This window comes from Python bivittatus, unplaced genomic scaffold (genome assembly GCF_059951505.1).
Source record: "Python bivittatus isolate LINGU-HERP-01145 unplaced genomic scaffold, Pbiv_v1 ctg000810_np1212, whole genome shotgun sequence".
Lineage (NCBI taxonomy): Eukaryota > Metazoa > Chordata > Lepidosauria > Squamata > Pythonidae > Python > Python bivittatus.
In genome coordinates, this window is record NW_028277111.1 from 2,891,466 (window position 1) to 2,960,216 (window position 68,751).

General features: G+C 48.6%; 3 protein-coding genes and 1 long non-coding RNA gene across 12 annotated transcripts in view; 3 read left to right on the forward strand and 1 right to left on the reverse strand.

The window, feature by feature from the left end:
* The first annotated feature begins 3,409 nt into the window (after positions 1–3,409).
* Positions 3,410–29,149, forward strand: LOC103060761 (major histocompatibility complex class I-related protein 1-like). Of its 4 annotated transcripts, none has more exons than XM_088129679.1 (8): positions 3,410–3,565; positions 13,838–14,113; positions 18,252–18,527; positions 19,564–19,845; positions 22,813–22,914; positions 23,455–23,487; positions 24,249–25,257; positions 26,151–29,149. In XM_088129679.1, the coding sequence occupies exons 1-7, from the start codon at positions 3,496–3,498 to the stop codon at positions 24,317–24,319; spliced, it is 1,110 nt and encodes a 369-aa protein (XP_087985805.1). In that variant the 5' UTR covers positions 3,410–3,495; the 3' UTR covers positions 24,320–25,257; positions 26,151–29,149. The 4 variants fall into 4 exon arrangements, with proteins under 4 accessions (XP_087985805.1, XP_087985806.1, XP_087985808.1 ...); XM_088129680.1 differs by having other exon boundaries at positions 25,224–25,257; XM_088129682.1 differs by having other exon boundaries at positions 18,432–18,527.
* Positions 29,150–30,875: 1,726 nt separating this feature from the next.
* On the forward strand, positions 30,876–46,242 carry LOC148213934 (class I histocompatibility antigen, F10 alpha chain-like). Of its 4 annotated transcripts, XR_015793646.1 has the most exons (8): positions 31,046–31,184; positions 32,191–32,537; positions 35,327–35,602; positions 36,641–36,922; positions 39,894–39,995; positions 40,536–40,568; positions 41,322–42,330; positions 43,248–46,242. XR_015793646.1 is itself a non-coding variant. In XM_088129714.1 (7 exons), exons 1-6 carry the CDS (start codon positions 30,926–30,928, stop codon positions 42,314–42,316), a joined length of 972 nt encoding a protein of 323 aa, XP_087985840.1. In that variant the 5' UTR covers positions 30,878–30,925; the 3' UTR covers positions 42,317–42,330; positions 43,248–46,242. The 4 variants fall into 4 exon arrangements, 1 of the variants encoding a protein (XP_087985840.1); XR_015793645.1 differs by lacking the exon at positions 32,191–32,537 and having other exon boundaries at positions 30,876–31,184; positions 35,507–35,602; XR_015793644.1 differs by lacking the exon at positions 32,191–32,537 and having other exon boundaries at positions 30,877–31,184.
* A 7,673-nt stretch (positions 46,243–53,915) lies between these two features.
* LOC103054229 (major histocompatibility complex class I-related protein 1-like) overlaps positions 53,916–68,751 on the forward strand; it is a 25,185-nt gene continuing 10,349 nt past the window's right edge. For 2 of the 3 annotated variants that reach the window (XM_088129704.1, XM_088129703.1), the window contains exons 1-2: positions 53,916–54,120; positions 66,936–67,211. In XM_088129704.1, the coding sequence (XP_087985830.1) occupies positions 54,051–54,120; positions 66,936–67,211 (346 nt within the window). In that variant the 5' untranslated portion in view covers positions 53,916–54,050. The remainder of the gene's footprint in view (positions 54,121–66,935; positions 67,212–68,751) is intronic. The other variant, XM_088129705.1, reaches the window with a different exon arrangement.
* LOC148213935 (uncharacterized) overlaps positions 68,387–68,751 on the reverse strand; it is a 5,231-nt gene continuing 4,866 nt past the window's right edge. Inside the window, exon 3 of the long non-coding RNA XR_015793666.1 lies at positions 68,387–68,751. This exon is cut by the window's right edge and continues 1,880 nt beyond it. This is a non-coding gene — a long non-coding RNA (uncharacterized LOC148213935).

Here is a 68,751-nt window from a genome sequence, read left to right on the forward strand (position 1 = left end):
GACCCAGGTTGGGGGCAGAAAAGCCTTTGATGGGCTGGTACATCTTAACCCAGAGCAACAGTAGATTCGTGGCCAACTCCCTTTTCTTCTTGTGGATAAACTAGCTAGAAGTTTTACATAACAGCCTTATTTGGCTATGGAAAGACAGAAGGGAAGAGGCTTCAAGATTTAGCGAGGAGCCCACCTCTTGGGGGGGCTCTGCCCAACTAGGGGTCTGAATAATTGACTGCTGATTGCCTGTTGCTTGCTAATGATCACCTGCTTTTCTTTCCACACGTGTATAACGGCTATGCTAATTTACGTATTGTTGGCCACAAAGGAGTGGCAGGTTCGTCCACCCGGCAGCCCAAGGCGGGGAATCCTTTATTCTTTTTATTGAAGCACTTCAGCAAAATGGTTCCCTCCAAGGAGAGGAACCTTGAGCAAAGTTTTACATCATCTTTGTACTTTTCAAAAATAGGGAAGTAGGCATGTAAAAAAACCATGATTTGTTACATTGTTGGGCAGATGCACTTGTTACCTACTAACATCCCATAATAAACCTAACATGCAATATGCTTTCTAAAATTTCTACCTTAGGGGTGTGTGTTGTACTACATTCATTAGCTTTTGGTTACACGTGGGTCGTAGGGGGTCTCATAACTGGGTCACTTGGCGGTCTCCGTTTGCCTCAGAAGCAGCCCTCTCCCCCTTTTCAAGGTGCAGGTTCTCTCCTTGCTGCCAGACGTCTGCTGCGCCACCCACATCCTCTTGGAGCTCAACCACAAGCGTTATACAGTGTGTTCTAGTAAATATGCCCTCTAACAATATTCCGCCACGGGGCCCTCAGTAGAGGGGCTCTCAGTTTCTGACTTGGGCCCCGAGAGTGCCTCTTGATTGCTATACAGAATAAACAGGTTGCTATTTCCCCACTTGTATGTAATTTTTGGCTCTTCACGCCAGGTGAAAGGATCCCAGCCTTTAACTGGGCCAATCCATCGCTTGGCCAACCCTTTTGGCCAGCCTCCTCCGCCTGATTCTCCCAGAGAAGCTGCTCTTCAACTCCAGGATGTTCTCCCTGGTTTTCAAGTCCTCCCTTCACCTTCCTTGCTCTGGTGACCGGAGCTGCCTCCAGTCAAGCGGAAACAAAGGCTTTCCTTTCTTTGTGGAAATTATCCAGTCTAGTTGCCATTAAAATATTGGGAATTGGAGATTATTAGACACATATTTACCATACAATTTAGGGATAATAATAATGATTGATTAAACATGTACACTGTAGTGGCTGGTTAATTCTGGATCTTAGGGTAAAATATCTGGGGTTCAGGTCAACTTCTGCAACATCATGGACACATCTGTGTAATTTTGGAGACAGGAGAGAAATAGTTTGACCCGGTCTTTTTCGAGAGTGTTGCTTCCACTTCCTGGTCCGGCCTCCAGCCTGGCTTCTGCTAGTGGCCTCCCATCCAAGTCCCAATCAGGTCCAACCCCATGAGGTTGGCCAGGAGCTGCTGCTATCAGAAGTCCCAAACTCCCCCCTCTCTGCACTGGAGTCTTCCTCAAACCTGCATATGGTTGTGGTGCAATAAAACTCCAAGCAGGGAATACAGAAAATGGTGTTTGGTGTCTTTCCTGCCTGGATCCAAATCAGACTTGGTCAGGGGGGTTGGGACTGCGACTCCCAGAATTCCCAGTCAGCATAGCCAAAGGCCAGGGCTGCTGGGAACTCTGGGAGTTTTGTAGTGCCAACAGGTCTGGAAGTTGACCCTGCAGAAAGCGAACCAAGATGGCAAAATCTTCGACTGGGAGGTCGGGAGGAAAAAGAAGGGAGCCCGTTCAGGTGTGTCCAAAAGAGCCCAACAATTCCCCTAGTTTGAGGAAACTAAACTTACAATTTTCCAAAATACAGGCTGTGCTTGGCCCTTGTGGCAGATTAAGCCAGGAACTGCAGTCTTGCAAACACACTGAGAGTTCTGCAATGTTGAAATAGTCTTTCCATAGGATGATGGGAGTTGAAGTCATCAACTGCTGGAGAGAAAGGCTGGTGAAATTTATTTCAGGCTCAAGCTGAAAACTCTGGGGAAGGAGCCTGGAGGTGTGGGGGGGTCTGGAAGGGCCAAGGGCCTCCCCAGGTGAGGCAGCTTCGGGGGGACTGTGCCTGGAGAAAGAGGCCCCCAACACTTGGGCAGAGCCCTGAGAGGCTTCAGCCTGTCTCACATTTGGTTCTTTCCAAAGTCCTGGTTCAGGAAGCAGCTGGCATTATGTTTGCAGGGATTCTCCAGGCCCACGGAGGCCGGGTTCACACAGCAGATTTAACCAAGCCAGTGATACCCCTGGGAGGTGCCTTTGTACAACCTTCTCACATCGGGTTAGTGGCAACCTTGGTGAATTTTCCCCTCTGGGACTCAAGTGTTTTGTGTGTAAATCCCCCTGTTTGCACACAATGCTGCACCAGAAACTAACCAGTCTCTGAAAACAAACAAGGTTAAGTCTGCTGTGAACCCAGACAGGAAAGAGAGTATCTGAAGGAGCGCCTGATACACAGAAAGGCAGTTTCCAGAGCCTCACCCAGCAACTGGAAGGTCCCCTCTAAGGACCTTATAAATAGAGACCTGTGAAAGGGAGCCAGAATTTCACTCCTCTTCCCCACAGGCACGGCCTAATTTCCACTCTGTACATGCTCAGTGGAAGGCTGACAGCACAAGGGAGCCGGAGATGGATCATACTAACTACAATCATAACCGCCGAAGGAGGGAACAGCCAGCTTAGTTTATTGCAGGAAACCCGAGGAGCGCTGAAGCTTCGTGAAGAGTCATGTCTGCGCTGGAGAATGACAAGAAATGGGGGATTATTGGGGTTCTTTGCACCCCCGGCCTTTTCCCAGAGGAGAGACGCGTCTTCGCCTTTAAGACGCCCCAAGAGGCGCTGGGCGTTTGGAGCAGAACCAGGTTCCAATAGAAGCGAATATGTGTCGCTCCCGGTTGAACTGCGGAGTCCTTGGGGTGCTCTGAGCTCGGCTGTTTTCTTGCAGACGTTTCAGACGCTTTCACTGAAGATCTTACCTAGCCGGGTTTGCAAGAAAACCACCGAGCTCGGAGCACCCCAAGGACGCCACAGAGCCAAGTTCACTTGGGGTCTCCGACCTTCGCCTCTTCCCCGCCTGCGAGGGTTCTGCGGGGTCCAAAAGGGACGCGACCCCCTGCCTGCGCCCCTCCCCCTCCCTCCGCCCGGATCAGCCTCCCGCTCTTTGGAGCCCCGCAGTTTCGCCCCTCCCCCAAGATGCGGAAGGGGATTCTCCCAAAGGAACTTTCGCTTTCCTTTCCAGCCTCTCGGGCAGGTTGTGCCTGGACGTCTGCCTAGCAACCATAGACGACACGGGAATGTTTTTTTTCTATTGGTTAAGCCTAGCCAATCGCTGGCTCGCTCTGAATTGCTGCGTTGTTGATCATCTGGAACGCCTCCTTCTTTGCCCGCGACTGAAAGGGGGGGGAGCGCAGGTGGAGGTTTGCGGACAGGATGGCTCTGCGCTCTGCGCCCCTGTTGCTTCCGGTGTTGGTGGCGGTCGCCCTTCCGGAGAGCTGCTTCGGTGAGTCCCTTCGGGGGCGTCGGGGGTTCCAGCTCCCTTTTCTGCTGGTGGGAATTCATCCAGGGAATCTCTCTCTCTCTCTCTCCTCCCCCCAAAAGATGATTCCCAGAAATAGAACCCTGATTCGGTCCTCTCTCTGGTCCGCTCCCCCTCCAGCTCTTGCTGTGAATGAAGTTCCTTATTTTTTGCTGTATGGGAGATATCCTTCCTTAAAGCACTTGCGTACGTTTGGAACGTTTGCCTCGTACAGATTCCTCAGGCTCAAAGGAGGAAAAACCAACCAAAAACACAGCGTCTTAGATTTGCTGGATATGCAGGAGAATCTAAAGGATATAGATTTTCAGTAGGAAATGCAAGAGTAATTATTTCCAGAAGTTGTAATTTTGAAGAGCCTTCGAATTGGCAACGGCTGCATGCAAATTCAGAAGTCATTTTGCCTTCATACACAGACTTAGCTAGAGAGCAAGCAGCCCATGCACCCCCCTCTCCGCAGATAAAACAAGAAGCGGCAGCGGAGGAGTTGCCGGCTGTAGCTGAAGCTGAGCAGTTAAAGGCACAGGCACAGGAGAAAAGTGAAAAACAGGAACAAAGCGTTTTTGAGATTCCACGTAGGTCAACCGTATAACAAAAGGGGTTCCACCTGACAGGTTTGTTGTTCTTGCTACTGTCAGGATTTTCATTCTCATGGGAAAGGATTCATCCCGTTATCTTTACAACAATAACAAATAATATTTTGGCTACAGAGATCATGTGAAAAACACCTGTTATTGTGTGTTGTGTATTGTGCTATTTACTGCCACCTATTGGCGTGTGTATGCTAGTTACCCAGTGGGGGTGGCATAGAGCTATAATACAAGGAGAGGAAAATGTTCAGCCTCTCTGAGTAGTTGTTAGTTGTTTTAGTGTTAGCCACTATGTAGGTTTTATGGGCTACGTAGGTGTAACAAAGTACCAAGTAGTGTACCTCTTCTCTAAGAGTTTGTAGCTAGAGATTTTGTTAAGCTTGTGTTGCTAATAAGTCTTGGATGCTACATTACATGGGAAGATGTGTTTTTCTTTATATTTTGTATGATATTTGCATTTTATGGAATTTTGCATTTTTATCAATAAACACCAGTTAGTATATATTTTCTGACTGGATTTCTTTGGGAAACAAGAAATGGACATTGCATTGTGTTTGCTTTTATGGCTAATATTTTCCTGGAGTTTTTGCTGCGCTCTACACAAACAGGAGTGTTTGTGATTATCACTCTGCCCGACAGTCAGAACAGGCTCCAAAGCATGGATGGGGCTCTGCTGCTGCTCTTCCCCCTCCCCCTGGAGAGCCACTCGGGGGACAGGTCAGGGGTCCCCTCTAGTTGCCAGCCGAGTCTCCCTGGGCGCCCCCGAGCGCCACCTTCCGTCCCTGCAAGCGGAGGGGGTCGGGAGGCAGCGCTCGCCCACCCGTGGGCGCGTCCGTCCCGCAGAGCTCCCGGCTGCCCCCGCACGGCCCCTCCGCTCGGCCGCCTCGCCTGCCTCTGGCGGCGGCTGGGCTGCTCCTTCGGGCTTCGGGCGCTGGGAGGACCAGCCCGTTGCTCGGATCGGTTCCGCGGACTGGGAAACGCGGAGGCTGTGCGAGGGAGCAATGGGGTTACGGTGGCCATGTGAATGCAGCGGGGTTAGAGTCTGCAGAGAAACCCTCCTTGAATAATCTCCCTAAAGAACCATCCAGCTTGATTTTCGCCTTGGCCTCGATCTCCCCCCTCCCCTCCATCCTAAACTCCAGTATCCTCAGAGCTTTGTTCTGGGATAGGCAGGGATTTGCCTCCCGAGATGCTCCAGCCCTCATCTTGGGAGGATGAGGAGCAGTGTTTTCTTGGCAGCTTGGCCTGTGTCTGTGGTGTTATTTTGTGGGGTGGGCTGGGGAATACTACCTCTTTTAAATGTTTGTTACTCTCAAATTGCTTGTCCTAATATGTCACCATTTTCCAAATCCCTGGGGCTACCCTGTGCAGGGCACCAAGTTGGGGAAGGGTGCTCTAGAGCAGCGTTTCCCAACCTCAGCCACTTTAAGACGTCTGGACTTCAACTCCCAGAATTCCCCAGCCAGCACCTTAGTTGAAGTCCACACGTCTCAAAGTGGCTGGGGTCAAGAAACGCTGCTCTAGAACAGCGGATCTTGCAGTTCGTTGGAGAACAGGATGCCATTGTTACCAGAATATTTTTTCTATGTATTTGATTATCTTTCTTGTCTTTCTGTTCGTAATAATCAATATGACCCCTGGACAAGCATCATAAAGGTATTTAGGAAACACATCCTGTCCCTTCATTTTGCACCCTGATTCTTAGTGGATTCTTTCCTTTTCTCCTTTTGTAGAAAGAAAATGTTCCTTTTGTAATCCTGTTTTTCTCTTTCTTTCTCTGATCTCCCCTGTACCTTTCTGCCTAAAAGACAAGCCCATTGTGTCCACTTGCCCCACAGCCATGATGACCTTGGTGTCCGTGGGGCAGGGGGGACACGTGCCTTGTGACCCAGGTGATGGGAATGAAGGCCTGTTAATCACTTTAATGGGAGGCTAGAAATTCTGAAAAACCCTTAAAAAACAACAGGTTCAGTGGGGTCCAGTTCTCTAGATGGGTTGTCAAATAAGTAACAAGGCATCTTGGCTAGATGGGGCTGAATATCATTGAAGAAACTAACCGCTTCCTTTCCATCTATATGTGACTGTATGAGATAGTTTTAGTTGTATGTTGTTTTGTCCAGTTGGGGTCTGGAAAAATGGGGCTTTTCAGTGAATTACGCCTCCATAGACTATATACCAAGATTAAAAAGGGATATGTTGAAGACTGCATGAATTTGAGGAATATTGACCTGCTCAATGAGTTTTGTTTTTTTTTAAGAGTAAGGGGGCATCTTTCTTCTAAGAGCCATTAGGGTGGCCATTCCGGTGCATCTGAATCTGCTCTTCCGCTGTTCTGTATCTTCTGGAAATAGGATCTGTTCCTTTTGATGGGCTTTGCAGTGTACAACAGTCATCTGTATAAGAAAGTATACAACTCCCAACAAAATTAATATCGTTGGGGTTTGATTTCAGTTCCAGTTGCTGTGAACAGTCCTCACTTTTTCCACAATGCCCCACGAACATACAAAAATCCAAAAACATATTTAAAATTAATGTAGACATTAATAGTTTTATCATCAACCAACTGGAGAGCTTGGATCAAAGCCAAAAACTCACTGGGCAAAGGTTCCTGGGGCATAGGGCTAGTTTTTTTGTTGAGGGACATAATCTATGTTGCTGCTTCTGTGAATCACTGCAGCTGCCACCGCTAAAATAAAATGCAATCCAACTTGGTGGCATCTTCTCTTCTTGTTCAAAAATTGTCAGCCCTGAGTGTGGCTCAAAGGCTGACCCAGTTCATTTCCCAGCTTCTTTAACAAGAAGACAAGTTTCTGCTGCATCCCCCTAAAGCTTGTCCCAAGAAAGTCAACAGGGAAATGGTGGCTTTGTATTTGCTCAAGGTGAACCACCCTTCCCTCAGGTTTGCAAATAGAGTAGAGCTGTTGCTGTTAGGATTTTCCCATTCAAAGACAAAAATAAGTCAGAGGAGTAAGAGGCGGAAATTCCTGAAATTAGTTGCAAGCCAGCAAGAGGGGGAGGGGGAGAGAGGACCACCTCATTAACTGTCCTTAGACTGGCGGTCCTGTCAGCAAACCTCTTTTTTCTTTTTTTTCTTTTTGCTCTTTTTGCTAGCAGGAGAGTGATTCCATCTCTTCAAAAAAACAATTAGAAGCTTGCTGGCATTCTCCACCCCTCTTTTTTTTCATCAAAATGACTTTGAACTCAGCTTTCTACTCTTATTTTGCATAACGAATCTCTCCCAAGCAATGGGCATCCAGGCTCATTCACAAAATAACAATTCACCTCCCCTCTCTCTCCAACCAGGGGCATGGAGGGGTCTCCCTTTCTAAATCATTTGCATTCATTACCATCCATTGACATCAGTTGGGATTTTCCTCTCTCTTTCCTTCAAAACACTTTCTGACATCCCTCTTTGCTCCAGAAAAATCTCAGGATTTTCATCTCATAAGACTAAACAAAAATGCCAGACGGCTGTCCCTGTGGAAGAGGGGAGGCCTGCCTTAAAAGCATCATGTCTCAGGCCATTGGTTTCATTGGTTTCAGAGGTGGGCGGGGGATGGTGGTGGTGAGAAAGCAATGCATTCGCTCATTCCCCTTCCCCTTTTCCCTCAGCCCCCTAACTATTTGTCAGTGATGGATCATCTGTGGGGAGGATTTACAAGATGTTTGTCAGCTAGGCACTGCCTTCTCTAGGTTCCTTGCTCCTTTTTTTCCTAACCTCAGGCAAACCTTTTGCCTTTTAGCTGTTATAGGTACAATCAGTTTACATTTGGCATCATCCATTCTTTCTCCACAAGACATAAACATTTTAGCATACCTACATTCATCCCATTAACTCATTCATCAACAGAACAACAATTGCAATGGCAAAATAGTCTCACTCAAAAGTTGGTACCTCTAGAAACTCTACCCCCAGGGAGGGGTTGAGCTGAACATGGACCAACCACCAAAAAAAAAAAGAAAAGAAAAACCCACCAAGAAAAAGACAAAGAAGATTTAACAAACCCTGCAGGCAGTTGTTTTCAGAGCTCTCAATTTCATTAGCTGCAAAATTTTATTACAGTCCAAACTTCCTTCCAATGGCTATTTTACTTGGTCCTCTAATTGATACTGTGGCCACCCATTTTCACACACACAAGAAATCAGCTTTGATTTGGTCAGGGGATCTCTGCTGCTCAACTCCCTAAAAGATTTTCAAGACACATCCTAAAGGCACTCCATTCCTATGCCATTCCTATCTTTACTCTGGCCAGAACCCATACTTCCATCTGCTACGATTTGCGTCCCTTTTCTGCAGGGCTTTACATGGGGTAATTAAAAGCCGTTACTCACCAAGTGTGCCCTTTTTCAACCTTTACTGATGTTTCTCAAAGATCAGGCAGAGACTTTCCTGGCAATGTTCCCTCTTAATCGACTCTCGCCTTTGGGTCCGGCTCAGCCTGCACAACTGGGTCCCACGAGGAGCACCGTTCCAAACAAACGGGGTGCGCCTTTACTCTTCGATGACCATTGTTGTCCTAAGTGAAGACCGGAACCGGGCAGAAGTCCCATCTGGGGTGCCAAAAACTGTTGGCCGTGGGGTGACCAACTGATTGGGGCACATTCTTTACCCGGTGCAAGAGAGGGCCAAATTACGCCCAGAGTAGAGGGAAGGCCTTCACACTTTATTTCTGTACAGAAGCAAAGGGGCGCCGTCCAAAGGTTTTTATACATTTCACTAAGCAGGGAACATGCACCACAATTCTCACAGGCTAAAACAAATTCATGGGTGAATTACATCATGCACATGCGTACTACAATTATGTGCCCCATAATAAGCCATGGGGGGGGGGCTCATTAGCATCTCATGTTTGTTGGAAAATATGGGGTTTCAACCAAGCCTGTGTCTCCTGAGCACAAAGGGAGGGGCGGCTCCGCTGCGGCCTAGCTTTGCTGCTTTGTGTGGGTGGGGCTCGGAGGCCACCTTTTTTACTATTTCCCTCATTTTCTCACTCTTCTCCTCATGGCTCTCCACGAAGTAGGAATGAATCCTCTCTCCTCCTCATGGGTTTTTGTACTAACATTTCACAACCCCAACAATGTTTACTCCTAGGGGTGTGTTTTTTATAATGAGGCAAAGGGTACTATAGTTCAACTTTTAGCAAGTCACCTATCAAATCAAGCCAGAACAAGCCAGAGGGACACAGGAAGTCACACAAACACAAACAGCTCCCGATACACAAACAGCCCATCGGGCCCACAATTTCAATTCAGCAATTTTTCAAAGGGCATCCAAAAAGGTTGGAATTATCTTAATGGTTAAATAGGTCGGGTTGGTGGTGGTAGAAGAAAAGGACCTTTGGGTGGTGACCATGAAATGAACCGCTTGCTTGGACACAGACAGTCCCCAGCCGATGAGCCGGTTCTGACTTGAGGCAGATTCATCTTTGTTGGGACGGCCAACCTGCGTTGCAGCCACGCAATTCTCTGCTCTCAGGCAGATTCCAGACCTTCTCAATACTCAACCCCGCAAGGGAAAGAAACCATTCTGGGTCATGTACAGAGTCAGATTCCAACCCCCCCCCCCCCCCACACACACACCCAATTTCTCTCCTTCTGTTAGAGAGAAACTCTGGTCCTTTTGGATTCTGAAAACTCCACAGAGCAGGAAGTGGATCTGGGCCTCCATCTCCCCAGCAGCTCTGATAAGCCACTGCAATTGTGGGGAGGAGCAGGAAGGACACCGAGGACTTTGCCTTGGGACTGTGAAGGAATGGAAAACAATCCAGGAGGGAATGTGCATTACGACTTTCGTATTTATTTCTCCGTGCTGTGTAGGTCCTGCCTTTCTCCCTGCAGACCCAGATTTCCCTTCCGAAGAGCTTTCCATAGGGATCGCGTTTCCGATTGCGGTAGAGAAGCGCCACCCGGTGGCCGTGCGGATTTTGCAGTTTAACCGCTTTCCCGGGAGCTCCGTATTTTCATTTGATTCTTTCAACCGATTTACAAGCTGTTGTCTTCCTGTTAATTGGGCAGTCCTGAAGTCTCTCTTTTCCATGTTTGGATTTTGGCATTTAAAGCTTGTATGGCACCTTTTATTTCCCAAGTCTCAATAAAGCCAAATAAAGAGACTTGAGACGAGGCTTCTTTAAGATAACAGATGTACAGTATATTGATCAAGACAAAGCTGGGTGACCCCAATCAACACATTAACAAAAGATGTTGATGAAATCACACCTCACAAAACAAACATCAGAGGCTTTATAGACATGTAAATCTGTAATCAGATAGTACATCCCCTCACACCCATACAAGGGATTTTTGGGACGGTCTGAGCAAGTGAAAGGTGGTTCTTAGGAAGGTAAACTTAAATGTAACTTTTTCTTCTGGTTACCAAGGGAATGGCATACAAGATTTTTCTTATCTTTTTCTAGAATGTAGGGCCCCACAACTGTTGCAAACTTGGTACAACAAACAGCTTGTACTCGGCTAATTGCTTATTCGAAGACAATCCGGCATTCAGCAAAGAGATAAGGGGGGAAGAAACCAGTGCTCTTTACAAAGCAAAAGCAAGTTAACCCTTTAGAAATAAAATAGAGTGCACTGTTACAGGTATGGTTATACATTATGTGAAGCATATATATACTGCATATATATAAAATATAAAATTGTGTATATATAGAATATAAAATTGTGTATCAAAATAATGCCCTTCAAGCTAAAAAGAGATCTGATGTGTTCTTTTTTTTGTAGTTGTTAGGAAAAGTTGGCATTGTTTATATCTTGTGAATTTGGTCTGTTTCCCAAGGAAGGGTGGTGGCAGGAGGAACTACTCAACTGGGCAGAGGGTGGGGAGACCCCATGGGCTTCTGGGACTGAGGGGGAATTCTGGGAATTGGTCCACACGGAAGTCCAAGTGGCTGAGTTTGAGAAACACTGATCTAGGTGTTGACATTGATAATTGTTGACCATTCGGAGAGTAGGATAGGCCGGATCCCCGTCCTCCCAAGCTGGCTGAGGAGCATTTCTACCTTTCTTTGTGCTGATGATGCTGCGATCCTCTCTGGGATCCCCACTGGCCTTAGGAGGCATCGTGAACCCAGGCTCAATATTGTCAAGACCCTCAGCTGGAGATGAATTACTCAAACCACAAAATGATGGTGTTTGCCAGAAGGCCTAAAACTTATTCCTGGCACATGAATAAAGTTTGCATTGTACAGTTTTCCTGCTTTAAATACCTGGAGGGGGGAGTGTTTCATGCCTCGGGTAGATGAAGGGCACACCCAGCTACGTGGCCTTGACTGCACAAAGAGGTTCAGCAGCCATCTTGTGATTCCAGGGAATGGGGGTCGGGGGGCGGATGATGCCTTCCAACGGCTCTGAAATTATTCCCAGCTAAATCTTTGGTCCGGCTCACTTATGGGGCGCAGCTTGGACCGTTTTCCAGCTTTGGCTCTTTGGAGCGTGTCCAGCCCTGATTCCTCCAGGCGATGTTTCAGGCGCCTTGTTGGGTTCCTCAAGGTCCCTGTGCCTGGAGTTGGGGCTGAAGAAGGTCGAGGCCAGATTCTGGCTCCTAATTTTTGCCTGTTAGCTGAAACCTCTTTTCCTGTGGGGAGAGGCCTTGGCCCCTGGATTCTGTCAGATTGTTCTACCCCAGATCCCTTGTTTTTCTGAGGTACTTGATGAGGGCTATGATCAGGCAACATTGCTTCTCAGGCAGTGCCTTATGGACATGGAGCACCAAACCCATCTAGGCCAAGCCTCTAAAAGGCCAGTGGATCAGTGCATAAGCGCCTCCAGAGATCTGCCTCTCGCCTTACCCCGTTGGTTTATTCGGGGCACAGGAGAGCTCTCAGCCTGGCCAAGTGGGGGGCTCTTCCTTCGGGGGGGCTGAAGGGGAGGGACAGAGAAGAGCCCTCCCCAGAAGGACTGCACCCCTGTGGGAGGGGGAGGGGGAAATAACTCACTTGTGAATATTACAGCCACGTGCAAAGCCCCTTTATCTCACCATGGCTAGCAGACGTCCCAAGAGTTTTTATGCATCTCTCCTGGTGTCTGATGGGAGCTCTGCTGTCACGCAGAACGTTGCACAGTTTTTCTCCTCAGGTGGTTTCGTGTATTTCAGAAAGGATAATTTTATAGTAGTTTTAGGTTTGTCCATACTTTATTTATTTCTGGTGAGGTGTGGGTTGCCTATTATGTATCTTCATAGACTTGATTCTCCTGTAATATTGTTTATTGTACTTATGGTTTTGAAGAACTATTATGATGATGGTTTTGTATGTTGCCCTTCATCATAATAGTTCTTCTTTTTAACAGTATTATTATTCTATGCTTATCTTTGGCCATAACAAAGTTCCCTTTCAATTGGATTAGGAAAATCCAACTCAAGAATTCATAACATGATGGATTTAAGTGAAAGGGATGCAGATTCTGGATGAACTGCTCCCCTGAGCAGTTTGACCAGGGAGCCCATCGTCCAGAGAGTTCGGGGGCTCCCCTTCCCTGGAGAGGCTGAAGCGGAGGCTGGAGCCATCTTGGGGGGAAGAAAGAGGCTTTCATTGGGATCCCTGCACTGGGCAGGGGTGGAGCAGATGACCTCTGTGGCTCTTTTCAACTCACAGATGCTGGGATTGTATTTGTGGATTTCCAAAGTGCTGTTGGAGAAAAATGCAGGATCAGCCCAAAAGGAGGAGAACTTCCTGAAGAAGTTCCCTGGAAAGTGAACGAAGTGTTTTAGATCTCCACTAAATCTGGTGGATTGCAAGCACCTGGGAAGAACAGTTTCAGTGTCCTAATTGTGTTGCTGCACTTAAGAAATCTTGGGATAATCAGCAGTGAGATTTTTCTGTGGAATAACAGTGAGCCCCTTTTGGTCCTGGGTTCAAAGCCAATTCCTGCTCAGATGCCTCAACTCTGGGACCGGAGGGGGAATCTCCCAGCCGGGGCCAAGCAGGAAGATCCATGGGGGCTGCGTGGCTTCATTCCTGCCCCCTTCGCTCCCCCCTTTGACTGCCCACATCTCCCTGGGAAGCACTTTGGCTTTGCCCCCAAGGGTCTCATGGCCTCTGGCCTCATCCGGGTCCGTCCTTTGCCCCTTTCCCTCTCCCATTTTATAAAATCTCCCCTAAAATCTGCACCTATTAACAATCCATTTTGGCCCTCAGTGAAGCAAGAATATTTCTTTCCTGTGAATGGAAAGTTGGGGTGACCAGGTGCTGTTTCCTGCTGCTTTTGAGCTTCTGGGGGTGGAACCCCCCCTTCTCTCTGTGGGGCAACTGCAGCTTCCGTGGGGCAGAGTCTCCACAATCCAAAAGAGGGTTTGAGGGAGGCCTTGCTGGAAGGAGGGAGGGAACAATTTGGGGTGGCAGATATGGTTTGGGGGTCCTGTTCTCCCTTTGCCCCTGCTTTCCCTTCCCTTCCCACCCCCCAACTTCTCTCCCTTCCAACCCTTCAGGCCCTACAGAAGCTGCTTCTTTGCCTCTCAGTCGCTCCCTCTTTCCACCCTCGGCCTCCTTCTCCTCTTCCATGTTCTTCCCCTTCCTTTCCCCCTTCTTCGTCTGTCCCCCAGCCCACCCCCCAGGTCTCTTCTTCCTCATTCTTCCTCCCCAGACCCTGAAATTGGGGCCTGCTGAAGCCCCCTAACTTTGGCCCTCTGGGTCCCTTCCAGGCTCCTCCTCACACTCCATGAAGTGTTTCCTCACCTCCATGTCGGACCCCAGTCAGGGGCTGCCCCACTTTGTCGCGCTGGGGTACTTGGACGATCAAGTCCTCCTTTACTATGACAGCAACAGCAGGAAGATGCAGCCTCGAGTCTCCTGGATGGAGGAGGTGGGGAAGGATGACCCCCAGTATTGGGACAGAAACACCCAGAGAGTACGTGGCCATGAGGAGGTGTTCAGAGCATATCTGGAGCCTGCAAGGACTCACCACAATGAGAGCGAAGGTGAGTGATGGGTTGGGTGGCTCCTCCCGCCCCATATTCCCCCCCAGGAGCAGGAGGGGGGAGAAAGGGGTCCCTCCCAGGGGAAAGACCATTGCCACACTTTTTAGAAAGGTTATTTTAAAAGTATTTTTATTGTTTTAAAAAAATTAATATAATTTTATCCTTGCCTCATGACTGAATTTCTCTGCACAGAATACAGTTACTAAAAACATTTTTAAAGTAAAAAAAAATGTTACATAGCACAAGAACAGACCAAAATCTCCTCCTCCCCGACTCTCCCCCAGGAAAGATGGAGAGCCTGGCCTTGATGGACATCCTGCTGTGGGGGAGGAAGGGAATAACAGGTCTCCCTCCCAGAAGGCAGGTGGATCCTAAGAAGATCCTGATGGAAGCTGGTCCTTGTCCTTCTGTCTGTTTCCACCCCAGAGAAATGAGGGATCAGGTGCAGATCCAGCTGGGGAGACCAGATCCCCCCCAGGCTCCTTCCCTCCAAGGAGAAGCATTTCTGGCACCCCCCTTTTGGAGGGGTGAGTGGGGCCCAAGGGCCAGGAGCCTCTTCTCTTCCTCCAGTTGGAAGAAGAGGCCAGGGATGCCAAGTGGGGTTGGGGCTCTTGGAGGGGGCACAGGACCACTTCCAGCATCCTTCCCATCTTGGGGGGAGGAAAAACAAAGAGACCCCCTATTTAGGGCGCTTCCCGAGGTGGTCGGACTGCCATGTCTTCCCAGACGTGGTGCACCAGGGCTGAACTTCTGCGCTGCCCTCTCAGTGGGGCTCCCCTTAAGGGGGGAAGCCCTTCCTCAGCAGCCCCCCTTCTGCCATCTTTGGGGGCACAAGATTCGCTTTACAGGAACCTTATTTGGAGGAAGACTGTAAGCAAATGTGTGTGTAACTGTAGACTGCTTTTTGCTGAGATAAATCTTCTCCATGAGCAGAAGCCATTTTCTCTTCTTTCATCACAAGGACATGCCACCCCACTTCTGCCCTTCTCTTCCTCCCTTCCAGGCAGACACAAGAGCTTTGCTAGTTCTGCAGCTGCTCCCAGGAGAGTCTCCCCAAATCCCTTCCAGTTCCCCACCCAACCTCTGAGACCCAGAGAGCAGCCAGAGCTCCCCGTAGTGGAGGAAGGAGGAAGGAGAGAAGCCAGGGCGGTGGGAAGCCCAGAGGACTCGTGGCGCAGTCCTGAGTCTGTCAAAGTGGAGGACAGAAGAACCCAAGCGGTGCCCTGCTGGATCAGACCCCTGGCTCCTCTAGTCCAGCAATCTGTTCCCCCAGTGGCCCACCACTCGCACCAGGAAGCCCACTGGCCTCCCAGCAGATGGCCTTCAGAGCCAGATCCACTGCCATGAAGGGTAAGAACCATGGATCCCCAAGACTTGCATGAATTGGTCCAACCTTCTTTTGGAGCGGCCCAGCTGGTATCCAATGCCAGTCCTCATGGTAGCGAATGCCAAAGTTGAATTCTGCATGGTGTAAAACAATATCTCCTTTTGTCTGTCCTGGTTCTTCCAGGATTCAGTTTAATTGGGTGACCTCTGGTTCAGGTCTCTGGGGAAGGGGAAACAGCTTCTCCTTGTCCACTTGATCCACACCTTGCATGGTTTTGTACACCTCAGTGAGGTCCCCTCTTGTTTGCCTCTTTTCGAGGCTAAAGAGCCCCAAATGCCACAACCTTTCCTCACAGGGAAGCTGCTTCAGCCCTTTCATCCTCTGAGTCGCTCTCCTCCGACCCTTCTCCAGCTCCCTTGGATCCTCTCTGGGCTGTGGCGACCAGAACTGCAGACGATATTCCAGATGTGGTCTCACTCTTGATTTCTATAAGGGCATTATGATATTAGCCTCTCTGTTTCGAATGCCTTTTTTATTATCCCTGGCATGCTGCTGGCCTTTTTTTATCACGGATGCACATTGTGTCAACACCTTCATTGAATTGTTTACCATTAGTCCAAGTTCTCTTTCCTCGTTTGTCCCAGCCACCTCTGATCCCATTAGCTTCTATCAGGAGTTAGGATTGTTGGCCCCAGCGTGCATCAGATGGGCTGACCTCTACCATTTTGATGCCCACTCCCCTAATGGACAGAGAACCTTTGGAGCTCTTCGTGGTCCCTTAGAGTTTTTACCACTCTGAACCCTTTAGTGCCATCAGCATATTCTGCTAGTTATGCCTGATTCAGGATCATTTAGAAATCTGTTAAAAAGAAGTGATCCTTGGACAAAACCCTGGGAAACCCACAAGAGGACCTGCCCTTTTATTCTATGGCTGAGAAGTCTTTGCTAAGGGACTTTATCAAAGACGTTTTGAAACTCGGAGTAGTTGATGTCTAGTGGCTCAGCCTCATCCACGTGTTTATTACCACCCTGAAAAATTGTAGCAGATTAGTTAGACAGAACCTTCCTTTAGTGGAGCCACATTGGGTATCCTTGAGCAAGGCCTGTATCTCCAGATGTTTAGTAATTCTATCTTTAATAGCACTTTCTACAATCTTCCCTGGAACAGATGTTAAGCACGCAGCTCTGTAAAGTCCTGGATTTCCCCATGAGCCCTCTTAAAAACTGGAATTACGCTGGCCACCTTCCAGTGCTGAGCATAGAGACAGGTCACCTATTTTAATGAGAAAGTCCACAATCTCAGCTTTGAGCTCCTTCCTACCCTCAGGTGGATCTCGTGGGGGCCTGGTGATTTGCTGAGGCTCAGTTTGTCCATAAGGCCCAGCGCTGCTTCTCTTGTCACCACTCTGGGGCTCACTTCATCTGATTCCCTTCCTGGGAGCAAGAGCAAAGGCTCAGGGGTTCCCCCAATTTGTCTCCTGTGAAGATGCAGTCAAAGAAAACCCAGCCAAAGGAGAGGTGCAGAAATTCGAGGGGGACCTGCAGTAGAAACCTGGGGAGAAAAGTAGTGCGAGCCCCTAGGGGCTTCAGGCCAGTCCCACCTTTTGATCCCAACCTACCTCACAGGGTTGGTGTGTTGGGGAGGAGGGCGTGCTGTATGTGTTTCCCTGAGCACCTGAAGGAAGGACGACCTTTGAAAAGGAATAAATAATGGACAGATTCAGAAATAGGATGAGACCTATAGCAATCAAACATAGAAAGAGAGAGCTTGGCTGTAGAGACCTAGAAATAAGGAATAATTCTATAAGAGAGTTATAAGGCTATAAAATAGGCATATTTCAACATTTCAACCATAAAACCAAAACCTTTATTGATTTAAGAAATTTTCTCTTGCATTGAACGTTTCCGTGACTTGTCTCTCGTGGAGTCTGGGCTCCATCCAGCCACTTTTGGTCCGAAGCTCCTTCTCAGCTGGTCTCCCGGCCAAGGAAGCAGAGTCACTCCAGCTGCTCTTTCTGGAAGGATATGGGGGCAACTATGCAGACATAGAGGACTTCTGAGAGAGCAACAGGGGCCATTTTCAGGGGGCCAAGCCTTCTTGGGCCCTGGACCCTTTTCTTTCTGATCCAGGAGGTTCCCCCATTGGGGGGCAATGGATGGAGGAGCAGAGGCTGGGGGACCTCTTGCCTTCCCCCATTTCTTTGGGGAGCAGAAGAACTGGGGAAGGGCTCCTCAGTTGGCTTCTCTCTGAGGAAAAGGAGGTTGTGGGAACTGGACTCTATACTTTTTAGAGGGGGAAGCAGAGCCCCCCTCATCATGAATGAAAAAATCTCATTGGGGGTCTGATCAGGGGACCCAAAGGCAGATGTGGGGGAGGAGGAAAAAGCTTCTGAGGAGCCTTTGTTAGGGGGCTTGACATGGGGATTAGGGGGCCCCCTCTGCCCCTCACCCCCCTTCCAGCCTTTTGTCTCTGCGTTGAGCCTCCAGACGGAGGACTTTGGGCTCTCCGGATCCAAGGCCAAGATGGCTCTGCTTGTTCTGCCTTTTGCCCAGAAGGAGACTTTGGGGGAGGGAGAAGATGGAGGGAAGCCGGGGAGGGTTTGAGGTGGGGGGCAGCTGGGTCTGGAGACCCTCAAGGTCCAATTTGGGGGCAGGATGAGGAGCTTCATGGGGAAAAATGTATTTCTTTCATTTTCCAACCATTATCTATCCCTTTTCTCACTGCCTCCCTCCTCCGTCAAAGTCCCTGCAGGGAGGGAGTCTCTGTCTCTCCAGAGGATTCCCCAAACCATCTTCCTGTCCCTCTTTCAGACCTTCACACCTGGCAGTGGATGTGCGGCTGTGAGCTCCAGGGAGATGGGAGCAAAGTAGGTTTTTTGCGCTGTGGATATGACGGGAAGGACTTCCTCACTTTCGACAAGGAGACCCTCACCTGGGTGGCTCCCAACCCCCAGGCCCAGATCACCCAGAGGAAATGGGACTCTATTCCAGGATTCAATCAGAGAAGGAAGGCCTACCTGGAGGAGGAATGCTTTGAGTGGCTGGAGAAGTATCTGTCCTATGGGAAGGAGACGCTGCTGAGGACAGGTGATTTCCTCCCAGCAACTGTCCTTCCGCCCACATCCCACAGGGGGCTCCCTCCCTCCCTTGCACCTCCCACTCCCACCGCTAGGGGGCACCTCTTCTATCATTAAGAGGACATTATCAGTGCCCCCACTTGGGCAAAACAGGCCAAGGTTGAAGGGTCTTTTCTTCTCCAGGGGAAAAAAATCCAAGGATTTTGTAGATCTTTTGCTTAAACCTCAAACAGGTTCTTTAACTCTTAGTAACCCCCTCAAAACAACCCCCTCCCCACCTTCAGGGACACCCTCAGGGCTTCCTGCTTACATTATAATATATCCCCCCTTTTTTCCTGTGAGTTTGTTCTTATTTTCCCATCAAGATCACCCCTCCTCCTCTGGCTCCGCCCCTTCCCTCTCTGGGCTCCTTGATCACTCCAGGATCAGCTGGGTGAGATCAGGCTCCATGGGGGAATACCCCCCAATTTCCAGCAGCCCCTCCCTGTCCTGGAAGGGCTGTCTCTCTCTTCCATTGGCATCACCTCTCTGCCTCCCTTTGAGAGGCAGAATCACTTTTCCAAATTAACCTGGGTGGAATTCCAAAAGCCCTCAGCCCCTTGCTTTGATTCCGGCTCTCCTCCTCTTGAAGTTTGGGTTGTGTCCCTTAGAAAGAGGCCTGGAGCAGCCTAAGAGTTCGGGGAGCGGAAGAGGAAAAAGTAGGGAGAAGGTTTTGTGTTGTTTTTTTGAAAGGGAACTTAAAAGAGCACCTCCAGTACCCTCCCCTGAAGGGAGCAGCCCAAGATCAGTCAGAGTTCAAAGCTGGCCATGTGGACTTTCCTTGGACTCTCAATTTGCTGGCAGAGATTTTTCAGACTGAGTCGCTGGGAAGGACTTAAAATCAGGAGTCCTTGTGGTTCAGCCTTTTCCAGATGCTGCAGGTGTGGAGTGTTAATTCCTTGTGTTAAAACTAAGTAGTGGGAGACTTTCCTGCCCGTCAAGTTTCTCATCCCCCTTCTGGGCTCTGGAGGGGCTCAGAGTTAATTCCGGTGTTGCGGTTTCTGCAGAGGCCCCAGTGGTGACGGTGAGCAGCAGGACGGAGGCCGACGATGGGATGGAAACTCATGCCTGCCGCGTGCATGGCTTCTACCCCAGGGAGATCGATGTCTCCTGGAGGAGGGACGGGGAGGTCTGGCCGCAGGACACCTTCCGTGGGTCTGTGACCCCCAATGCAGATGGGACCTACCACTACTGGCTCAGCATCCGGATCGATCCCAAAGAGAGGGACCGCTATCGGTGCCATGTGGAGCATGACGGCCTGCAGGAGCCTGTGGAAGTGGCCATGAAGGGTGAGAGGCTGCAGGGAGGGAAGGCTGAGCTCTTTTTCAGGGTGGAGGATTGTGGGAGGAAATTTGATCCCAGCTGTGTCCAGATGTGAACATCCTTGAGCATTAATCCAGTGGTTTTTCCCATGTTTGAGGTTTGTGGACCTGCAGGGAACAGTCCGTAGAATTGGCTTCTGGTTCTTGAAAGGAAGCAGCGTAGTCCCACCCCAGTGGTTGTCCCATCCTGAGGAAATGCACCAGATCCTCCCTTAGCCTCCCTCCCGCCCTGTTTGCTGCCTCCAGTAGAGCAGGAGGAGTTATGCTGAGCCCCAGAAACAGGTTTCCTTTTGTCTGGAATTCCTCCAGTGCAAAAATCAGGAGGAGTCTGGTAGCCCCTTTTCTGAATACCAAATTGTATTAAAATTTGTGAACTGCAGCTCCCTTCAGGAAATGCATAGAGTGGCTGGACTGATGCATCCGTAGTCAGAAAAGGAGCTGCCAGTCTGATTTTTGCCATCGTAGACGAACACGGCTTTCCTCCTGTAAAGAACAAAACACCTCTGTGCATTGCTGCTCTAGGAAAGAGGTGCAGACATTATTTTATGATCAGTGATTGATTGGGATTCCTGAGGCTCAGCCTAAAACCAAAGGAAAAAGCCTTGTGTCAAACAACTCTCTGTATGCTGATAACTTCCACTGACATTTTTTACCCTGGACTTCCAAAACTGCAGAATACCAGTCTTTTATTGATGATAGCATCACAATTATACAAAAAAAAGGTAAAATATTATTCTTTTGCTGATATCCGAGGGACAATAAAATGCTACTTTGATTTCTTTACCAAGCATCAAATCGCAAGCTCCATGGCTGCTATTCAGTGAGGGTCACGAGTTTTGTCCAAGAGGAATTTAAAGATGTCCTCCTCAAACCTGCCCCCCTGAAACATCCTCCAAATCTGTTTCAGCCTTTTGAGGGACCCTCTGGAAGTTGGACGTCACCATATTCCATTTTTTCATCCTGAAATTGTGGAAGCACAAAATACCATTTTTTGCCATTCCTGGACTGGCAAGAACTCCCCACCCCCTTCCAGAAATAGGCAGGGGGGTGACACAAACACCCCCCATATACTCCCACCCCAAATGCTACAGTGAAACATCCGGATCACCAGAATTTGGTATTTTTTCTTTCTTGTTCACTGCACTGAAATAGAAAACAGATCAAGTGATCTCTAAAAGATGACAGGGTGATCTGGATGTTTCATGGGATTAAATTTTTATGGTCAGTCAGGCATTTCGTCTAGTAAAAGGCCCATCTGGAGGCAGTCAAAGGTCTCTTCAGCTAATTAAAGGAGGTCGGATGGCCTGACAATTAAGGGGATCCACAGCTGGCTTGAAAGTCTTCCTCAAGGAGTGCCCGTTGATGGTTCCTCATCAGGTGGAAGGTATCAGGTGGGGTGCTAGAAGAATCAGCCCTGCATCCTCTATTCTTCAAAATTCCCTTTAATGACTTGGAAGAATAGGTAGAATGTTATCACATTTGCAGAGAATCTGGAACTAATATCTTCAAAGAAAAAGTAAAATTCAGAATGGGCTGAGCGCCATAGAATGAAATGGAAGAGAGACTTGAAACAAAACAGTGCCAGGAAGGATTGGAAATCTCCAATGAGATACTAAAGGCACAATCCCATCGGTCTGAGTATTTTAATGGATGGTGCACTAAGCAGGTGGTTAGACTAGTTGACCTCTGAGGTTCCTTCCAATGTATGATTCTAAGTGCAATGTTCTTCACTTGGGAAACAAAAATCAAAGGTGCAAGTATTGGGTGAGAGGTACTTGACTTGCTAAAAAGATGTTGTAATAGGGATTGATTGGAGATTGAATATCAGCCAGAAGCATGAAGTACCTTCAAAGAAGGCATGTTCTGTACAATTTTAGACTGCATCAAATCAACTATCATGTCCAAATTCTGTGGGTATTTTTCTTGCTGTGTTCTGCTATGATCAGAGCCTGTTCTGGGAAAGACCCATTAATGCAGATTCAGAGCAATTGGAAAAGGTTCACAGTGGAGCAACAAGGCTGATCAAGGACTAGAAACTGAATCCTCTGTAGATGAAGAGAAGGAGCTCAGCATGTTTAATCTTGAGAACAGGGTGGTGGTGCTGGGGTGTGTGACAGCGTTTTTCGAACAAGTGGAAGGCTGTCACAGAGATGGAGGACAAGATCTTTTGTCCCTCATTCCTGAATGCAGAGCATGGATTTAAATTAGGCCTTCCCTGGGTCCTCCCCCTAACCCCAGTGTGTGTGTGAGGCAAGAGGATTCCCACCTCCTGGGTTGCCTTCCTGGCAGTTAAAAGCTTCAAACGCAGAAGCTGAAACAATTTCTATCATGCCACTCCCTGGACAGATGACAGAGTGTAGAAGTGAGGATTCATTCCTTTCTTTTCCTTTGGAGGAGAGACCAATCTTACAAGAGAGGAACAAAATGAAACTCTATACTTAAAAAAAGAGATAGGTGATATGAACTCTTTTACTTTAAATTATTAAATGCAAATATTCAAGCTTAAGAAAAAAGATAACATATGGAGCTGCCCAATTCCACCCAGAGTCATGACATATTGGGGCAGCCTATAAAAAGAACGAAAATGTTTTTATGGTTTCACTAATTTAGTTTATATTTGTGTGTTGAAGTTTTTATTTCTGTAAACTGCTGAGAGACACAAGGTTGGAAACTGCTGCTTTTGAACTGAACAGCTAAAGATGAATAGCTGCCTTCAGCTGGGCTGGTGTCAGATTAAGGCAGCGTCATGAGGAGACATCCTCCAACAATGGCCAGCAGGGCATCTTCATGCTACAGTTAGAGGGACATGGGGATGAGCCCTTAGTATTTTTACTTTGGGGTATTTTCAGTCTTTTGGCTGTGTTAGGTCTCTCCCCTACCTGGAATGGTTGTTTGGGATTCTCCTTCAATTATCTGCTCTTTCTCCCAATTCAGTTCCAGAATCCAACCTGGGGCACATCATCGGCTGCCTTGTGGCTATTGTGGCTACTGTTGTCCTGATTATTGTTGTGATTGCTGTGATCTTGGTGTATCACAGTAAGTATCCTGTAGCTACCTTTGCTGGGTGGTTGTGAAGGAAGGTGGGAAGATTCCTCCCAAGTCTCTCCCTTTGGGAGCTCCTTCTGGGCTTGCTTCTTCCCGGTTTCCCAGCCCTCTTTGGGACCATCTGAAATCTCGGCCTCTTGCTGGGACTCCAGTCTTGGCTCAGCGGAGTCTGAGATTCAGACAGTCCTGTCTTCTTCTTGGCTGGGAGGAGGCATCGTGGTTCTGCCCCTTCCAAAGGCTTTGGTCAAAGACCAGCAGAGGAGGATTTCAATGACAATCTTCCTCCTCTCGCAGCTGCTGCTGCTTTCCCCATTTCCCTCCATCCATCTCAGAGGCAGAAGGTCTCTCTTGGAGCAAAACTGGTGGGGTCTTTGCAGTCTGAAGACCTTCCTGTGTCTCTTAAATAGTAGCTGCCAGGAGAGGGTGTGACAAAGCAACTGTGAAAACATCTCCTGGGGCTCTTCCTCCTACAGGGGGAGAGATTGGATGATCTCTGATTTTTTTAGCTTTGACTGATTTTTGTCCTTGCAGAGAAACGTCAAGAAGGCTACAAGGCAGCATCAAGTGAGTGATTTGTCCTCTTTACATTTTAGCTCCAATTCAAAGCGGGGATCAGAGGTAGAATCAGTTGAAGGGTTTGTCTGTGTGTGTTTGTGTGTGTCCAAACACAAAAGCAGCTCATGAACCTGAAATGTTTGTGCTATCTTCCTCTTCTTTCCAAGAATTAAGTCGGGGGAGGTGCGTCCCCTTTTCTTTACAGCAAGGCTGTCCCTGGGAGTGGAGACCACAAGGAGAAACATCTGGTATAAGGAACCCTCAAGAAGGTGGGTGGAAGATCCATCTGATGGAGAAGCTGTTCTGTTTTCCAAGCCTGTGGAAAGGAAAGGCTTGGCCATAATCTGGTCAGGAAGCTCCATAAAAGTAGTGAACAAAGAAGGGATTTAGGAGAAAAGGAACTTGGTAGATGCCAGCTGGATCTCCTCTTGGTCTGCCACCACAAGGCCCTTAAAGTATGAACTGACTGGAGAAAGAAACTTTGGAGCCATCCGTATCCTTACTTCAGCTGCACCCTGTGGCTGTAGAGTTGCTGAAATATTGCTCTGTGTGGATATATGTATATATGTATATATGTATATATGTATGTATGTTAAGAATTCTTTCCTATGTCTCTTAGTTAAAGCAGTTTGGTTGAAACTCTGTGGGTGTATTTGTGCATCTGTGTGTGAAGGGGAGAGGCTGCTGGAGTCAGAAAGAGTGGAGTTTCTCCACCTCTTCCCATCCTGCCAAGGGACTGACCTCCCCACCTTCTTTTCTTTCTTTTCCAGCAAGTGACAAAAGATCTGATAGTAGCCTTGATTATTCTGCATTTGTGTCCTGCATTTTGATTCCACAGTAGGAGCACCTCCTGGATGAGGAAGAGCAATTCTGCCTCTTAGCAAGAGTGCTGGAGGTTGGGGGGGTGAAAAGAGGGAGAGCCCCCACCCCCGTTTTTAAAGGGCCCCCTAATGCACACTCCATGTGTTCCCTCTGCATCTGGCTCTGGTGAAACCAGTATTTATTGGGACAGAACTGGAACAAAGGATACATACTTCTATTGAGATTTAAATTGATATTGTTGCCTTTTCTATGGACGCTTTTTTACACAGTGTAATATCTTCAAGGTGGATGAGAGAATTATGTTTTTTCTCCTGTTTACTTAGATGGCAAGTTGTTCTTGAACAATTAAAATTACTTTGCATCAGTATATGAACAGAAAGTATCAGACTGGAAAAGTGGTTTCTCATTAAAGGGGGGCTTAAGTGAAATTACTTATTTTTTCTCTTGTCCAAGGAGTTACCAGTCTCTTTTTTCTTTCAGTTTTAATAATGTTTCTCTTTTTTCCCTTGTTCCTGCTTTTACTCTGTACGGAATTAAGCGCTTCACTTTTCTCCCACCTCCTCTCTTTTCCTAGATTTCTAACAGTTACAAAATTCACTTTTCTCCCACTTCTTTGTTCCTGCAGAAGAGAAAGGGAAATTCTCTCCCTGTTGGACTTCCAGCCTCATTCATTCAGGCAGGGAAGGCAGCTCCAGAGCCTGCATGGTGGAGCCTGGCCCCCTTTGGAGGAAAGAGCCCCTCGGCTCTGGGGTGGGAAATAGAGAAACCACCCAAAATGTCATGAGCCCCGGTTGTTAGCGAATGTTCTGGTTGCACAGCCTGGTCCCCTCTGAGAGGTTCATGGAGCGGAAGAGAGAGATTCCTCTTCCTCAGAGGATCTGGACTAGGGAGAGACTCACTCTTTGTCTTTCTTCCCAATGTAGGGAGCGTCAAGGTCATTTAGCAGCCCCCTTGCAGGTGAGTGTACCCAGTGGGGGCTGTATTGAGGGGAAGGAGGAAGGATGGTGAGGGCTTTCATGTCAAAGGACTGATGGATGGTGAAGATCCTTTGGGAAAACCCTCTTCTGTCTCAGCTCATCTCAAATGCTGAAGGGTGAGGAGTTTGGGGGAGAGGTGGTGGGGCTGTGGGGAGGGGTCTGCCTCTCCCCCTCCTCCCTGGGTTCCTTCTGGTGGAAGGAACTGGGCTGCTTCCACTTTCCCTCCTGCCTTCAGAGGAAATGGCAGGTGACCGTAGCTAGGAACAGAAGGGGCCTGAGCACTCCCTGTTGCTGAGGGAGGAAGGCACCCTCCCCCTCCTCCTCCTCCTCGTCTCCGGGAAGGGCCCTTCCCAAATCAGGAGGTGGTGTTAGTCTTGCATGGACAAAGCTCAAAGACCTGCAGAGCTCAGAGTGTCCCCAGTGCAAGGGGGAGGGGGCAGCAGGGGGGCTTCCTGAATCTCCTACAGTCATGGATGGAGAGGAGGCTTCTCTCTCCTCCTTGCGTCCATCTGGGAATCAAACCCTCCAGATGCTGACAGAAGACCTGAACTCTCTGGAGGCCATGAAACCATTTCCACTTGGCTCTGGGAGAAAAATAATTTGGGTGGGAACTGGGTTTGCATATTTGAGGGGAGGACATCAGTACTTTTTATAATTTGTGAAGGAAGTTCCCCACGCCACTCCAGCAGCCATTCACAGCCCTGCCCATCCCCTCTTATAACTCGGAAATCCCACCCAACTGATTCCTCTCCATCTCCCTCCCTCGAGGACCTTCTGGTCCTTCGCTTGATGATCCTCCAGCCTGTACTCTGGGCCTTCTCATCTGGGCTTTCTCTGCAACAAACCCTCCTTTTTTTTCCACCCTCTTTGTAGATGCAACTTTGGGGCTACAGACTCCCCATGTCGGGAGAGAGAAAAGAAGAGTGATCAACCTTCTGCTGAATTATGCTGTTGTCTTAAGAGGACCTCTTCAGGCCCTTCCAGCTGGCTGTAACTAGGATGTATTTCTGGTCCTTCGAGTGCCCTTGTTCAGATTTTTGTTTGGGAAAATCAGGGTTTTTTCATCTGAAGGAGGAATTCTAGGACCTCCCCTGAAAAGGAAACGTGGTTGATTCATCTGGAGAATGAAAGAAGGTTTTATTTTTATATGTGAAGTAAATGTCTTGCAAGAAAATCCACCTTGGAAGGGGCATTCTGTTCATTGATCGGAAGGGAAAATGCCTCTTTCAGCTGCTGTTTCTGAAGTGTGCTTTGAGATTTCTTCCATAAAAAATAATTAATTTAAAAAAAATTAATCTGTAGCCCAATTAGTTGGATTATATATTTGATTATGCAAAAGTTTAACAAATAACCAATATGCCAGCTGAGGGCAGCCTTCAGACACAGAAAATGGTACACCTTTTCTAGACTTCAGGTAATGGATTTAGAAAAATGGAAGATGAGATCAGCTGTCCAGCCAGGCTGCTCCCTTCCTAAGTGCTGCAGTTTCCTTGAGATTTTGGGGGATGATTTTGATTCATCAAATTAATTGTTCAGCTTTGCCCAGTCAAGAAAGCAAATACGTCTCTTTGAAATTGCGGTTTCCTATAGAAAAAAATTAATAGGGATTCAAGTATTTCTTACCCTCTTTTAATAACTGTGGTGGCTAAGTCATTTGGAGTTTTGCTTTATACAGTGGTACCTCAGTTCACAAACTTAATTCGTTCCGCGATTCTGGTCGCGAACCAAATTGGTCGCGACCCGAATCAAATTTTCCCATAAAGTTCAATGTAAATACAGTTAATCCATTCTGAACCATATGTTTTTTTTTTTAAACCACAAAAATATGACACAAAGTACAGTACAGCACAGTATGAAGAGAGAGAACACTAACCTTGCTTGAGGTGACTTCTGGCATGGAGGACAGGAAGGCAGGTGGGGAGGCGGTTATTGTTTGGAGGGAGAGTCCCCCTCCAAAAGGGCATCGGGGAGATCTCCTTCAGGGGTGTCCTCTCTTCTTTGTCTCTTAGCTGCAGGCTGAGTTCTGGGGAAAAATCTGTCTAATGTCATTTTTATTTTCCTGCGCTGCATAACCCTCCGGAAATGAGAGACCACGTTATCATTCATCAGATTCAACACTCTGTTCGTTACAGTTATGTTGGGGTGGTGCTTCTCAAAGAAATCCTGGCACTCATTCCATTTTTCCATAATGGATTTTATCACATCACTGCTAACCTCCTCCCTATCTTCCTCTTCCTCAGTGGAATGTTCCTCGCCAAGCGCTTTCTGCTGCTCACTCTGGAGCTCAGCAAGTTCTTCCGTGGTCAGCTCCTCCTTATGGTCCTCAACAAGCTCCTTTATGTCTGCACCATCGACATCCAGACCCATGCTCTTGCACATGGACACAATCTCCTCCACTACCTCTGCATCAGACCCTTCAAAGTCACGTTCAGTGACACATTCTGGCCAGAGTTTCCTCCAGGCTGAGTTTAAGGTCCGGTACATGACATCTTCCCAGGCTTTGTCAATGAGGCTGATGCAGTGGAGGACATTGAAATGTTTCTTCCAGAACTCTTTCAGAGTCAAGGATGTCTCTTCAGTGACATTAAAACACCTGGTGAAGAGCGCCTTTGTGTACAGCTTCTTGAAGTTGCAAATCACTTTCTGGTCCATGGGCTGCAGAAGAGGTGTGGTGTTGGGTTGGAGGAACCTGACCTTTATAGATATTTTTTTAACGGTGGGTGCGAACACATCGTGCAGCCATTCCATGAACAATTGCCTTGTGACCCAAGCTTTTGCATTGGCCCTCCACATGACAGGCAGTCTGGTCTTGTTCACATTGTGTTCCTTGAATGCACAAGGGTACACCAGTACACCAGTAGTGGCTTAATCTTCAGCTCGCCGCTTGCATTCGCACACAGCAAAAGGGTCAATCTGTCCTTCATGGGCTTATGCCCCGGCAGTGCCTTTTTCTTCTGAATGATATAGGTTCTGTTCGGCATCTTCTTCCAGAAGAGCCCTGTTTCATCACAGCTGAACACTTGTTGAGCGACATATCCTTCCGGCTTCATGAATTCCACAAATTCTTCCCTGTAGGCTTCTGCAGCAGCCTTGTCAGAACTGGAAGCCTCACCATGTCTTGCCACACTGTGGATGCCACTTCTCTTGCGGAATTTCTCAAACCAGCCTCTGCTGGCTTTAAATTCTTCACTTGCTGCGCTTGTAGAGGGTTTTTTTTGCAGTAAATCACTGTGCAATTTCCTGGCTTTTTCACAGATCATAGCTTCACTAACGCTATCACCTGCCAGCTGTTTCTCATTCAGCCACACTAACAAAAGTTTTTCCACCTCTTCCAGCACTTGTGTCCTCTGCTTGGTTAACATCATTACTCCTTTTGCCACGTCAGCTCCTTTGATGGCATCTTTATTCTTCAAAATAGTCGAGATTGTCGACTTCGCCATCTTGTACTCTGAGCCCAGATCAGTCACACGAATACCACGCTCATGCTTTTCTACAATTTCCTTCTTCAGTTCAATGGTTATTTTCTTCAAAACCTTATTCTTACCATGCTTGCTCTGCACTTTCTTTGGAGCCATGCTAACAAGCACACCAAAAAGCTTCACAACCAGTGCCTGTCTGCGACCGCGATCTCACCTACAGGAAGCCATGACCATGTGTCACGGCAGGGAAAATGGCCGCAGGTCATGTTCGTCACCCGATGCGGAGTTTGTGAACGGAAGCAAAATTTTGCGAACGGTGCTGGTCGCAAACCGAATTGTTCGTGTACAGAAGCGTTCGTGAACTGAGGTACCACTGTATAATACTTCTTTACACACATATTGTAAGATTGTCAAAATTGCTTGCTGAAAATAAATGATTTTGTTTTCTTCTCACCTCAGTTGCTGCCTGTTTTGGAAGGTTGGAAATAGGGGGGATTTGACCCACCTTGTTGATCAGAGACCCCGATTTCACTTTGAGTGGTAGGAAGGGGGGAGCCAAGGTGAACTTGGAAGGAGCAAGAACTGGGGTGGCTCCTGTCTGCTTCTTTGGGGAGGAGGCAGACCTTTTGCTCCTGTGTCCAGATGTTTCTCTAGCATCACCAACTGATCTTCTGCAAAATGGCTATTTGGTTTGGGCTTGGTGGTTGCGGCAACAGAGGCTGCGTTTCCCTCAGATCCACCTGTTCCTTGGGCTGTTGACCAAGTGACTGGTCCTTGAGCCTCATCAACTGGCACGTTGGGGAAGAGGAGTGCAATGACCGGCCCAGCCATCCCGGTCTCCTTGGGAAAGGGCAGATTCTCCTGCTCTCCTGTTTCTGAGAGATCCCACTCCATGCTCTTCAAATGCCCAATATGAGGCTGTGGCCCAAACATGGGGAGACCCTTGAATTATGGGAAAGACGTCCCTCACACCATGGTGGATGCTTTTTGGGCAAGGAGGAATGACAAGGGTGGGGTCTTTCATCCTCATTCCCTTGGGCTTCCCAGATGCCCTCAAGAACTGGCCATCTTTGACAGCCTAAAAAGCAGACTTCAAAGCATTTGGTGAGAATTCAACAGGTATTTGACCTTCTTCTACTGATGCAAAACGTTTCGAAATATAATTTATTAGAACATGTGACTGCCCAGCTCACAGAAATGGCTCTAGGCAGCCAACACAATAAAAACATCAAAACAAGAACAGGAGACTAAATACAACACAAAAATAAAAATGGGCACCAAGGATAAACCAGTCAGCCACAAATTCATACAACTCACAGGCTGAACTATCTCCCGACTCCCGTGCCTGAAAGGAAAGTGATGTCTTTACGAAAGGCCAGCAGGGCTCAGTCTAATGTCTGGGGGAACGGTGTTTCAGAGGGCAGGCGGTGTTACAGAAAAGGCACCCTTCCTAGGTCCCCCAGAGGACACTCGAATCAACAGGACGCAGAGCATGGCCCTTCTGATGGGTGGAGACCATAGGGGAGAGGTGGTCCCCCAAATAGGCTGGCCCCATGCCCTGAAGGCCTTTGTAGCTGACAACCAGCACCTTGTGTTGCACCCAGAAGCCTGCTGGGAGCCAGTGCAGCTCAGGAACCCAAAGAAACATGGGCGTACCAGACAGGCCCAGAATTGGCGGTGCTGCTGCATTCTGGACCAATCGCAGCTTCCGGATGTTCTCCAAGGGCAACCCCATGTAGAGTGCTTTGCAGTAGTCCAGTTGAGAGGTGACCAAAGTATGAATGACTGTGCAGTGCCACCTGATCCAGGAAAGGGCACAATTGGTGCACAACATGGAGTGGTGCAAGAGCCATCTTGGCCGTGGCTGCAACCTGCTCCTCAAACAGGAGTTGGGAGTCCAGGAGGGCCCCCAAATTGCTCACTGTTTCCCTCTGTGGCAGCGCGACCCCATCTAGAAGTAAAGATGGAAAATCACTAGATCCAGCAAGCCCTAAAACCCAGAGCCACTCAGACTGAAGTGAAGCCAGTTCTTCTCCATCCAGACTCCCATGGCCTCCAGACACCAAGACAGAACCTCCACAGCCTCCCTTGGCCAGGCTGGGACGGAGATGTTAGAACCCCCCAGGTCTCTTCTTCCTCATTCTTCCTCCCCAGACCCTGAAATTGGGGCCTGCTGAAGCCCCCTAACTTTGGCCCTCTGGGTCCCTTCCAGGCTCCTCCTCACACTCCATGAAGTGTTTCCTCACCTCCATGTCGGACCCCAGTCAGGGGCTGCCCCACTTTGTCGCGCTGGGGTACTTGGACGATCAAGTCCTCCTTTACTATGACAGCAACAGCAGGAAGATGCAGCCTCGAGTCTCCTGGATGGAGGAGGTGGGGAAGGATGACCCCCAGTATTGGGACAGAAACACCCAGAGAGTACGTGGCCATGAGGAGGTGTTCAGAGCATATCTGGAGCCTGCAAGGACTCACCACAATGAGAGCGAAGGTGAGTGATGGGTTGGGTGGCTCCTCCCGCCCCATATTCCCCCCCAGGAGCAGGAGGGGGGAGAAAGGGGTCCCTCCCAGGGGAAAGACCATTGCCACACTTTTTAGAAAGGTTATTTTAAAAGTATTTTTATTGTTTTAAAAAAATTAATATAATTTTATCCTTGCCTCATGACTGAATTTCTCTGCACAGAATACAGTTACTAAAAACATTTTTAAAGTAAAAAAAAATGTTACATAGCACAAGAACAGACCAAAATCTCCTCCTCCCCGACTCTCCCCCAGGAAAGATGGAGAGCCTGGCCTTGATGGACATCCTGCTGTGGGGGAGGAAGGGAATAACAGGTCTCCCTCCCAGAAGGCAGGTGGATCCTAAGAAGATCCTGATGGAAGCTGGTCCTTGTCCTTCTGTCTGTTTCCACCCCAGAGAAATGAGGGATCAGGTGCAGATCCAGCTGGGGAGACCAGATCCCCCCCAGGCTCCTTCCCTCCAAGGAGAAGCATTTCTGGCACCCCCCTTTTGGAGGGGTGAGTGGGGCCCAAGGGCCAGGAGCCTCTTCTCTTCCTCCAGTTGGAAGAAGAGGCCAGGGATGCCAAGTGGGGTTGGGGCTCTTGGAGGGGGCACAGGACCACTTCCAGCATCCTTCCCATCTTGGGGGGAGGAAAAAAAACAAAGAGACCCCCTATTTAGGGCGCTTCCCGAGGTGGTCGGACTGCCATGTCTTCCCAGACGTGGTGCACCAGGGCTGAACTTCTGCGCTGCCCTCTCAGTGGGGCTCCCCTTAAGGGGGGAAGCCCTTCCTCAGCAGCCCCCCTTCTGCCATCTTTGGGGGCACAAGATTCGCTTTACAGGAACCTTATTTGGAGGAAGACTGTAAGCAAATGTGTGTGTAACTGTAGACTGCTTTTTGCTGAGATAAATCTTCTCCATGAGCAGAAGCCATTTTCTCTTCTTTCATCACAAGGACATGCCACCCCACTTCTGCCCTTCTCTTCCTCCCTTCCAGGCAGACACAAGAGCTTTGCTAGTTCTGCAGCTGCTCCCAGGAGAGTCTCCCCAAATCCCTTCCAGTTCCCCACCCAACCTCTGAGACCCAGAGAGCAGCCAGAGCTCCCCGTAGTGGAGGAAGGAGGAAGGAGAGAAGCCAGGGCGGTGGGAAGCCCAGAGGACTCGTGGCGCAGTCCTGAGTCTGTCAAAGTGGAGGACAGAAGAACCCAAGCGGTGCCCTGCTGGATCAGACCCCTGGCTCCTCTAGTCCAGCAATCTGTTCCCCCAGTGGCCCACCACTCGCACCAGGAAGCCCACTGGCCTCCCAGCAGATGGCCTTCAGAGCCAGATCCACTGCCATGAAGGGTAAGAACCATGGATCCCCAAGACTTGCATGAATTGGTCCAACCTTCTTTTGGAGCGGCCCAGCTGGTATCCAATGCCAGTCCTCATGGTAGCGAATGCCAAAGTTGAATTCTGCATGGTGTAAAACAATATCTCCTTTTGTCTGTCCTGGTTCTTCCAGGATTCAGTTTAATTGGGTGACCTCTGGTTCAGGTCTCTGGGGAAGGGGAAACAGCTTCTCCTTGTCCACTTGATCCACACCTTGCATGGTTTTGTACACCTCAGTGAGGTCCCCTCTTGTTTGCCTCTTTTCGAGGCTAAAGAGCCCCAAATGCCACAACCTTTCCTCACAGGGAAGCTGCTTCAGCCCTTTCATCCTCTGAGTCGCTCTCCTCCGACCCTTCTCCAGCTCCCTTGGATCCTCTCTGGGCTGTGGCGACCAGAACTGCAGACGATATTCCAGATGTGGTCTCACTCTTGATTTCTATAAGGGCATTATGATATTAGCCTCTCTGTTTCGAATGCCTTTTTTATTATCCCTGGCATGCTGCTGGCCTTTTTTTATCACGGATGCACATTGTGTCAACACCTTCATTGAATTGTTTACCATTAGTCCAAGTTCTCTTTCCTCGTTTGTCCCAGCCACCTCTGATCCCATTAGCTTCTATCAGGAGTTAGGATTGTTGGCCCCAGCGTGCATCAGATGGGCTGACCTCTACCATTTTGATGCCCACTCCCCTAATGGACAGAGAACCTTTGGAGCTCTTCGTGGTCCCTTAGAGTTTTTACCACTCTGAACCCTTTAGTGCCATCAGCATATTCTGCTAGTTATGCCTGATTCAGGATCATTTAGAAATCTGTTAAAAAGAAGTGATCCTTGGACAAAACCCTGGGAAACCCACAAGAGGACCTGCCCTTTTATTCTATGGCTGAGAAGTCTTTGCTAAGGGACTTTATCAAAGACGTTTTGAAACTCGGAGTAGTTGATGTCTAGTGGCTCAGCCTCATCCACGTGTTTATTACCACCCTGAAAAATTGTAGCAGATTAGTTAGACAGAACCTTCCTTTAGTGGAGCCACATTGGGTATCCTTGAGCAAGGCCTGTATCTCCAGATGTTTAGTAATTCTATCTTTAATAGCACTTTCTACAATCTTCCCTGGAACAGATGTTAAGCACGCAGCTCTGTAAAGTCCTGGATTTCCCCATGAGCCCTCTTAAAAACTGGAATTACGCTGGCCACCTTCCAGTGCTGAGCATAGAGACAGGTCACCTATTTTAATGAGAAAGTCCACAATCTCAGCTTTGAGCTCCTTCCTACCCTCAGGTGGATCTCGTGGGGGCCTGGTGATTTGCTGAGGCTCAGTTTGTCCATAAGGCCCAGCGCTGCTTCTCTTGTCACCACTCTGGGGCTCACTTCATCTGATTCCCTTCCTGGGAGCAAGAGCAAAGGCTCAGGGGTTCCCCCAATTTGTCTCCTGTGAAGATGCAGTCAAAGAAAACCCAGCCAAAGGAGAGGTGCAGAAATTCGAGGGGGACCTGCAGTAGAAACCTGGGGAGAAAAGTAGTGCGAGCCCCTAGGGGGCTTCAGGCCAGTCCCACCTTTTGATCCCAACCTACCTCACAGGGTTGGTGTGTTGGGGAGGAGGGCGTGCTGTATGTGTTTCCCTGAGCACCTGAAGGAAGGACGACCTTTGAAAAGGAATAAATAATGGACAGATTCAGAAATAGGATGAGACCTATAGCAATCAAACATAGAAAGAGAGAGCTTGGCTGTAGAGACCTAGAAATAAGGAATAATTCTATAAGAGAGTTATAAGGCTATAAAATAGGCATATTTCAACATTTCAACCATAAAACCAAAACCTTTATTGATTTAAGAAATTTTCTCTTGCATTGAACGTTTCCGTGACTTGTCTCTCGTGGAGTCTGGGCTCCATCCAGCCACTTTTGGTCCGAAGCTCCTTCTCAGCTGGTCTCCCGGCCAAGGAAGCAGAGTCACTCCAGCTGCTCTTTCTGGAAGGATATGGGGGCAACTATGCAGATATAGAGGACTTCTGAGAGAGCAACAGGGGCCATTTTCAGGGGGCCAAGCCTTCTTGGGCCCTGGACCCTTTTCTTTCTGATCCAGGAGGTTCCCCCATTGGGGGGCAATGGATGGAGGAGCAGAGGCTGGGGGACCTCTTGCCTTCCCCCATTTCTTTGGGGAGCAGAAGAACTGGGGAAGGGCTCCTCAGTTGGCTTCTCTCTGAGGAAAAGGAGGTTGTGGGAACTGGACTCTATACTTTTTAGAGGGGGAAGCAGAGCCCCCCTCATCATGAATGAAAAAATCTCATTGGGGGTCTGATCAGGGGACCCAAAGGCAGATGTGGGGGAGGAGGAAAAAGCTTCTGAGGAGCCTTTGTTAGGGGGCTTGACATGGGGATTAGGGGGCCCCCTCTGCCCCTCACCCCCCTTCCAGCCTTTTGTCTCTGCGTTGAGCCTCCAGACGGAGGACTTTGGGCTCTCCGGATCCAAGGCCAAGATGGCTCTGCTTGTTCTGCCTTTTGCCCAGAAGGAGACTTTGGGGGAGGGAGAAGATGGAGGGAAGCCGGGGAGGGTTTGAGGTGGGGGGCAGCTGGGTCTGGAGACCCTCAAGGTCCAATTTGGGGGCAGGATGAGGAGCTTCATGGGGAAAAATGTATTTCTTTCATTTTCCAACCATTATCTATCCCTTTTCTCACTGCCTCCCTCCTCCGTCAAAGTCCCTGCAGGGAGGGAGTCTCTGTCTCTCCAGAGGATTCCCCAAACCATCTTCCTGTCCCTCTTTCAGACCTTCACACCTGGCAGTGGATGTGCGGCTGTGAGCTCCAGGGAGATGGGAGCAAAGTAGGTTTTTTGCGCTGTGGATATGACGGGAAGGACTTCCTCACTTTCGACAAGGAGACCCTCACCTGGGTGGCTCCCAACCCCCAGGCCCAGATCACCCAGAGGAAATGGGACTCTATTCCAGGATTCAATCAGAGAAGGAAGGCCTACCTGGAGGAGGAATGCTTTGAGTGGCTGGAGAAGTATCTGTCCTATGGGAAGGAGACGCTGCTGAGGACAGGTGATTTCCTCCCAGCAACTGTCCTTCCGCCCACATCCCACAGGGGGCTCCCTCCCTCCCTTGCACCTCCCACTCCCACCGCTAGGGGGCACCTCTTCTATCATTAAGAGGACATTATCAGTGCCCCCACTTGGGCAAAACAGGCCAAGGTTGAAGGGTCTTTTCTTCTCCAGGGGAAAAAAATCCAAGGATTTTGTAGATCTTTTGCTTAAACCTCAAACAGGTTCTTTAACTCTTAGTAACCCCCCCTCAAAACAACCCCCTCCCCACCTTCAGGGACACCCTCAGGGCTTCCTGCTTACATTATAATATATCCCCCCTTTTTTCCTGTGAGTTTGTTCTTATTTTCCCATCAAGATCACCCCTCCTCCTCTGGCTCCGCCCCTTCCCTCTCTGGGCTCCTTGATCACTCCAGGATCAGCTGGGTGAGATCAGGCTCCATGGGGGAATACCCCCCAATTTCCAGCAGCCCCTCCCTGTCCTGGAAGGGCTGTCTCTCTCTTCCATTGGCATCACCTCTCTGCCTCCCTTTGAGAGGCAGAATCACTTTTCCAAATTAACCTGGGTGGAATTCCAAAAGCCCTCAGCCCCTTGCTTTGATTCCGGCTCTCCTCCTCTTGAAGTTTGGGTTGTGTCCCTTAGAAAGAGGCCTGGAGCAGCCTAAGAGTTCGGGGAGCGGAAGAGGAAAAAGTAGGGAGAAGGTTTTGTGTTGTTTTTTTGAAAGGGAACTTAAAAGAGCACCTCCAGTACCCTCCCCTGAAGGGAGCAGCCCAAGATCAGTCAGAGTTCAAAGCTGGCCATGTGGACTTTCCTTGGACTCTCAATTTGCTGGCAGAGATTTTTCAGACTGAGTCGCTGGGAAGGACTTAAAATCAGGAGTCCTTGTGGTTCAGCCTTTTCCAGATGCTGCAGGTGTGGAGTGTTAATTCCTTGTGTTAAAACTAAGTAGTGGGAGACTTTCCTGCCCGTCAAGTTTCTCATCCCCCTTCTGGGCTCTGGAGGGGCTCAGAGTTAATTCCGGTGTTGCGGTTTCTGCAGAGGCCCCAGTGGTGACGGTGAGCAGCAGGACGGAGGCCGACGATGGGATGGAAACTCATGCCTGCCGCGTGCATGGCTTCTACCCCAGGGAGATCGATGTCTCCTGGAGGAGGGACGGGGAGGTCTGGCCGCAGGACACCTTCCGTGGGTCTGTGACCCCCAATGCAGATGGGACCTACCACTACTGGCTCAGCATCCGGATCGATCCCAAAGAGAGGGACCGCTATCGGTGCCATGTGGAGCATGACGGCCTGCAGGAGCCTGTGGAAGTGGCCATGAAGGGTGAGAGGCTGCAGGGAGGGAAGGCTGAGCTCTTTTTCAGGGTGGAGGATTGTGGGAGGAAATTTGATCCCAGCTGTGTCCAGATGTGAACATCCTTGAGCATTAATCCAGTGGTTTTTCCCATGTTTGAGGTTTGTGGACCTGCAGGGAACAGTCCGTAGAATTGGCTTCTGGTTCTTGAAAGGAAGCAGCGTAGTCCCACCCCAGTGGTTGTCCCATCCTGAGGAAATGCACCAGATCCTCCCTTAGCCTCCCTCCCGCCCTGTTTGCTGCCTCCAGTAGAGCAGGAGGAGTTATGCTGAGCCCCAGAAACAGGTTTCCTTTTGTCTGGAATTCCTCCAGTGCAAAAATCAGGAGGAGTCTGGTAGCCCCTTTTCTGAATACCAAATTGTATTAAAATTTGTGAACTGCAGCTCCCTTCAGGAAATGCATAGAGTGGCTGGACTGATGCATCCGTAGTCAGAAAAGGAGCTGCCAGTCTGATTTTTTGCCATCGTAGACGAACACGGCTTTCCTCCTGTAAAGAACAAAACACCTCTGTGCATTGCTGCTCTAGGAAAGAGGTGCAGACATTATTTTATGATCAGTGATTGATTGGGATTCCTGAGGCTCAGCCTAAAACCAAAGGAAAAAGCCTTGTGTCAAACAACTCTCTGTATGCTGATAACTTCCACTGACATTTTTTACCCTGGACTTCCAAAACTGCAGAATACCAGTCTTTTATTGATGATAGCATCACAATTATACAAAAAAAAAAGGTAAAATATTATTCTTTTGCTGATATCCGAGGGACAATAAAATGCTACTTTGATTTCTTTACCAAGCATCAAATCGCAAGCTCCATGGCTGCTATTCAGTGAGGGTCACGAGTTTTGTCCAAGAGGAATTTAAAGATGTCCTCCTCAAACCTGCCCCCCTGAAACATCCTCCAAATCTGTTTCAGCCTTTTGAGGGACCCTCTGGAAGTTGGACGTCACCATATTCCATTTTTTCATCCTGAAATTGTGGAAGCACAAAATACCATTTTTTGCCATTCCTGGACTGGCAAGAACTCCCCACCCCCTTCCAGAAATAGGCAGGGGGGTGACACAAACACCCCCCATATACTCCCACCCCAAATGCTACAGTGAAACATCCGGATCACCAGAATTTGGTATTTTTTCTTTCTTGTTCACTGCACTGAAATAGAAAACAGATCAAGTGATCTCTAAAAGATGACAGGGTGATCTGGATGTTTCATGGGATTAAATTTTTATGGTCAGTCAGGCATTTCGTCTAGTAAAAGGCCCATCTGGAGGCAGTCAAAGGTCTCTTCAGCTAATTAAAGGAGGTCGGATGGCCTGACAATTAAGGGGATCCACAGCTGGCTTGAAAGTCTTCCTCAAGGAGTGCCCGTTGATGGTTCCTCATCAGGTGGAAGGTATCAGGTGGGGTGCTAGAAGAATCAGCCCTGCATCCTCTATTCTTCAAAATTCCCTTTAATGACTTGGAAGAATAGGTAGAATGTTATCACATTTGCAGAGAATCTGGAACTAATATCTTCAAAGAAAAAAGTAAAATTCAGAATGGGCTGAGCGCCATAGAATGAAATGGAAGAGAGACTTGAAACAAAACAGTGCCAGGAAGGATTGGAAATCTCCAATGAGATACTAAAGGCACAATCCCATCGGTCTGAGTATTTTAATGGATGGTGCACTAAGCAGGTGGTTAGACTAGTTGACCTCTGAGGTTCCTTCCAATGTATGATTCTAAGTGCAATGTTCTTCACTTGGGAAACAAAAATCAAAGGTGCAAGTATTGGGTGAGAGGTACTTGACTTGCTAAAAAGATGTTGTAATAGGGATTGATTGGAGATTGAATATCAGCCAGAAGCATGAAGTACCTTCAAAGAAGGCATGTTCTGTACAATTTTAGACTGCATCAAATCAACTATCATGTCCAAATTCTGTGGGTATTTTTCTTGCTGTGTTCTGCTATGATCAGAGCCTGTTCTGGGAAAGACCCATTAATGCAGATTCAGAGCAATTGGAAAAGGTTCACAGTGGAGCAACAAGGCTGATCAAGGACTAGAAACTGAATCCTCTGTAGATGAAGAGAAGGAGCTCAGCATGTTTAATCTTGAGAACAGGGTGGTGGTGCTGGGGTGTGTGACAGCGTTTTTCGAACAAGTGGAAGGCTGTCACAGAGATGGAGGACAAGATCTTTTGTCCCTCATTCCTGAATGCAGAGCATGGATTTAAATTAGGCCTTCCCTGGGTCCTCCCCCTAACCCCAGTGTGTGTGTGAGGCAAGAGGATTCCCACCTCCTGGGTTGCCTTCCTGGCAGTTAAAAGCTTCAAACGCAGAAGCTGAAACAATTTCTATCATGCCACTCCCTGGACAGATGACAGAGTGTAGAAGTGAGGATTCATTCCTTTCTTTTCCTTTGGAGGAGAGACCAATCTTACAAGAGAGGAACAAAATGAAACTCTATACTTAAAAAAAGAGATAGGTGATATGAACTCTTTTACTTTAAATTATTAAATGCAAATATTCAAGCTTAAGAAAAAAGATAACATATGGAGCTGCCCAATTCCACCCAGAGTCATGACATATTGGGGCAGCCTATAAAAAGAACGAAAATGTTTTTATGGTTTCACTAATTTAGTTTATATTTGTGTGTTGAAGTTTTTATTTCTGTAAACTGCTGAGAGACACAAGGTTGGAAACTGCTGCTTTTGAACTGAACAGCTAAAGATGAATAGCTGCCTTCAGCTGGGCTGGTGTCAGATTAAGGCAGCGTCATGAGGAGACATCCTCCAACAATGGCCAGCAGGGCATCTTCATGCTACAGTTAGAGGGACATGGGGATGAGCCCTTAGTATTTTTACTTTGGGGTATTTTCAGTCTTTTGGCTGTGTTAGGTCTCTCCCCTACCTGGAATGGTTGTTTGGGATTCTCCTTCAATTATCTGCTCTTTCTCCCAATTCAGTTCCAGAATCCAACCTGGGGCACATCATCGGCTGCCTTGTGGCTATTGTGGCTACTGTTGTCCTGATTATTGTTGTGATTGCTGTGATCTTGGTGTATCACAGTAAGTATCCTGTAGCTACCTTTGCTGGGTGGTTGTGAAGGAAGGTGGGAAGATTCCTCCCAAGTCTCTCCCTTTGGGAGCTCCTTCTGGGCTTGCTTCTTCCCGGTTTCCCAGCCCTCTTTGGGACCATCTGAAATCTCGGCCTCTTGCTGGGACTCCAGTCTTGGCTCAGCGGAGTCTGAGATTCAGACAGTCCTGTCTTCTTCTTGGCTGGGAGGAGGCATCGTGGTTCTGCCCCTTCCAAAGGCTTTGGTCAAAGACCAGCAGAGGAGGATTTCAATGACAATCTTCCTCCTCTCGCAGCTGCTGCTGCTTTCCCCATTTCCCTCCATCCATCTCAGAGGCAGAAGGTCTCTCTTGGAGCAAAACTGGTGGGGTCTTTGCAGTCTGAAGACCTTCCTGTGTCTCTTAAATAGTAGCTGCCAGGAGAGGGTGTGACAAAGCAACTGTGAAAACATCTCCTGGGGCTCTTCCTCCTACAGGGGGAGAGATTGGATGATCTCTGATTTTTTTAGCTTTGACTGATTTTTGTCCTTGCAGAGAAACGTCAAGAAGGCTACAAGGCAGCATCAAGTGAGTGATTTGTCCTCTTTACATTTTAGCTCCAATTCAAAGCGGGGATCAGAGGTAGAATCAGTTGAAGGGTTTGTCTGTGTGTGTTTGTGTGTGTCCAAACACAAAAGCAGCTCATGAACCTGAAATGTTTGTGCTATCTTCCTCTTCTTTCCAAGAATTAAGTCGGGGGAGGTGCGTCCCCTTTTCTTTACAGCAAGGCTGTCCCTGGGAGTGGAGACCACAAGGAGAAACATCTGGTATAAGGAACCCTCAAGAAGGTGGGTGGAAGATCCATCTGATGGAGAAGCTGTTCTGTTTTCCAAGCCTGTGGAAAGGAAAGGCTTGGCCATAATCTGGTCAGGAAGCTCCATAAAAGTAGTGAACAAAGAAGGGATTTAGGAGAAAAGGAACTTGGTAGATGCCAGCTGGATCTCCTCTTGGTCTGCCACCACAAGGCCCTTAAAGTATGAACTGACTGGAGAAAGAAACTTTGGAGCCATCCGTATCCTTACTTCAGCTGCACCCTGTGGCTGTAGAGTTGCTGAAATATTGCTCTGTGTGGATATATGTATATATGTATATATGTATGTATGTTAAGAATTCTTTCCTATGTCTCTTAGTTAAAGCAGTTTGGTTGAAACTCTGTGGGTGTATTTGTGCATCTGTGTGTGAAGGGGAGAGGCTGCTGGAGTCAGAAAGAGTGGAGTTTCTCCACCTCTTCCCATCCTGCCAAGGGACTGACCTCCCCACCTTCTTTTCTTTCTTTTCCAGCAAGTGACAAAAGATCTGATAGTAGCCTTGATTATTCTGCATTTGTGTCCTGCATTTTGATTCCACAGTAGGAGCACCTCCTGGATGAGGAAGAGCAATTCTGCCTCTTAGCAAGAGTGCTGGAGGTTGGGGGGGTGAAAAGAGGGAGAGCCCCCACCCCCGTTTTTAAAGGGCCCCCTAATGCACACTCCATGTGTTCCCTCTGCATCTGGCTCTGGTGAAACCAGTATTTATTGGGACAGAACTGGAACAAAGGATACATACTTCTATTGAGATTTAAATTGATATTGTTGCCTTTTCTATGGACGCTTTTTTACACAGTGTAATATCTTCAAGGTGGATGAGAGAATTATGTTTTTTCTCCTGTTTACTTAGATGGCAAGTTGTTCTTGAACAATTAAAATTACTTTGCATCAGTATATGAACAGAAAGTATCAGACTGGAAAAGTGGTTTCTCATTAAAGGGGGGCTTAAGTGAAATTACTTATTTTTTCTCTTGTCCAAGGAGTTACCAGTCTCTTTTTTCTTTCAGTTTTAATAATGTTTCTCTTTTTTCCCTTGTTCCTGCTTTTACTCTGTACGGAATTAAGCGCTTCACTTTTCTCCCACCTCCTCTCTTTTCCTAGATTTCTAACAGTTACAAAATTCACTTTTCTCCCACTTCTTTGTTCCTGCAGAAGAGAAAGGGAAATTCTCTCCCTGTTGGACTTCCAGCCTCATTCATTCAGGCAGGGAAGGCAGCTCCAGAGCCTGCATGGTGGAGCCTGGCCCCCTTTGGAGGAAAGAGCCCCTCGGCTCTGGGGTGGGAAATAGAGAAACCACCCAAAATGTCATGAGCCCCGGTTGTTAGCGAATGTTCTGGTTGCACAGCCTGGTCCCCTCTGAGAGGTTCATGGAGCGGAAGAGAGAGATTCCTCTTCCTCAGAGGATCTGGACTAGGGAGAGACTCACTCTTTGTCTTTCTTCCCAATGTAGGGAGCGTCAAGGTCATTTAGCAGCCCCCTTGCAGGTGAGTGTACCCAGTGGGGGCTGTATTGAGGGGAAGGAGGAAGGATGGTGAGGGCTTTCATGTCAAAGGACTGATTGATGGTGAAGATCCTTTGGGAAAACCCTCTTCTGTCTCAGCTCATCTCAAATGCTGACGGGTGAGGAGTTTGGGGGAGAGGTGGTGGGGCTGTGGGGAGGGGCCTGCCTCTCCCCCTCCTCCCTGGGTTCCTTCTGGTGGAAGGAACTGGGCTGCTTCCACTTTCCCTCCTGCCTTCAGAGGAAATGGCAGGTGACCGTAGCTAGGAACAGAAGGGGCCTGAGCACTCCCTGTTGCTGAGGGAGGAAGGCACCCTCCCCCTCCTCCTCGTCTCCGGGAAGGGCCCTTCCTCCTCCTCGTCTCCGGGAAGGGCCCTTCCCAAATCAGGAGGTGGTGTTAGTCTTGCATGGACAAAGCTCAAAGACCTGCAGAGCTCAGAGTGTCCCCAGTGCAAGGGGGAGGGGGCAGCAGGGGGGCTTCCTGAATCTCCTACAGTCATGGATGGAGAGGAGGCTTCTCTCTCCTCCTTGCGTCCATCTGGGAATCAAACCCTCCAGATGCTGACAGAAGACCTGAACTCTCTGGAGGCCATGAAACCATTTCCACTTGGCTCTGGGAGAAAAATAATTTGGGTGGGAACTGGGTTTGCATATTTGAGGGGGAGGACATCTGTACTTTTTATAATTTGTGAAGGAAGTTCCCCACGCCACTCCAGCAGCCATTCACAGCCCTGCCCATCCCCTCTTATAACTCGGAAATCCCACCCAACTGATTCCTCTCCATCTCCCTCCCTCGAGGACCTTCTGGTCCTTCGCTTGATGATCCTCCAGCCTGTACTCTGGGCCTTCTCATCTGGGCTTTCTCTGCAACAAACCCTCCTTTTTTTTCCACCCTCTTTGTAGATGCAACTTTGGGGCTACAGACTCCCCATGTCGGGAGAGAGAAAAGAAGAGTGATCAACCTTCTGCTGAATTATGCTGTTGTCTTAAGAGGACCTCTTCAGGCCCTTCCAGCTGGCTGTAACTAGGATGTATTTCTGGTCCTTCGAGTGCCCTTGTTCAGATTTTTGTTTGGGAAAATCAGGGTTTTTTCATCTGAAGGAGGAATTCTAGGACCTCCCTGAAAAGGAAACGTGGTTGATTCATCTGGAGAATGAAAGAAGGTTTTATTTTTATATGTGAAGTAAATGTCTTGCAAGAAAATCCACCTTGGAAGGGGCATTCTGTTCATTGATCGGAAGGGAAAATGCCTCTTTCAGCTGCTGTTTCTGAAGTGTGCTTTGAGATTTCTTCCATAAAAAATAATTAATTTAAAAAAATTAATCTGTAGCCCAATTAGTTGGATTATATATTTGATTATGCAAAAGTTTAACAAATAACCAATATGCCAGCTGAGGGCAGCCTTCAGACACAGAAAATGGTACACCTTTTCTAGACTTCAGGTAATGGATTTAGAAAAATGGAAGATGAGATCAGCTGTCCAGCCAGGCTGCTCCCTTCCTAAGTGCTGCAGTTTCCTTGAGATTTTGGGGGATGATTTTGATTCATCAAATTAATTGTTCAGCTTTGCCCAGTCAAGAAAGCAAATACGTCTCTTTGAAATTGCGGTTTCCTATAGAAAAAAATTAATAGGGATTCAAGTATTTCTTACCCTCTTTTAATAACTGTGGTGGCTAAGTCATTTGGAGTTTTGCTTTATACAGTGGTACCTCAGTTCACAAACTTAATTCGTTCCGCGATTCTGGTCGCGAACCAAATTGGTCGCGACCCGAATCAAATTTTCCCATAAAGTTCAATGTAAATACAGTTAATCCATTCTGAACCATATGTTTTTTTTTAAACCACAAAAATATGACACAAAGTACAGTACAGCACAGTATGAAGAGAGAGAACACTAACCTTGCTTGAGGTGACTTCTGGCATGGAGGACAGGAAGGCAGGTGGGGAGGCGGTTATTGTTTGGAGGGAGAGTCCCCCTCCAAAAGGGCATCGGGGAGATCTCCTTCAGGGGTGTCCTCTCTTCTTTGTCTCTTAGCTGCAGGCTGAGTTCTGGGGAAAAATCTGTCTAATGTCATTTTTATTTTCCTGCGCTGCATAACCCTCCGGAAATGAGAGACCACGTTATCATTCATCAGATTCAACACTCTGTTCGTTACAGTTATGTTGGGGTGGTGCTTCTCAAAGAAATCCTGGCACTCATTCCATTTTTCCATAATGGATTTTATCACATCACTGCTAACCTCCTCCCTATCTTCCTCTTCCTCAGTGGAATGTTCCTCGCCAAGCGCTTTCTGCTGCTCACTCTGGAGCTCAGCAAGTTCTTCCGTGGTCAGCTCCTCCTTATGGTCCTCAACAAGCTCCTTTATGTCTGCACCATCGACATCCAGACCCATGCTCTTGCACATGGACACAATCTCCTCCACTACCTCTGCATCAGACCCTTCAAAGTCACGTTCAGTGACACATTCTGGCCAGAGTTTCCTCCAGGCTGAGTTTAAGGTCCGGTACATGACATCTTCCCAGGCTTTGTCAATGAGGCTGATGCAGTGGAGGACATTGAAATGTTTCTTCCAGAACTCTTTCAGAGTCAAGGATGTCTCTTCAGTGACATTAAAACACCTGGTGAAGAGCGCCTTTGTGTACAGCTTCTTGAAGTTGCAAATCACTTTCTGGTCCATGGGCTGCAGAAGAGGTGTGGTGTTGGGGGGGAGGAACCTGACCTTTATAGATATTTTTTTAACGGTGGGTGCGAACACATCGTGCAGCCATTCCATGAACAATTGCCTTGTGACCCAAGCTTTTGCATTGGCCCTCCACATGACAGGCAGTCTGGTCTTGTTCACATTGTGTTCCTTGAATGCACAAGGGTACACCAGTACACCAGTAGTGGCTTAATCTTCAGCTCGCCGCTTGCATTCGCACACAGCAAAAGGGTCAATCTGTCCTTCATGGGCTTATGCCCCGGCAGTGCCTTTTTCTTCTGAATGATATAGGTTCTGTTCGGCATCTTCTTCCAGAAGAGCCCTGTTTCATCACAGCTGAACACTTGTTGAGCGACATATCCTTCCGGCTTCATGAATTCCACAAATTCTTCCCTGTAGGCTTCTGCAGCAGCCTTGTCAGAACTGGAAGCCTCACCATGTCTTGCCACACTGTGGATGCCACTTCTCTTGCGGAATTTCTCAAACCAGCCTCTGCTGGCTTTAAATTCTTCACTTGCTGCGCTTGTAGAGGGTTTTTTTTGCAGTAAATCACTGTGCAATTTCCTGGCTTTTTCACAGATCATAGCTTCACTAACGCTATCACCTGCCAGCTGTTTCTCATTCAGCCACACTAACAAAAGTTTTTCCACCTCTTCCAGCACTTGTGTCCTCTGCTTGGTTAACATCATTACTCCTTTTGCCACGTCAGCTCCTTTGATGGCATCTTTATTCTTCAAAATAGTCGAGATTGTCGACTTCGCCATCTTGTACTCTGAGCCCAGATCAGTCACACGAATACCACGCTCATGCTTTTCTACAATTTCCTTCTTCAGTTCAATGGTTATTTTCTTCAAAACCTTATTCTTACCATGCTTGCTCTGCACTTTCTTTGGAGCCATGCTAACAAGCACACCAAAAAGCTTCACAACCAGTGCCTGTCTGCGACCGCGATCTCACCTACAGGAAGCCATGACCATGTGTCACGGCAGGGAAAATGGCCGCAGGTCATGTTCGTCACCCGATGCGGAGTTTGTGAACGGAAGCAAAATTTTGCGAACGGTGCTGGTCGCAAACCGAATTGTTCGTGTACAGAAGCGTTCGTGAACTGAGGTACCACTGTATAATACTTCTTTACACACATATTGTAAGATTGTCAAAATTGCTTGCTGAAAATAAATGATTTTGTTTTCTTCTCACCTCAGTTGCTGCCTGTTTTGGAAGGTTGGAAATAGGGGGGATTTGACCCACCTTGTTGATCAGAGACCCCGATTTCACTTTGAGTGGTAGGAAGGGGGGAGCCAAGGTGAACTTGGAAGGAGCAAGAACTGGGGTGGCTCCTGTCTGCTTCTTTGGGGAGGAGGCAGACCTTTTGCTCCTGTGTCCAGATGTTTCTCTAGCATCACCAACTGATCTTCTGCAAAATGGCTATTTGGTTTGGGCTTGGTGGTTGCGGCAACAGAGGCTGCGTTTCCCTCAGATCCACCTGTTCCTTGGGCTGTTGACCAAGTGACTGGTCCTTGAGCCTCATCAACTGGCACGTTGGGGAAGAGGAGTGCAATGACCGGCCCAGCCATCCCGGTCTCCTTGGGAAAGGGCAGATTCTCCTGCTCTCCTGTTTCTGAGAGATCCCACTCCATGCTCTTCAAATGCCCAATATGAGGCTGTGGCCCAAACATGGGGAGACCCTTGAATTATGGGAAAGACGTCCCTCACACCATGGTGGATGCTTTTTGGGCAAGGAGGAATGACAAGGGTGGGGTCTTTCATCCTCATTCCCTTGGGCTTCCCAGATGCCCTCAAGAACTGGCCATCTTTGACAGCCTAAAAAGCAGACTTCAAAGCATTTGGTGAGAATTCAACAGGTATTTGACCTTCTTCTACTGATGCAAAACGTTTCGAAATATAATTTATTAGAACATGTGACTGCCCAGCTCACAGAAATGGCTCTAGGCAGCCAACACAATAAAAACATCAAAACAAGAACAGGAGACTAAATACAACACAAAAATAAAAATGGGCACCAAGGATAAACCAGTCAGCCACAAATTCATACAACTCACAGGCTGAACTATCTCCCGACTCCCGTGCCTGAAAGGAAAGTGATGTCTTTACGAAAGGCCAGCAGGGCTCAGTCTAATGTCTGGGGGAACGGTGTTTCAGAGGGCAGGCGGTGTTACAGAAAAGGCACCCTTCCTAGGTCCCCCAGAGGACACTCGAATCAACAGGACGCAGAGCATGGCCCTTCTGATGGGTGGAGACCATAGGGGAGAGGTGGTCCCCCAAATAGGCTGGCCCCATGCCCTGAAGGCCTTTGTAGCTGACAACCAGCACCTTGTGTTGCACCCAGAAGCCTGCTGGGAGCCAGTGCAGCTCAGGAACCCAAAGAAACATGGGCGTACCAGACAGGCCCAGAATTGGCGGTGCTGCTGCATTCTGGACCAATCGCAGCTTCCGGATGTTCTCCAAGGGCAACCCCATGTAGAGTGCTTTGCAGTAGTCCAGTTGAGAGGTGACCAAAGTATGAATGACTGTGCAGTGCCACCTGATCCAGGAAAGGGCACAATTGGTGCACAACATGGAGTGGTGCAAGAGCCATCTTGGCCGTGGCTGCAACCTGCTCCTCAAACAGGAGTTGGGAGTCCAGGAGGGCCCCCAAATTGCTCACTGTTTCCCTCTGTGGCAGCGCGACCCCATCTAGAAGTAAAGATGGAAAATCACTAGATCCAGCAAGCCCTAAAACCCAGAGCCACTCAGACTGAAGTGAAGCCAGTTCTTCTCCATCCAGACTCCCATGGCCTCCAGACACCAAGACAGAACCTCCACAGCCTCCCTTGGCCAGGCTGGGACGGAGATGTTACAACTGGGGATCATCAGCACACAGATGGTGCCTCACCCTGTGCCATCGGATGGCCTCACCCAGCAGCTCCTCAATCAATACCGCCTGGAACTGGCCCCAGAGGAAGGAGGAGAACCAGGGCAAGACGGTGCCCCCAACTCTTAACTCCCGGAGCTAGTCCTGAAGGACACCAAGATCGATGGCATTCAAAAGAGATCAAGAAGAGCCAGGATGGATGCGCTATTCCCACCCCGCTCCCTCCAGAGGTGGTCCACATGTGCAATCAATGCAACACAATATCTAAAGAAGAGGCATCGTGAAACCCCTGAAACGCCTAGTGATGACTGTGGTGAGATGTGCCTCATCAGGCAGGGAGAAGCGAGGAAGAAGTTCCAGATCTGAGTGAGGCCTCAAGGCTAAAACTCTTTTGGACAAGGATTGCGGGGAGGGGGAGACCAAGGAGTTTATCCAAGCATTTTTATCCAAGGAAGACTCTAAAAACTTGATCTGATTTTTCATGATGAAATATGGAGGGAATGAATGAGGAATACAAGGATAATGAGAAATTCTGAATGTGGAGATACAATTTTGACAGTGCCAAGAATGGATCTAGGGACAAAATGGATAAGAAGAAACTGTAGTAAAAGTAGAATGATTTCCGGAACAGAAAGCAAACTCATGGCCTCATTTCTTGCGTGGTGCCTTAAAAACCAAACTGGCTCTCATCAATAGTATCAGAAGAAAATGAATTGATTTTCCAAGAGAATGAATAGAGGAAGCAGATTTAGGGAAAGAGGGAAGCTGCTTGGAACGGAGTGAAAAGCCGCCGCCGGGCGGAGGACGGCGCTTCCCTCCCCGGAGACCGGCCGGCCCGGAGGAGAGAGAAGCAGCGCGGGAGGGAGAAGGAGAAGGCCCGCAGGAGAGCCCGCGTGGAGGGGCGCAGGCGCTCTGCAGGCCGGCCGGGAACGGAGGGGGAAGTGGGGCAGAGCGGCGTCCGTGGGGAGGAAGCGTTGCCAACGTGGCCGTAGAGGAGCTGCGCAACAGAGCCTCGTGCAGAGGAAATACCGCAACAGCAATGGAATAGCAGGAGAGTTATTGTGACGGTAGCAGTAATTAGCATAGAATTAGCGTGTAGTATAGGAATAGTAGTAGAATGTAGTATAAAGAACATTGTACATTATTATTAGTCATACTAGTAAAGTGTAGGATAGACAATAGAAAACACTCCCATATTGACTTATAGGCTTTATATTTCACTTTTGTATCTTGGGTAGTTTTTTTTTTTCTTTAATGAAGCACCTCCCCGGGCCTTCTAGGGAGATAGAAAAACCCAAGAGTCCGGGGCCCAGTGCTTCTGGGGGCTCTTTGGGTCTGTGTCAATCAGATCGGTCACCGCGTAGAAAGATCCCACGACCCTGTACCTGACCTGTTCCCCCCCCCCCGCCTTTTCCCCCTGGCAGAGCGGAAAGGTTGCTTAGACCAGCCATCTCCTCCCGAGCAGCTTTTCTCCGGGGCGCAGGGCTTCCCTAGGAAGGGAACAAACTTCTCTGAGACCTATTTGGTTGATGGGCACCCTTTGCCCGTGTGGGTCAGTGCCAGGCTGCCAGGCAAACAGCAGGCACCAGCACGATCCCCTTACCGTGCGTTCCCCACCACGCGCCTGCATGCTCCCTCGCGATCCCTTCCTCCTCAGTCAGCGTAAATAGAAATAAGAATTGCCCTCTGGCGGATCCTCCCAGCGCCAGGGTGAGCATTGCAAAGGGCCGGGAGGGGGAAAAGGGCCGGAACATTTGCCCTGCAGATCCGGCTGCCTCGTGAGCCGAATTTGTCCACGCTGTTTGGGCTCCCCAAGCTCTTTGAGGATCGGCTTCCTGGTGCTTGGAGTAAATGTGGGTGTAATTTCTTAATACATTTTCTTCAAAGTTTGTTGCCATCCTGGCATCTGCCTCGGGGTTCTTGTTCTTTGGTATCCCACCCACAAATCCTAAATTTATTTATTTGTTTATTTATTTATATTTATGTGGCGTATTTATATAGCCGCCATATCATAAAACCATGACTGTGGGTGGCATACAACATAAAAACAGTTAGAAACTCCACCAATTAAGCCCTGACACCCAAATTAGCAGCAACACCATGTCAGTACCAATCCATTTCACCTCAGGATTTTCTGTATAGTCTTTCTGTTTTTCCTTCCCATGTAATTTGTGTCATCTTGACCTTTTAAAATAGTTTTTAGGGAAATGTAATGAGAAGTCAAATTATTTTGACTTAAAATATTAGCAGTGATAGCCGAACTGGCCAAGTCTTAAAAAAGCCTCCTTCTTTAATTAGTATTTTTTTCTGTACCATCTCTCTTTTTTAAAGTAGCTTTTGCCCCATTAGTTAGTAGCTTCCTGCTTAAGTTGTGAACAAGGCATTTCTAAATAGCCCTTAATTATGTTTGTTCCTGTATATTGTCTCCTGAAGAAAGGTGTAACTGCTGACCAGAGAAGGTGATATTTTAATTTAATTTTGCACAATTAATCTGTAATAATTACCCTACGGAAACACTACTCTGTGACTTCCATTCAAATTCAGATTTGACAGAACTAACAGCAATCACACAGAGACTTTATTTACAAAGTAAAGAGCAGGAGGCCAACCTGCTGCAATCATTATTAAAATACTTAACATTTAGGCAAAGAGCAGGTTTTGTATAAAGTTCTCACACGCTAAATTTAAACAAAGGAAAAAATTGGGGTATTTGTGTATTTCCCAAACAAGAGAGTTGCTTGAAAGAGGATTTTGCACCTTCCACAGTGGAGTTTCCAGTGCTCAGATGGCTACTTGACACCACAAAAATTATGTCCAGATGGGAAAGACAACCTCCCCTTGCAAACGGCTGCAACTCAACAACTCTTGGCTGCCTGAGAGCTGCTAGACAGGCCATTTTGTCCTTTCGGGTCACCCTCTTTCCACAGGAGGACTCTGTTGTCCACCTCCCTGCCCAATCCTGCATCTGGCATCCACAAGAGCTACTGATCCTGTGGCTGAGCAACTCCTCCGCTGCAGCTCCAGAAGTCACTCTGCCCAGGTCCTTTCCACCAGCCTGGAGTAGGGGCCCCTCCAGCCCATCAGCTCAGTGTGAGCCCCCTCCGCGACCTCCCCGCCTTCCAGCACCACAATTTTGTCCGTGTTCCCCACCGTCCGCATCCACCAGCACCGTCCGGGCCCGGGTGCTCTACATAGTCTGCTGGATCTGGGGAAGGAAACAATGGTCCAGAGGAGATCCCGGGTGGGTTCCTTAGAAGCACCGGAGAGAAGGTCCCTCCCGTTTGCATGGAAAGACTCACCCAGCAATTAGAAGGTCCTCTCTAAGGATCCTATAAATAGAGACCCATGAAAGGGAGGCAGAATCTCACTCCTCTTCTCCACAGACATGGCCTAATTTCCACTCTGTACATGCTCAGTGGAAGGCTGACAGCAGAAGAAAGCAGGAAATGGTTCAAGCCCTGAAAAGACAGTTGCATCTTACTCATACTTTGCTTGTCATAAGAAGTGTAAAAGCAGCAGCAGCAGCAACAATTCATTATCAATTACATTTGGCTATCATCATAACAACTATCATAACGAATAATGGTTTACTATTTTAGTTCAACATTCCCTAGAAGAACCACCAAAGGAGGGAGCAGCCATCTTAGTTTATTACAGGAAAACTGAAGAGCACTGAAGCTTCCTGAAGATTAATGTCTTCACCAGAGAATGACAAGAAATCGAGAATTAGGGTTTTTTGTACCCCTGGCCTTTTCCCATGGGAAAGACACGTCTTCGCCTTTAAGGTACCACAAGAGCCTTTCAGTGTTTTGAGCAGAACCAAGTTTCCTTGGGGTTTCCAACCTTCACCTCACTTAACGACCACAATTGGGAGATAGTCCTCACTTAATGACCACAATTGGGACCAGAATAACGATAGTTGAGTGAAGTGGTCATTAAGCAAGACACCCATGTGACTGTTTCGCTCAATGACTGCAATCCAGGCACTCCTGGTTGCAGTTGTTAAGCGATCTCCCAGGGTGTTAAGCGAGCAGAGTGAAAGAACTCCCTGCTGAAGGATTTCAGTTCGAAGGGTTTCACCTCCTCTCCATGAACGGAGGGGAAATCCTTCATGGGGCTGGAAGAAGGGAGTGGAAATGTTCAGGATTTGAGCTCCATTCCTGTATACCACCAAGAGATTTCAGTCCATCTCCTATTGACTTTCTGGGAAAGCCAGCAGAGAAGATTGTGCATAGTGATCACATGATTGTGGAGCACTTGGCAACCGGTCATATATGCAAGCCAGTTGCCAAGCACCTGAAATGTGGCCATGTGGCCATAGGGGAGGGGGACACCGTGATGTTTTAGGACATCCAGAAGTGCTTTATGAGTCATAAAGCACCCTTTCTGAGGCCATCCTAACTTGAACCATCATTAAATGAATGGTTGTTAAACGAGGAGTACCTGTAGTGCACTTTGTACCTCTGACCTTTTCCCATAGGAAATACACATCTACAAAATACATGTCTTTGCTTTTAAGATGCTGCAGGAGCCTTTGAACATTCACTTGGGGTTTTGGTCCTCCACCTTATCCCCGGCTGCGAGGGGCTCTATGGAGTCTAAAGGGACGCGACCTCCCTGCCCCCTTGCCTGCGCCCCCTCCCCGGCCCAGATAGCCCTCCCGCTCTTTCGAGACCCGCAGTTCTGCCCTGTGTGCAAGTGCAGCTGGGGTTGCTGTCTGCGCTTGGGAAGAGCAGCTGCAGCCGGGGAGAATGGCCTCCCCCCCCCCCCGCCTTCTCCCGGGCCCAGCTCAGTTCACACTTTTTCCAGACAAGGAAAAACCCATCCACAGGCCCATTTACACGCTATTCAAATAAAATAGACAATAAAAAGGAAACAAAAAGGCCAGAACACCTCCTCACCAGCAATCAACACCCAGATAAACAGGGATTAAGACCAGGTTTTTTTTGTTTTTAATCCGTTCAATCGTGACCGATTCTTCGGAGACTGCTTGGACAAGTCCCTGCAGGTTTCCTGGCAAGGTTTTTCAACACCAGACAAACAGTCAAACAGCAAACAACAGCCTCATCAAGGAACTAGCAGGAAAAAAAAACCACCATCCCCCAACAGTGACAGGGAAGCCCCCTCCCTTCTAGCACTGAAGATGTTACCTAGCTGGGTAACGAAACGTCTGCAAGAAAATGACCAACCTCAGAGCACTCCAAGGACTCCACCGTTCAACCCTGAGCTACAGATATTCTCTCCTGTTTTCCCAAAGAAAAGCCCAGAAGAGATGGGCTCATGCGTGCATTCACTCACTCACTCACTCACTCACTCACTTCCTGGCATTTCCACATGAGGCCCAGAGGCAGCCTCACCCCGCCCAGGCCCTCAGCTTGCAAAAGCAGACGCTGAGGCAGAGGGTGTGTGGCGTGTAGGAGAAAAGGAACTAAGAGGGCAGCAAGCAGAGGGGAACCGGAGGCACGTCTGGGGTCGGCAGCTATTACTGAGCAGCGTATCCTGGTGGGATTCCTGCCTGGAGCTTGGCTTGGGAGCTCAGCTGGAGCGCTCAAAACAAGCCAGCCTAAGAGCAGAGCTTGGAGCTCGGCTGGGACCTGGGCAGAACCAGGAATGAGCAGCCCCACTGAGGCAGCCCCTCATCCCAACCCGTGCAAGAACTTCTGGAGGGAGGCAAAGGCTGTATGCCGCTGTATAGACTTTTGTTCCGACGGAATATTAAAGGACTGAATATTAAAGACATATTTCCAGGGCAACAGCAACTTGCAGGTTCGGGAAGGATGGAGTTAACCCAAAGCAATGGCCTGTTGTTGAGGAAGTTGTGTGCTGCAATAAAGCACCGTGTGCAGAATTGCTGCGCTGTGGTGTGTCCAGTTTTTGCAAAGTAAAGAACACTCACGTGCCACCCCCCCCAAGATGCCCAATCCCTGCAAGGGGGGGTTTCCGACCGAACTTTCACTTCCCTTTTCCAGCCTGTCAGGCGGTGCCTGGACGTCTGCCTAGCAACCACTGACAACACGGGAAAGCTTTTTTTTTTGCTTGTTCTGAATTCCTGCGTTGTTGACCACCCACCATGCCTCACGCTTTGCCCGCAACTGAAGGGGAGCGGAGCGCGGGTGGAGGTTTGCAGACAGGATGGCTCTGCGCTGTCTGCCCCTGTTGCTTCTGGTGCTGGTGGCGGTCGCTCTTCCGGAGAGCTGCTTCAGTGAGTCCTCCGGGGGCGTTGGGGGTTCCAGCCCCCTTTTTCTGCTGTGGGAATTCATCCAGGGAATCTCTCTCTCTCTCTCTCTCTTCCCCCCAAAAGATGATTCCCAGAAAGAGAACCCTGATTCGGTCCTCTCTCTAGTCTGCTCCCCCTCCAGCTCTTGCTACTTTCAGAGCGGGCCCCAAAGCGTAGGTGGGGCTCTGCTGCTGCTCTTACCCCCCCCTGAGAGCCACTCCGGGAACAGGTCAGGGGTCCCCTCCAGCTGCCAGCCGAGTCTCCCTGGGCGCCCCTGAGCGCCTCCTTCCCGTCCCTGCAAACGGAGAGGGTCGGGAGGCAGCGCTCGCCCACCCGTGGGCAGGTCCATCCCGCAGAGCTCCCGGCTGCCCCCGCACGGCCCCTCCGCTCGGCCGCCTCGCCTGCCTCTGGCGGCGGCTGGGCTGCTCCTTCAGGCTTCGGGTGCTGGGAGGACCAGCCCGTTTCTTAGATCGGTTCCGCGGATTGGGAAACGCGGAGGCTGTGCGAGGGAGCGATCGGTTACGGCGGCCGTGTGAATGCAGCGGGGTGAGAGTCTGCAGAGAAACACTCCTCGAATAATCTCCCTAAAGAACCGTCCAGCTCGATTTTCATCTTGACCCCGATCTCCGCCCGCCATCCTAAACCCCAGTATCCCCGGAGCTTTTTTCTTCTTCTTCCATCCCAGAACCCACAATGTGGGGCAGCTTGCAGAATTAAAAATATTTAAAAATTATTATTATTCCATATTATTATTTAATTCAACTTGGAGAATTAAAAATAGTAAAAAGTCATTTAAATCCTGAGAAACTCAGAACAGAGGACTGTTTTTTCTTAATCTGCCTGAATTTCACTGGGCCAAATGGCCAACATTGCGCTTTGCTTAAATTCGTTCCTGAAGTGGAAGAGGAGAGTCATGTTAGTCCACTTGTGGTCGCAAGAAATCCGAGGGCATCTGAGGGAGGGAGCTCCAGATTTAATAAAGTTTGTTCCTGGGAAAAGGACTGCAACTCTTCTCCGAATTTCTTGCAATGCCTTTTTAGTCTCCAGCTTTCCTGCAGAACGGCAAAAGGTGTCTCTCCTTTATGGTGGGCTTTGCACCAAGGCCAGGATGCCAGAAGAGGAGGGGGATGACAGAGTCAGTACTGTAGGTCACCCTCCATTCCAGGAAAAAAGGCAAGATCTCCCTCAGATTGAACTCAATTCTTGTGACTTCAAGAACTTACCCATGTTGTTTTTCAGTAACAGTAGAGAAGTGATTTTCTGTTGCCATCTTGTGGAATGTTTTGCGAGTTCCTAGCTTCGCCTTTAGCCCCTGAAATTTCCTGGTGGTCTCCCAGCCAAGGACTAAACAGTTCCTTTCCTGCTTCTTTTTTTTTCAAAATCTGCCAAGATTGGCTCAGTGCTGCTATGAATGTCTCCTTGTTTGGTGGTGTCTTTTTGGACACCACTGTGGGATATTCTTTGAGAATAGGATGAAAGAGAGAAAGAGAGAAAATACATTTTGTATTCTCCTGCTTTTGAAATTGTATAGTGTCATTTCAGGCTTTTTAAATTTTTCTGACTGAATGTCTAGCTGAAATTTTTCTAACACATAATCATAGCCTATTACAGGGGTTTTCAAACCTTTTCAGGCTGCAGAAGCTTTTAGTTAAAAAAATAAAAACCCTTGAGTTTTACCATTCTTTGAGAGGTTAAAATTTTAACAAAGAAGTCGGTGTTGAAGGACTGGAATGTGATTGCTTTTCCTTGGATAAAAGTTGTAAGTGGAGATCATCTTATATATATTTATCTGCGCTCAGTCGTTACTGACTCTGCAGTGACTGCTTGGACGAGTCCTTGCAGTTTTCAAGGCAATTGTTTCGGAAGTGGTTTGCCAGAGTCTCCTTCCTAGAGCAGAGCCCAGCTGGCGAGCGCAGGAGGCGGGGTTTCCATTGCTTCGCACCCTTTTCAGGCGCGCACATTTTTTTTTCACAGTTACCGGCAACTGCTCCTGACTCCTTTTGCAAGGCACCGCCAGCGTTTTTCCTCCCACCGGAGTGAGAGTACCCATTTATCTACTCACATGAGTTTTCGAACTGTTGGGTTGACAGGAACTGGGGAGGAAACAGGAGCTCACCCTGCTAACGCGAAGGCTGGACTCGAACCGCTGAAGCGTCAACCATTTCTGGCCGGCAACTTTCAGCGTCATTAAGCCGCTGCGCCACCGCGTCCCCCGCCATCTTCTATATTTAGCCCAATTTTATACTTCTTTTTAGTTGCTGCGTGTCAAGAGCAGGTTCTCTCAAAGGTATTTCAGTCCTCGATTGGCAATTCCAGGATATTCTTTTAAATATTCTGTCTAATCCCCTTGATGGACGTTCTCTGCAAACATTAATAAAAGTGGGCTGAATATTTTACTGCAGCCCTCCTCTTGGGAGGGTGGGGATCAATGTTTTCCTGGCAGCTTGACCTGTGTCCGTGGTCTTATTTTGTGGGGGGGGGGGGAATACTACCTCTTTTAAATCTTGTTGCTCTCAAATTGCTTTTCCTAATTGTGACACATTTTCCAAATCCCTGGGGCTACCCTGTGGAGGGCACCAAGTTGGGGAAGGGTGCTCTAGAGCAGCGTTTCCCGAACTCAGCTGCTTTAAGACATGTGGACTTCAACTCCCAGAATTCCCCAGCCAGCATGTTAGTTGAAGTCCACACGTCTCAAAGTGGCTGAGGTTGGGAAACGCTGCTCTAGAACAGCGGATCTTGCAGTTCATTGGAGAACAGGATGCCATTGTTACCAGAATGTTTTTTCTATGTATTTGATGATCTTTCTTGTCTTTCTGTTCGTAATAATCAATATGACCCCTGGACAAGCATCATAAAGGTATTTAGGAAACACATCCTGTCCCTTCACTTTGCACCCTGTTTCTTAATGGATTCTTTCCCCAAAGTTCCTTTTGTAGAAAGAAAATGTTCCTTTTGTAATCCTGCTTCTCACTTTCTTTCTCTGATCTCCCCTCTTCCTTTCTGCCTAAAAGGCAAGCCCATTGTGTCCACTTGCCCCACAGCCATGATGACCACGGTGTCCGTGGGGCAGGGGGGACACGTGCCTTGTGACCCAGATGATGGGAATGAAGCCCTGTTAATCTCTTTAATGGGGGGCTAGAAATTCTGCAAAACCCTTAAAAAACAACAGGTTCAGTGGGGTCCAGTTCTCTAGATGGGTTGTCAAATACGTAACAAGGCATCTTGGCTAGATGGGGCTGAATATCACTGAAGAAACTAACCGCTTCCTTTCCATCTATGTGTGACTATATGAGATAGTTTTAGTTGTATGTTGTATTGTCCAATTGGGGTCTGGAAAAATGAGGCTTTTTCAGTGAATTACGCCTCCATAGACTATATACCAAGATTAAAAAGGGATGTGTTGAAGACTGCATGAATTTGAGGAATATTGACCTGCTCAATGAGGGTTTTTTTAAAGAGTAATGTCAATGACTGTTCACGTTTGCAAGTGATTTTCTTTATATAAAAACGAACTTTACATACAAACTCCTGACTCCTTATGGTGCGTCATTTGAGATCCTGCTCTGCAGCACACCTCCAACACCTTAACAGGAGGGATGAACCGGAAAGGTCGTGCTAAGCTGTGCCATGCTTAACCATGCTCTGTAGCACAAATGTGTTTGCATGCCATCCCATGCCTAAACAGGGTTGATAAACCAGCATGGCTGGGTCCGTGCAACACTAAACCACAAGCCAACGCTGCAATGGCTCGGTTGCATCTGAGAGCTGTATGCGGTGGGTGACTGGAGCACGCAGCTCAGCGGGGCACAGAAGGCGATGGGGTGAATCTCTAGCATGTAGTGCCCATTGTGTGACTTATTGCAGGGTCAGCGGGGAATATAATGCAATATGATGGACTGTCTTGGGCTCTCTGGGGGCTCACTGGAGCACCCGCGCGCCCGAAGCCCCGGACTCCCCGCCGCGACACCGAAACCAGCCGCTGACACTATAAGCTCCGCCAGAAGGGCTCGGAGCAGCTGCCAGGAGGACGCAGGGGGCCGGGGCCGGCACCGGGTGAGTAGGCGGTAGCTCTGCGCGGAGACGCGCTTCCCCTTGTTCGCAGACCCCCGCCGGAGCCATCGCCCCTTGCCCGGTCTTTAGGCCGGAGCCCCCGGGCCCATGTGCCGCCCCCGACCCTGGGCACTGGCAGGGTGTGTGAGGATGACAGTCCCCGCCGTCCCCAGCCCCTCCTGCCCACGGGGCTCACAGGCAGGACCCCCCCCCATAACCCTCGGCCCCCGCTCTTCCCTGCTCTCCATCGGGCAGAGCCTCTGCGCCCCCGGTTACGTCTGCTGGGACGGCGGGGCGGGGCGGGAAGACGGACGGGAGGACTTTGCCTCGGACCGCGAAGGGAGGGAATGAGCAGCAGGACTCCGCCGTTTCTTTCTCCGCGCTGCGCAGCTCCGGCCTTTCTCCGTGCAGACCCAGGTTGTGCGCAGGTCAATCCTGAAAAGGATCTTGAGACTGGAAGAATTTCTGATGGGAAGAGCCTTCCCAAGGGATCGCGTTTCCGACTGCGGCAGAGCAGCGCCCCCTGGTGGCCGTGCGGACTTTGCAGTTCAACCGAGTTCCCGGGAGCTCCGTATTTTCCTTTGATTCTTTCAACCAACTCAGAAGCGGCTGTTTTCCTGTTAATTGGGCAGCCCTGGAGTCTGTCTCTTCCATGCTTGCCTTTTCACCTTTAAAACATAAAGTGACTTTATGTGTTCTTTTTTTAATAGTTTTTCATAAAAGTTGGTGTTGTTTCTGCTTGTGAATTTGAGGCTGGAAAGTTTTTTCTGCTCCAGAGTTTGCATGACAGAAATTGACATAATTTTCCAGGTTCATCTTTGACTCACTAGAAGGGCTCTACAGGTCACAGGACCCTCCACACACAGACTGAGTTTAGCGGGAGAATCCACGTGAGCCCCCCCCCCCCCCCCATGGAGGGTGGCAGCAGGAACTCCCAAGCAGCCTCAGCTGGGCAGGGGGTGGGGCCAGGTTGGGGAGACCCCATGGGCTTCTGAGACTGAGGGGGAATTCTGGGAGTTGAAGTCCACACTGAAGTCCAAGTGGCTGAGATTGAGAAACACTGATCTAGGTGTTGACATTGACAGTTGTTGACCATTTGGAGAGTTGCCTAGCCCAGATCCCTGTCCTCCCAAGCTGGCTTTTCTACCTTTCTTGGGGCTGACAACACTGCGATCCTCTCTGGGATCCCCACTGGCCTTAGCAGGCATTGCGAACCCAGGCTCAATATTGTCAAGACCCTCAGCTGGAGATGAATTACTCAAACCACAAAATGATGGTGTTTGCCAGAAAGCCTAAAACCTATTCCTGGCCCATGAATAAAGTTTCCACTGTACAATTTTCATGCTTTAAATACCTGGAGGGGGAAGTGTTTCATGCCTCAGGTAGATGAAGGGCACACCCAGCTACGTTGCCTTGACTGCACAAAGAGGTTCAGCAGCCATCTTGTGATTCCAGGGAATGGGAGTCGGGGAGGATGTTGCCTTCCAGCGGCTCTGAAATTACTCCCAGCTAAATCTTTGGTCCGGCTCACTTATGGGGCACAGCTTGGACCGTTTTCCAGCTTTGTCTCTTTGGAGCACGTCCAGCCCTGATTCCTCCAGGCGATGTTTCAGGCGCCTTGTTGGGTTCCTCAAGGTCCCCGTGCCTGGAGTTGGGGCTGATGAAGGTCGAGGGCAGATTCTGGCTCCTAATTTTTGCCTGTTAGCTGAAACTTCTTTTCCTGTGGGGAGAGGCCTTGGCCCCTGGATTCTGTCAGATTGTTCTACCCCAGATCCCTATTTTTCTGAGGTACTTGATAAGGGCTATGATCAGGCAACATTGCTTCTCAGGCAGTGCCTTATGGACATGGAGCACCAAACCCATCTAGGCCAAGCCTCTAAAAGGCCAGTGGATCAGCGCATAAGCGCCTCCAGAGATCTGCCTCTCGCCTTACCCCGTTGGTTTATTCGGGGCACAGGAGAGCTCTCCCCCTGGCCAAGTGGGGGGCTCTTCCTTCAGGGAGGCTCAAGGGGAGGGACAGAAAAGGCCCCTCCCCAGAAGGACTGAGCCTGTGGGAGGGGGAGGGGAAACAACTTACACCCACGTGCAAAGCCCCTTTACCTCAGCGTGGCTAGCAGACGTCCCAAGAGTTTCTACGCATCTCTCCTGCTGTCTGATGGGAGCTCTGCTGTCACGCAGAACGTTGCCCGGTTTTTCTCCTCAGCTGGTTTCGTGTATTTCAGAAAGGATAATTTTATAGTAGTTTCAGGTTCATCCATACCTTATTTATTTCTAAGGTGTGGGTTGCCTATTATATATCTTTGTAGACTTGATTCTCCTGTAATATTGGTTGTCATACTTATTGTGGTAGACCTGATTCTAGGATGATGGTTTTGTATGTTGCCCTTCTTCATCATGTTACTTCGTTTTTTTAGTGGTATTATTATTCAGTGCTGATCTTTGGCCATAACAAATTTTCCTTTCAATTGAATTAGGAAAACCCAATCCAATAAGTCATAACATGATGGATTTAAGTGAAAGGGATGCAGGTTCTGGTTGAATGTTTCAGTAAGAGCAGTTTGACTGGGGAACCCATCGTCCGGAGAGTTGGGGGTCCCCTTCCCTGGAGAGGCTGAAGCGGAGGCTGCAGCCATCTTGGGAGGAGGAAAAAGGCATTAATTGGGGTCCCTGCACTGAGCAAGGGTGGACTAGATGATCTCTGTGGCTCTTTTCAACTCGCGGATGCTGTGATTCTGCTTGTGGAGGGTGATTTCCAAAGTGCTGCTGGAGAAAAGTGCAGGATCAGCCCAGAAGGAGGAGAACCTCCTTAAGATATTCTGTGGAAAGCGAACAAAGTGTTTTAGATCTAGAGTAAATCTGGTGCATTGCAAGCATCTGAGAAGAATGGTTTCAGTGCCCTAATTGTGTTGCTGCACTTAAGAAATCTTGGTATTTATTTATTTATTTATTTATTTATTAAATTTCTCCGCGACTCACATAAAACATTACAACCATTGTTGTTGTTGTTCAGTTGTTTAGTCGTGTCCGACTCTTCGGGACCCCATGAACCGTATCGCGCCAGGCCTTCCTGTCCTTCACTGCCTCCCTGAGTTTGCTCAGTTTCATGCTCATTGCTTCAGTGATGCTATCTAACCATCTCCTCCTCTGCCATCCCCTTCTCCTTTTGCCTTTGTATGGCACCTTTTATTTCCCAAGTTTCAGTAAAGCCAAATAAGAAGACTTGAGATGAGGCTTTTAACAGAGGTTTTATTGGCCAATGAAACCACCTGGATGGCTCAAGGAGTGTTGCCCAGAACCACACCTTGCCAAGCAAGCAACAAAGATTTTATAGGCATATTCAGATATTTCAGATAGTACATCCCCTCATATCCATACAAGGGAATTTTGGGATGACCCAGGGAAAAGTAAAGGTGGGCCTAAAGAGGTGAATCTAAGTTTAAATACCTAACTTCTTTGGAATTTAGGGCCTCTTTCGTTGCAACTTCTCTGCCTGGTACCGATCTAATTTATGGCTTCAGGCATCTGGCTAATGGCTTTTAAGGAAATGGGGTGGGGGAATTCTGTGCTCTCTTAGAAGGCAATCAGGTATTCAACAAAGGGATAAGGTGGGGGAAAGAAACGCTGTGCTCTTTACAAAGCAAGTTAATCCTTTGTAAATAAGATAGAGTGCACTATCACATGCATGCCCACACATTATGAGAGAGAGTAAAATTGTGTATCAAAACAATGCCCTTCAATCTTTCCCAGCATCAGGGTCTTTTCCAAAGAGTCCTCTCTTTGCATTAGATGACCAAAGTATCTGAGCTTGAGCTTCATTATCAATCCTTCCAATGAGCAATCAGGGTTGATTTCCTTTAAGATTGGCTGGTTTGACCTCCTAGCAGTCCAAGGGACTCTTAAGAGTTTTCTCCAGCACCACAGTTCAAAGGCATAAATTCTTCGGCGCTCAGCCTTCTTTATGGTCCAGCTCTCACACCCATATATTACTACTGGAAAAACCATAGCTTTGATTATGCGGATCTTTGTCGGCAAGGTGATGTTTCTGCTTTTTAATATGCTGTCTAGGTTTGCCACAGCTTTTCTCCCAAGGAGCAAGTGTCTTTTAATTTCATGGCTGCAGTCTCCATCTGCGGTGATCTTGGAGCCCAAATAAATGAAGTCTATTACTGCTTCCATTTCTACCTCTTCTATTTGCCAGGCATTGATGGGTCCAGATGCCATGATCTTAGTTTTTTTAATGTTGAGTTTCAAGCCAGCTTTTGCACTCTTCTCTTTCACCCTCATGAAGAGGCTCTTTAGTTCTTCTTCACTTTCTGACATTTGGGTGGTATTGTCTGCATATCTGAGGTTGTTGGTGTTTCTCCCTGCAATCTTAATTCCAGCTTGTGATTCTTCCAGCCTGGCATTTCTCATGATGTACTCTGCATATAAGTTAAATAAACAGGGTGACAGTATACAGCCTTGTCATACTCCTTTCCCTATTTTGAACCAATCGGTTGTTCCATGACTGGTTCTAACTGTTGCTTCTTGGCCCGCATACAGATTTCTCAGGAGACAGGTAAGGTGGTCTGGTATAAGGAATGCCCCGTTCGTCAAGAGAAACTCCCGTGACACGTATGGTTCACAAAAGAGGTTTACTCAAGCATAACGCAACAGTTACAGGCAAAGCCAGGACTGGCTTGGCACATTTCATGTTACAATTTATAGCTCTCCCCTTCCTGCATTTCGCCTCGTCGTCGAGTTACATGTTGCGGCTTGTCGGTGCCCCAATAATCCTCCTTGATGGTCCAGATGGCAGGTTCAGCCAGTATCCCATTCTCCCTTGATTAACTGCCCCTCCGGCGTGGGCTTGTTTCCTCAGGGTCCTTTCAGGTGCGCGCAAAACCGGGGTTTGCTTGATCGCACAGTGATCTCCTTTCCGCGGCTCGCGGCTTCGTTCTTTGTCTCGGCGTGCACCGCTTATCAGGGTGGATACAAAACTTCCACTCTGCGGTTTCCTGTTAAGTGGGCGCAGGTGGCCCATTAATCAGCCACGGCTCTCACTTCCCCTTTTCCCCGGCTTGCAAGCGGGCGGTAGAATTGGCTCAGCGCGGCTGCCTGGTTTTCCTAGCAGTGGCGTGCCGGCTGAACCTGACAGTCTGGTACCCCCATCTCTTTAAGAATTTGCCACAGTTTGTTGTGATCCACACAATCAGAGGCTTTTGCTTAGTCAATGAAGCAGAAGTACATGTTTTTCTGGAACTCTCGTGCTTTCTCCATCATCCAGCAAATGTTGGCAATTTGATCTCTCGTTCCTCTGCCTCTTCGAAACCCAGCTTGTACATCCGGTAGTTCTCAGTTCACATACTGCTGAAGCCTAGCTTGTAGGATTTTGAGTGTAACCTTGCTAACATGTGAAATGAGCACAATTGTGCGATAGTTTGAGCATTCTTTGGCATTGCCCTTCTTTGGAATTGGAACATAAACTGACCTTTTTCAATCCTGTGGCCAATGCTGCGTTTTCCAAAGTTGCTGGCATATTGAGTGCAGCACTTTAACAGCATCATCTTTTAGTATTTTAAATAGCTCAGCTGGAATACTGTAATCTCCGCTAGCTTTGTTGTTAATAATGCTTCCTAAGGCCCACTTGACTTCACTCTCATGGATGTCCGGGTCAAGGTCAGTGAGCACACCAGCATGGACATCAGGGACATTAAGATATTTCTTGTACAGTTCTTCTGTGTATTCTTGCCACCTTTTCTTAATCTCTTCTGCTTCTGTGAGGTCCTTGCCTTTTTTGTCCTTTATCATGCCCAACTTTGCACTAAACGTTCCTTTGATATCTCCAATTTTCTTGAAGAGTCTTCCCCATTCTATTGTTTTCCTCGATTTCTTATATCTTTCCCTTTCACCCTTGCTTTTCACATTCCTTCTTTCCACAGCTATTTGTAGAGCCTCATCAGACAGCCATTTTGCTTTCTTGCATTTCTTTTTCTTTGGGATAGTTTTAGTTGCTGCCTCCTGTACAATGTTACGGACCTCCGTCCATAGTTCTTCAGGCACTCTGTCGACCAGATCTAATCCCCTAAATGTGTTCATCACCTTCACTGTGTACTCACAAGGAATATGATCTAAGTCATCCCTGAGTGGTCTAGTGGTTTTCCCTACGTTCTTCAATTTAAGCCTAAATTTTGCAGTAAGAAGCTCATGAATTGAGCCACAGTCAGCTCCTGGTCTTGTTTTTGCTGTCTGTATAGAGCTTCTCCATCTCTGGCTGCAAAGTATATAATCAATCTGGTTTCGGTATTGACCATCTGGTGATGTCCATGTGTAGCGTCGTCTCTTGTGTTGTTGGAAAAGAGTGTTTGCTATGACCAGCTTGTTCTCTTGACAGAACTCTATTAGCCTTTGCCCTGCTTCATTTTGTACTCCAAGGCCAAACTTGCCTGTTATTCTGATTACTCCTTGACTTCCTACTTTAGCATTCCAATCCCCTATGATGAAAAGGACATCTTTTTTTGGTGCTAGTTCTAGAAGGTGTTGTAGGTCTTCATAGAGCTGGTCAACTTCAGCCTCTTCGGCATCAGTGGTTGGGGCGTAGACTTGGGTTACTGTGATGTTGAATGGTTTGCCTTGGATTCGGACTGAGATCATTCTGTCATTTTTGACGCTGTACCCCATTACTGCCTTTCCCACTCTCTTATTGACTGTGAGTGCAACTCCATTTCTTCTAAGGGTTTCTTACCCACAGTAGTAGATATAATGGCCACCTGAATTAAATTCACCCATTCCTGTCCATTTTAATTTGCTGTTTCCCAAGATGTTGATGTTCAATCTTGTCATCTCATGTTTGACCACATCCAGCTTGCCTTGGTTCATAGATCTTACATTCCAGGTACCTATACAATATTGTTCTTTATAGCATCAGACCTTCTTTTCGCTTCCAGATACATCCACAGCTGAACATCCTTTCGGCTTTGGCCCAGCCGCTTCACTCTTTCTGGAGCTACTTGTAAATGCCCTCCGCTCTTCCCCAGTAGCATATTGGACACCTTCCGACCTGAGGGGCTCATCTTCCGCCATCATATCTTTTAGCCTTTTGACATTGTCCATGGGGTTTTCTTGGCAAGGATACCAGAGTGGGTTGCCATTTCCTTCTCCAGTGGACCCCATTTTGTCAGAACTCTCTGTCATGACCTGTCCGTCTTGGGTGGCCCTGCACGACATAGCTCATGGCTTCACTGAGTTACACAAGCCCCTTCGCCACAACAAGACAGTGATCCTCGAAGGGGCTAAATACAGTGGTACTTCGGATCACAAACTTAATTCGTTCCACGACTCTGGTCGCGACCCAAATTGGTCGCGACCCGAATCAAATTTTCCCATAAGGTTCAATGTAAATACGATTAATCCGTTCTGACCCCTACGGAATTGGTCACCAACCAATTTTGGTCGCGACCTGAATCAAATTTTCCCATAAGGTTCAATGTAAATACGGTTAATCCGTTCTGAACCATATGTATTTTTTTTTAAAACCACAAAAATAAGACACAAAGTACAGTACAGTACACTATGAAGAGAGAGAATGGTAACCTTGCTTGAGGCATGGAGGACAGGAAGGCGGGTGGGGAGGTGGTTATTGTTTGGAGGGAGAGTCCCCCTCCCTACAGGAAGCCACGACCACGTGTGTCTGCAGGGAAAATGGCCATGGATCCTGTTCGTCACCCGATGCAGAGTTCCCGAACGGAAGCAAAATTTTGCGAACGGTGCTGTTCGTGACCCAAATTGGTTGTGAACAGAAGCGTTCGTGACCCGAGGTATCACTGTACATAAAACAACAAAATTTAAAAACATTACTAAAGAAGAGGAAAAGGAGGTTCCAAGAAGATAAAGAATCTGGGGCTGAAGACAGCAGGGCTCTATGGGGCTAGCCATCCCCATGCTTGAAGTTAGGGTTAGCAATGAGATTTTCTGTGGAATGACAGTGAGCCCCATTTGGTCCTGGATCCAAAGCCAATTCCTGCTCAGATGCCTTAACTCTGGGACCGGAGGGGGAATCTCCCAGCCGGGGCCCAGCAGGAAGTTCCATGGGGGTTGCGTGGCTTCATTCCTGCCCCCTTCACTCCCCCTTTTGACTGCCTACATCTCCCGTGGCCTCTGGTCTCACCCAGATCCCTGCCCCCTTTCCCTCCCCCATTTTACAAAATCTCTCCTAAAATCCACACCTATTAGCAATCCATTTTGGCCCTCATGAGGTAAGAATGGGTTTTTTTCCATGAATGTAAAGTTGGGGTGACCAGGTGGGGTTTCCTGGTGATTTGAACTTTTGGGGGTGGGACCCCCTCTTCTCTCTGTGGGGCGACTGCAGCCTCCGTGGGGCAGAGTCTCTGGAATCCAGAAGAGGGTTTCACGGAGGCCTTGCTGGAAGTGGGGAGGGAACAATTTGGGGTGGCAGATAGGGTTTGGGGGTCCTGCTCTCCCTTTGGCCCTGCTTTTCCTTCCCTTCCTCTCTTACCCCCGAACTTCTCTCCCCTCCAACCCTTCAGGCCCTCCAGAAGCTGCTTCTTTGCCTCTCAGTCGCTCCCTCTTTCCGCTCTCGGCCTCCTGTCCCTCTTCCATCTTCTCCCCCTTCCTTTCCCTTTCTTCCTCGGCCCCCCAGCCCCCCCGTCTCTTCTTCCTCCTCAGACCCTCAGATTGGGGCCTGCTGTGCCCCATAGGATCAGGATCCCTCAGCTGAAGCCCTCAACTCTGTCCCTCTGGGTCCCTTCCAGGCTCCTCCTCGCACTTTGTGAAGTATTTCTACACTACTGTGTCAGAGCCCAGTCAGAGGCTGCCCCAACTTGTCGCTGTGGGGTACGTGGACGATCAGGTCTTTGTTTACTATGACAGCAGCAGCAGGAAGGTGCAGCCTCGAGTCTCCTGGATGAAGGAGGTGGGGAAGGAGGACCCCCAATTTTGGGACAATCAGGCCAAGGGAGCGCGTGGCGTTGAGGAGAACTTGAGAGCAGACCTGGAGGCTGTGAGGACTCTCTACAATCATAGCAAAGGCGAGTGATGGGTCTGGTGGCTCCTCCTGCCCCATGTTGCCCCTCAGGAGCAGGAGGGGGGAGAAGGGGGTCCCTCCCAGGGGAAAGGCCGCTCCCATACTTTTTAAAAAGGTTATTTTAAAAGTATTTTTATTGCTTTAAAAAAATTAATATAATTTTATCCTTGCCTCATGACTGAATTTCTCTGCACAGAATACAGTTACTAAAAATATTTTTAAAGTAAAAAATATATATAGCACAGGAGTGATATAAAGGTAAAGAACAGACCAAAATCTCCTCCCCCCCTCCCCCGACTCTCCCCCAGGAAAGATGGAGAGCCTGGCCTTGATGGACATCCTGCTGTGGGGGAGGAAGGGAATAACAGGTCTGCCCCCCCAGAAGGCAGGTGGATCCTAAGAAGTTCCTGATGGAAGCTGATCCTTGTCCTTCTGTCTGTTTCCACCCCAGAGAAATGAGGGACCAAGTGCAGATCCAGCTGGGGAGTCCAGATCCACCCCCAGGCTCATCCCCTCCAAGGAGAAGCATTTCTGCCCCCCCTTTTTGGAGGGGCGAGTGGGGCCCAAAGGCCAGGAGCCTCTTCTCTTCCTCCAGTTGGAAGAAGAGGCCAGGGAAGCCAAGTGGGGTTGGGGCTCTTGGAGGGGGCACAGGACCACTTCCAGCATCTTTCCCATCTGGGGGGGAAGGAGGGAACAGGCAGAGACCCCCCATTTGGGTCCCTTCCTGAGCCGGTTGGATGCCATGTCTTCCCAGCCGTGGTGCACCAGGGCTAAACTCCTGCACTGCCCTCTCAGTGGGGCTTCCCTTAAGGGGGGAAGCCCTTCCTTGGCAGCCCTTCCTCGGCAGCCCTCCCTCGACATCTTTGGGGGCACAAGATTCAGTTTAAAGGAGTCTTATTTAGGGGAGAGCTGTGAGCAAGTGCATGTAACTGTAGACTGGTTTTTGCTGAGAGGTTTTTGCTGACTGGTTTCTGCACGAGCATAAGCCGTTTTCTCTTCTTTCATGAGAAGGACATGCTGCCCCACTTCTTCTGCCCTTCTCTTGCCCCCCCCCCCCCCGGCAGACGCGAGAGCTTTGCTAGTTCTGCCCCTGCGCCCGGGAGAGTCCCCCCAAATCCCTTCCAGGTCCCCTCTGGCCTCGGAGACATGGCATCCGACCGGCTCAGGAAGGGACCCAAATGGAGGGTCTCTGCCTGTTCCCTCCTTCCCCCCCAGATGGGAAAGATGCTGGAAGTGGTCCTGTGCCCCCTCCAAGAGATCCAGAGAGCAGCCAGAGCTCCCCCTGGTGGAGGAAGGAGGTGGGAGACCAACCAGGGCAGACTCGTGGCGCAGTCCTGAGTCTGTCAAAGTGGAGGACAGAAGAACCCAAGCGGTGCCCTGCTAGATCGGACCCCTGGCTCATCTAGTCCACTAGTCTGTTCCCCCAGTGGCCCACCAGCCGCACCAGGAAGCCCACTGGTCTCCCAGCAGATGGCCTTCAGAGCCAGACCCACTGCCTTGAAGGGTAAGAGCCATGGATCCCCAGGACTTGCATGAATTGCTCC

What these genes read in the sequence shown, in the direction of transcription:
- LOC103060761 (XM_088129679.1), top strand. Translation starts at nt 3,496, where the DNA reads ATGGCTCTGCGCTCTGCGCCCCTGTTGCTTCCGGTGTTGGTGGCGGTC. An exon ending in TGTGATCTTGGTGTATCACA is followed by an intron (nt 22,915 to 23,454) that starts GTAAGTATCCTG and finishes TTGTCCTTGCAG; the next exon opens with AGAAACGTCAAGAAGGCTAC. An exon ending in AGGCTACAAGGCAGCATCAA is followed by an intron (nt 23,488 to 24,248) that starts GTGAGTGATTTG and finishes TTTCTTTTCCAG; the next exon opens with CAAGTGACAAAAGATCTGAT.
- LOC148213934 (XM_088129714.1), top strand. Translation starts at nt 30,926, where the DNA reads ATGAAGTGTTTCCTCACCTCCATGTCGGACCCCAGTCAGGGGCTGCCC. An exon ending in TCACCACAATGAGAGCGAAG is followed by an intron (nt 31,185 to 35,326) that starts GTGAGTGATGGG and finishes TCCCTCTTTCAG; the next exon opens with ACCTTCACACCTGGCAGTGG. An exon ending in TGTGGAAGTGGCCATGAAGG is followed by an intron (nt 36,923 to 39,893) that starts GTGAGAGGCTGC and finishes CTCCCAATTCAG; the next exon opens with TTCCAGAATCCAACCTGGGG.